The sequence below is a fragment of the Miscanthus floridulus genome, chromosome 6, assembly GCF_019320115.1.
Source record: "Miscanthus floridulus cultivar M001 chromosome 6, ASM1932011v1, whole genome shotgun sequence".
NCBI classification, from domain to species: Eukaryota; Viridiplantae; Streptophyta; class Magnoliopsida; order Poales; family Poaceae; genus Miscanthus; species Miscanthus floridulus.
The window spans coordinates 103,426,446-103,497,590 of record NC_089585.1 but is presented as its reverse complement, the minus strand read 5'-3'; the positions used below and the strand labels follow the sequence as shown (position 1 = coordinate 103,497,590).

Sequence of the window (71,145 nt, the reverse complement as noted above, 5' to 3'; positions counted from 1 at the left end):
TTCCCGTCGAAATGCTCGAGAGATCTGGAATTGATCAGGAGAGTTTGCTTACGCCGTTTTCGGTAAACTAGCTTAAACCTACCCCGTTGATTAGTTAGATTATGTTTTGTTCATTTTTTATTTGTACATCCCAGAATATACGACGAAATACAGTACAGCCCACTGTCAATAAGTTCATCATACATATTCAAAACGGAATGTCATGCACGTGTGGTCCACGAGAATAAGAACTAGTTCGTCGTCCTGATAAGCTGCAATATTTATTTCCTTTGTGGAAGGAAGATATATAATAGGCAATTTTTGTTGTGGGACATCGCGAAAACAGCAAATTGGCTGCAACACACCGCCAACACTTGCTTTTGCTGAGTACCATTATGAAATCGTGAATGTTTGCTAGTGGACACCGCCTCCATTAAAATAAGAAAAACAGCAATCGGGAGAGAGAAACATTCCAAAATGACCAGCGTTGGCCCTTGGTCGAACCAGACCCTGTTGGTCGAGCCGGACCACGTCGAACTAGACCCTGTGCTCTATCCAACCCTAGCCGGTGGCGTCTCCAGTTTCTCGCAGCGCCGGCGTCTCCAGTCTCCCGCAGCGCCGCCGTCTCCAGCCACCCACGCCGCCATCTCCTGCCGCCCACACCGCCGTCTCTTCCCCACAGTCGGCGTGCCATGGATGCATGAAGATGGCTTCGCCGGCGAAATCGAAGCGGCTCCGCCCGAGCATAGATTCACCGTCCAAGGGAGTGAATCTGTCATGGGTTCCTGAGGGGTATGCACTCTTATCTTCTTCCACTTTTCGATCTGGGGTTGGTTAATAGGGTTGCAGTGAACTTGGGGGTCGATTTGCGCATCCGAAGCTAGGGTTTCATGATTTCTTGTTCTTGTCCATGTTTTAGGATGGACAGTAGTTCTGCATTACGCATAGCAGTGCGTGTCCCATGTTACTATGAGGCTTGCGATGACGGTAGAAATGTGGCTCACAATGTAGCAGATTTTCAGCTCATTGTTGATAGGGACACTCTGAATCTGATTGATTTAAGTAAGGATGTAGCTGCCAAAGTGTCTATTGGGAAGAATCAGGGCTTCAATTTGACATATTTCGATAAGAACACCCAATGCTATACCAATTTGACCTCAGATGCAGCTTTGATGGATGCTAACAATTATTGGCACCTAAGGCGGCTACCTTTGTTTGTGATTTTTTATGACATGATTCCTATTGCATATAGTTAGAGTGTGTCTTTGGATAATGAGGCCAGTGCATCTGTTGCTCTCCCATTGCTGCCCCCTCTGCTTGGTCATGATGATGGGCAGAACAATCAGATTGTTGAAACTGTTGGGCCTGGTGGAGGTGAGGCCGATGTGGAGTCACTTAGTGGGGGAGAAAGTGATGATGACAGTGTTCACTCTTCTAACTCTGATGACTCAGCTGAGAAATCCACACCTGCTCAAGGAAGAAGCAAGAAGAAGCATGCTGATGATGATGTTTCATGGGAAGAAGATGTTGAGGAGTATGTTGGGGTCAATGATGAGGGCCATTATATGCCAAAACAACAAGATCAACAAGCATCAGAGGGGGATACTGACTCTGACTCTCTTGTTCATGATGATTTGTATGTTGATGATGATGCCGGTTGTGAGATCAATGAGCATGTTACTAACTTAGAAAACCCAACTATAGAATGTGGTGTCACATTTGAGGATGGGGACACCTTTAAGAGGGCTATTAGACAATATGCTGTGCTAAAAGAGTTTGAAATTGCAGCTCCTTACAGTGAATCCAAAAGGTATAGAGGGCACTGCAAAGGATTCAAGAGCAAGAAGAAGAGGTGCAAGTGGAGGATACATGCTTCTCAATTGCAAGATGGCAAGACTTGGCAGGTCAGTTTATTTCTTTTTCAAATTTCCTTACATTTTGGTTCTTATTTTTCCCAACATGTGTTTGATGCTTGGCCTTTCTTTTATTTGTCAGATAAAGAAGTTGGGAAAACATACTTGTGCCAGCACATCCCAACTGGAGAAGAACCGCATGGCTACCAATGTCTAGGTGAGGGACAGGGCCATTACCATCCCGAAAGATGAACCAACAATTCAAGCTGGTAAACTAAGGAAGGATTTGCAGAACAAGTACAACATCCAACTTTCATACTATGTTGTCTGGGATGGACTGCAAATGGCTCTAGAGCAAATTCAAGGAAAATGGGATGACAGCTTTGAAGATGTTTTTAGATTCAAGGCTGGGGTGGACAGGACAAATCCTGGTAGCATTGTGGACATTGAGTGGATACTGGCTGATAATAAGAGGAGGTTCACAAGGATGTTTGTTGCATTTAAGAGCTGTGTTGACGGTTTTTTGAATGGATGCAGACCCTTCTTAGGTGTTGACTCAACAGTTTTGACTGTGAGGTGGAGAGGGCAGTTAGCTTCTGCTTCAGCTGTGGATGGACACAACTGGCTTTTTCCAGTGGCATATGGTGTCTTTGAGTCTGAAACTACTGAAAATTGGAAATGGTTTTTTGAGAAACTTAAAGTGGCAATTGGGACTCCTCCAGGCCTGGTCATATGCACAGATGCAGGCAAAGGAATAGATAAGGGAGTTACATATATTTTCCCAAATGGAGTAGAGCATAGAGAGTGCATGAGGCATCTAGTGAAGAATTTTAATAAGAGGTATAGAGGAGTAGTGTTCAAGAAACATTTGTGGCCAGCAAGCAGAACTTACAACCAGAGGCACTTTGATCACCATTACAACATCATGAAGCAAGCTTCACCAAGGGCAATGAACTGGATAGAGGACAACCACAAGCACATATGGAGTAGATGGAAGTTCTCTCATGCAAGCAAATGTGACTATGTTACTAACAACATAGCAGAGACCTTCAACAGTTGGATTAGGAATGAGAAGTCCTTGGCTTTAATTCCTCTGTTGGATAGGATCAGGCAAATGATCATGGAGAAACAAGACCTTAGGAGGTCACTGTCACTTAAGCTGAGAGACAAGATCTTGCCTCATGTCACCAAAGAGCTGCATGCCATGAGTAGGAATTTACAGCATGCCATACATAGGGGGCCCAACAACGCTGCTGAGATTCAAGGCACTACAAAGGAACTAAAAACCTGGAGGCATACTGTCGACCTTGATAATAGATCATGCAGCTGTCAAAGGTGGCAGATTACTGGATTGCCATGTTGAAGGGTCGAGATGGCGGACTAGAGGGGGGGTGAATAGTCTTTTCTAAAATTAATCGCGTCGGCTAACCGAAACAAGTGCGGAATTATAACTATCGGTCTAGCCAAGACTACACCCCTCTATCTATGTTTTCTAGCACCTTGCAAAGATAACAAATATGCAACAAAGGTGCCGGGCTAGCTAGAGCTCACCTAACCAATTCTAGAAGCAAGGTTACACAAACCTATGCCACTAGTACTTTAAGCAACAAGGGAGCTCCTATACATGCTAGTAAGCAAAAGCACAAAGCTAACTAAGCTCACTAGCAATGCTCAATAACAAGACAACCAATGCCTAATTAGAGAGCGCAAAAACTTAGCTACACAAACTAAGCAATGTGACTAACAAGGTTACTAAAACCAAATTAGCCACGCAAGGGAGCTACTTCTATGCTACACAAGCAAGAAGATAATTAGCAAGCTACACAAACTAACTAATTACTAAAGCAATAACACAAGCTCAATGTATATGAAAGTAATTGCAAGCTTGTGTAACGGGGATGCAAACCAACGGGAAGAACAGAGGTTGACACGATGATTTTTCTCCCGAGGTTCACGTATTTGCCAACACGCTAGTCCCCGTTGTGTCGACCTCTCACTTGGTGGTTCGGCGGCTAATTAGCATCACCCGCTAAGCCCGCACGTCGGGCGCCGCAAGAACCTACCCCGTAAGTGAGGGTAGCTCAATGACACGCTTTACTAGAGTTGCTCTTCGCGGCTCCCGCGGGGCGAGCACAAGTACCCCTCACAAGCACTTCTCCGGAGCACCGCACAAGCTTCTTGCGCGCTTCGACGGAGACCACCACCAAGCCGTCTAGGAGGTGGCAACCTCCAAGAGTAACAAGCGCCACCGGCTTGCAACTCGATCACCTAGTGCCACTCGATGCAACATCATGATGCAATCGCACTAGAATCGCTCACTCATACAATCGGATGATCGCTATCAAGTATGTGTGAGATGGAGGGCTCCTAAGCACTCTCAAGCATGGACACAAAGTCCCCCAAGGTGCTCCGCACTAGCCATGGCCGAAGGCCACTTCTATTTATAGCCCCAAGGGCTAAACTAGCCGTTACCCCTTCACTGGGCAACGGTCGGGCCGACCGGACGCTCCGGTAGTGTTGACCGGACGCTGGACCTCAGCGTCCGGTCGCTCGCAAACGACCACGTGTCCCGATTCCAACGGTCACTTGACTTGACCGGACGCAGCAGCTTTCAACTGACCAGACACTGAACCCCCAGCGTCCGGTCATTTCCAGTAAGGTACCGACCTCGACCGGACGCGTCCGGTCACACTTGATCGGACGCAGCCAGCGTCCGATCACACACCAGCTTCTGCGTCATCGTACGTCAGCCTGACCGGACACAGTCTGCCAGCGTCCGGTGCATTCAGATCCAGCGTCCGGTCAGTTGACCGATGCCAGCATCTTTGCGACCAACGCGTTTTCACTTCTAACATCTTCACCCTTGCTCCAATGAGCTAACCACCAAGAATTTGCATCCGGCGCAATAGAAAATAGGCATTCCATTTTCCCGAAAGCGCCGAGGCAGGATTCGGCGCTTTCGGGAAAATGGAATGCCTATTTTCTATTGCGCCGGATGCAAATTCTTGGTGGTTAGCTCATTGGAGAGAGGGACCCAAACCCATCTCAACCCTGCAAACACAACCTCCTTTATAAATGTGCCAACACCACCAAGTGTACACCACCATGTGTATGTGTGTTAGCATTTTCACAATCATTTTCCAAAGGATGTTAGCCACTCAACTTGCCACGCCACTCGATCCTAGCGACAATGCAAAGTTAGATCACTCGAGTGGCACTAGATGACCGATATGCAAACAAGTTTGCCTCTCTTGATAGTACGGCCATCTATCCTAAACCCGGTCATAAACTTCTCTACACACCTATGATCGGTGAAATGAAATGCCCTAGGTTATACCTTTGCCTTGCGCATTCTATTCCATCTCCTTCAATGTCGACGCAACACATGCACCAACACGATCAACAATGATATGATCCACTTCATATCATCACATGATCATATTGGTTCATCGATCTTGACTTTACTTGCTCTTCACCGTTGCCATCGTCCATCGGCGCCAAGTCTTGCTCAAGCTTCACCGCCACGCGGTCCATCACTCCAAAGCCTTCGACTTGCCCTTCACGCTTGCAACCGGTCCATCAAGCCAAGTCTTGTCTTGATCTTCTCCACCTTGATCACATGACTCAATGTCATGTCTCATGTGCATTTAAGCTCCTTCATCATCACATGTGTGAGCTTTGCAACATCTCCAAGCCATTTTCACCTTCATGGCATATGTTGCTCATACACATGTACCTGTGGACTAATCACCTGTATATCTCACATAAACACAATTAGTCCACCTAAGTTGTCACTCAATTACCAAAACCAAACAAGGACCTTTCACATGTACTCATGCTCTCTGCTTCATCCATTCCATGCGCAACAGAAGTATGGAAGACTACATAGATGACTATTATTCGGTTGATAAGTTCAAGAAAGCATATGAACATGTGATAAGTCCCATGACAGATAGGAACCAGTGGCCTGATGTGGACTTGGGTTTCAAACTTTGGCCTCCAAGGTTGAAGAGAGCTGCAGGTCGGCCCAGATCAAGAAGGATAAAAGAATCTAAAGAAGGTGGCAAGCAAAAAAGCCAGCGCCAGTGCAAGAGGTGTGGAGGGTTTGGTCACATGATGAAGACCTGTAATGAAACTGTTTATGACTCTGATGCACCACCACCAGCACCACCAAAGCCCAAGAGAGCAAAGAAAAAGAAAAGCACTGCCACAACAACTATCTCTACCCAGCAATCACAGATTGAAGGTGCTCAAGAAACAACTGTCTGTCCTGCTCTGACAAACAGCCCACCAAACATTGCACCACCAGCTCTAACAAACAGCCCCGCAGCAAACACTAGGAGGTAAGTGTAAAGACTTGATGCCTGTTATCTATGACAATATACTGTTATTTATCTTTCTAATGTTGGGTATGACTACAGTCGCAAGAGGGCATTGGAGCTAGGTGGTGAAACTTCCTCCCCAATAGTAGAAGTGCAGCATAAAAAGAAGAAGAAGAAAAAGGTGGTGACCACCAAGGCTACTGGAGAAGAAATGCAGGCTGGGGAAAAGGAGGCAAGCAAGGCCAGCAAGAGGATGTGATGCAACAAGAAGCTCATCCTGGACCTGTGATGCATGTCTTATGTAATGGATCTATTTTGTGGTGAACCTGTTATGTAGTGGACCACCAAGGCTACTCAGTTATGCAATCTCAATCATGAACTCAGTTGGCAGACTTTGTTGTGTGAAGTGATCAAATTAAACCTGGATGCATGTTTTTGCAACAATTTGGCACACCATTTTCTTGCTCCATCATTCATGAACTCAGATACAATTTGGCAGACCATTTTCTTGCAACATAGTTAAGATGCATCATTGATTTCAAACAAGGTACAGATAAGCTGGATACATGTTCATGACCAACAACACTAACTGGATACATGTTCATGACCATGACCAACAACACTAACTGGATACATGATAACCATGATACATGACAACCTGCTGTTCTGCTTCACTTGACCAACAACACTAACAGAACTAACACCAAAACGAAAGCCATTACACCACCAACTACAAGCAGCCGCTCTCCAATTTTATTCATGTTGGTCAACAATTTCTTGTTGCTCTCAAGTACTGACTTCAGTAGTGCCTCTGAACCTTGGAGATGAATCACTGCAGTCTCCAACATATCTTGGCAGCCATCAAATCCTTGGCAGGCCTTCTCCTTGTCATTGCCTTCCCTCATCACCTCGAGCGCCATGGCACCCTGAACTCGAACCTGACTACAAGCGTGAGGAAGAACGCCTTTGGCGACCAAGTAATCGATATACTGTTCCTCAAAGTAGTACACTCCACACGCAAAGTCGGTCTGGCAAACAAGAGATGAAAAATAAAAAAAATGCTCATCTCCTCAAAACCAGATCAAAAGTCAACGACCACTTACATGCTCAAGCAGTGGACACTTGTAAAACCTCTTCCCCTTGCTGCTAGGCTTCTGCGACACGCACCTGATGAAAACGGTTCCGCACTTGTGGCAAGGAACCAAGGGCAAGAATCCAGCTTGGTCTCTGTAGGGGTCGAGCGACGGCGAAGCTGGGTGCGGCGCGCCGAACGGTGTGGAATGCGAGCTCGATGCCATGGCTCAAAGCTAGGGTTTGTCGAGATGGGAATGAGGATGGGGAGAGAGACTGACGAGAACGAGAACGGGGGAAGGAAGATGATGACCGGGGCCGAGCCGAGCTGGTCCAACCGGACCACCTAAATGATAGGACTCAGGCCGGCAGGGGTAAAAACGTCTCTTTACTGTGCTTTCTCTCCCCCGATTGCTGTTTTTCTTTATTTTAATGGAGGCGGTGTCCACTGGCAAACATTCGCGATTTCATAATGGTACTTAGCAAAAGCAAGTGTTGGCGGTGTGTTGCAGCCAATTTGTTGTTTTCGCGATGTCCCACAGCAAAAATTGCCTATATAATAAGCTGCACCAATCACACATGGATCACAGCGACGTAGCACGGATACAGATACATGTATCGGTATGGGAAGGATACGGATACGACAATTTCTTGAAAAAAAACAATACGCGGATACATTTGAGTATTTTTCAATATAAATAAGCAATAATACATATTAAATTTTCAATACATAACCGCATACTGCATACATTACAGCGATACACCAAATTCACAAATAACAAGTCCATACTCCATACTAGAGTTCACAGTTCAGGAAGATAATCACAAGTCCATAATATGATAAATTGACAAATAAGCAATATATCTGTAATTGATTAAATTAAATAAAAATCAAATACTCTGGGGATATGTATCGGCGGCGGCCTATCATGGATACCACAATAACCTAAAGTATCCGTGCTGCGTAGGATCACAGGATCAAGAATTCAACAACAGCATCGCTGCTATATATTCTATGATTAAACAATCATCAGCCTGTTCGGTTAGCTGATTCATATCGTTGCTGGTTCGTGAAGAAGTACTGCTGGCTAGTTTGTGTGAGAGAAAAATACTGTTCCGGCTGAAAATTTACGATCGTTTACGACAAGCCACAGCCAAACGAACAGGCTACATAGCAGCTGCACAAAATGCACATATACGGCGCTTGCAGGTAGGAGTACCCGGTAACCCGGCATAAGTTAGCCCTTGTTTAGTTACCCCAGAATCCAAATTTTGGCACTATGCAAAAAGAAGATTCCCGTCACATCAAACTTGTGGTACATGCATGGAGTACTAAATGTTGACGAAATCAAAAACTAATTGCACAGTTTGGTTGTACTTTACGAGACGAACGTTTTGAGCCTAATTAGTCAACGATTGGACAATTATTATTAAATACAAACGAAATGCTACAGTGCGCTACGGTGCCTTAAATTTTTAGCGGCGCCAACTTTGAGGGCAAACTAAACGCGCCCTTAAACGAGTTCGTCCGAGCCATAGCTTGGCGACTGGGTGCCTCCCAAAATTTTGCAAAATTTTTCAAGATTCTTCGTCACATCGAATCTTTGAACGCATGTATGAAGCATTAAATATAAATAAAAAATAAAATTAATTACACAGTTTAGACGAAATTCACGAGACGAATCTTTTAAGTTTAATTAGATTATGATTGAACATTAATTGCTAAATAACACCGAAAGTACTACAGTATCATTTTCCAAAAAAATTCGCTAAAGGAAAGCAAAGCCAAGTGTGCATGTACCGATGTACGCCAACATATATTTGCCAGAAGAGAGTCTACAGACGGAGGACGGTACTGTACAAAGGTTGAGTACATCATGCAGACGCCAGACGCAGGTAAACCACAGCAGGAGGCTTTCTAACGGCTTCCCCAACGCAGCGAGCTGGCGTACTGACCAACGTACACGTTTGCACGAGATGTCTATGTCACAGCTACTTGTAGCCCTACAGTCTGACAGAGGATCCTGCAGAAGAGTCGAGGGCCTCATCTGAGGAAAAAGCGAAGCAGCTACTGGACTACTATGCGTTGTAGGCTTGTAGCGATGGAGCATTAGGGACTTGTGTAGTTATAAAAAGTTTTTCCAAAAAGTGTTATAGTTGCTATTACATTGAATTTTACGATACGTGCATAGAGTATTAAATATAGACGAAAAAAACTAATTACACAGTTTGGTTGGAAATCGCGAGATAAACATTTTAAGCCTAATTAGTCCATGATTGAATACTAATTACTAAATAAAAACAAAGTGCTACCGTAACCAAAATCTCAAACTTCATCTAACTGAACAAGGCCTGGCTCGTGGAGCGGAGAAACGCAGAAAAAGTGCCTATGGGACAGAGTGAGGGGCACAGGGACCAAAAAAAAAAGAGGCAAGATGGGGCTGTGTGCTTCGGTTGGAGAAAATGTTGGCTTCAGTAGCACTTTTCATACATCGAGCATGTCTTTTTGGCTCGTTTAAATCCAGGTCGTAAAATTTTAGGATGTCACATCGGATATCATGTAGAGATGACACGTGGGTTGTTTGGATACTAATAAAAAAATAAATTATAAAATCCGTCAATAATCCGTGAGACGAATTTATTAAGCCTAATTATTCTGTCATTAGCACATGTGTTACCGTAGCACCACATTGTCAAATCATAGACTAATTAGTCTTAAAAGATTCGTTCGCCAATTAGTCGCAAACTATGCAATTAACTATTTTTTAGTTTATATTTAATACTCCATGCATGTGTCCAACATTCGATGGGATAGAGAATAAACTTTAGGGAGAAGAACTAAACAATGCCTTACTCGGGCTGTTGATGCTATATGCCTGCGTTGTTGCTGCCATCGTAGGGTCCGGTATACGAGTACGGCTATGGCGGCATCAGCTTTCTAGTTCGGCATGCCTGCTCCCTCCGCCGAAAGCCATCCATTTTTTCCATGGGGAGTGCGGGCACCCGGACGTCCGATGGATACCGATCCATCGGATGGTGCCACGGACGCAAGCCCCCGCACGTCTACGTGACGGAGGCCCACGCTGCTCCCCCGTTTCTCTTCTGTGCTCATTTCCCCCGCGCCCCCGTAGCCCGTCCTCACATCCCACCGCGTTCGCCTTCGCACCGCCCCACGTACGCGACGAGCATGCCCTATCGCCCCCTGACCGCAGCACCCCCATCCGCTCGCCCCCAACGCTTCCGTCCACTATCCCTCCGACGAGCCACGCGCCCCCGGCCGTCTGGCTCGTCCCCCCGGCTGAACAACATAGAAAGCTAGAATAAAACACGTGCAACGACACGAAAACAACTACTGTAACATTAGGCTGAAACAGCTAAAACACCATGAACATATATATTACAACAACAAGGAACAACAATTGCAACATTAGGATGAAGAAGTTGAAACACCATGAACATATTATTGCAACAACAAGGAACAATAGCTGAAACATTAGGCTGAAGCAGCTGAAACACCATGAACATATTATTGCAACAACACCGAACAAACTGCTGCAACAATAGGTTGAAGGAGCCGAAACATTTAGAACATATTATTGCAACAGTGGTGTGAAGCATATGAACAACGCTCGAAAATAAAAACACTTGCAACAGCATGGAACAACTACCGCAACATAAGATTGAAGCAACCGAAACATACTGCAACTTCTCGAGCAGTACTATTGCAACATCGCAAAAACATCTGTTGCAACAAAAAAAATCCCATTGCAACATTCGAAATCATCTGTTGCAACATAAAAAAACCACTGCAACATGGTGAGATCTGACCCCGAGAGCTCGCTGGAACCCTAGCCACTGGCGCATCCTTTAAATCCAGAGGAGGAGGAGGAGGGCTTAAATCCAGATCTAGAGAAAAAGGAGGGAGGAGGGCTCAGATCCAGATCCAGAGGAGGAGGAGCAGGCCTCAGATCCATATCCCTTCGCCACCTACCTCGTCGGAGCCACCGCCATCGTCCTCGTCTCCGGTGGGGTGTGGGAGCTGGGGTAGCAGGGACAGTGGGGGTGCATGGAGGGCGAGGTGGGCGAGGGACGGAGGGAGGAAGGGAGCACCGACAGGGCGGGGACGCGCTGCGAGCTCGCGGGCGCGGTGTCCCCCGTCCCAGCGATGGCGCGGAGAACGGGTAGGAAAGCGGCGCAGAGGGGGAGCGACACGGAGAAGAGCAAGTGAGGGGGAGAGGGTGTGGGGGAGCTGACGGAGCCGAGGAAGTAGGCCGAGTGCGAGTGGGAGTGTGGGGCATCCGACCGATCGGACGCCCGGTCTATAGCATTATCATTTTTTCCATCGACCCACCCAAAATGACGACACGCTGCCTAACTATCGGCCAGGTGGCCCCCGCGGCCTCCCCCTAGGTCCCAGCGGCCAGTCCATCCACCCCGTTGCTGCCCCGCTGTCCAGTGTCCAGTCACTCCCCCCCACGCACATGTCATCCTAACCACCTGTCAAACCCGCCCCGTCAAAAAGAGAGACAGAGCACTTTCCCCGTGGCTTAATGACACAGGTAAACACGGTCTGAATCACGGGCAGATCACCTGCCGTGACGCCGACTCTCATCTCGCGAGGAATCGAGTCGGGAAACACCCCCCTCCCCCCAACCAAAACCCCAAACCCTACTAATCAAATCATATCAAACCATATCTTTTTTTAAGACATACTAATCATATCAAATTTTCTAAAACATATTAATCATATTAAATCATATATTTTTTTTGTACAGAATCAAATTAAGATAATTTCTATATGAAAATTATAGATCTTGATAAAATCTACAACTTTATAATTTTGAGTTTTTTAGTTTGAGGTCATTAAGATGCTCAAAAAAAATTAATGACATATTCAGACCAGAGGGTATTTTGACTTTTCACTCATGCCGTTTAACACCGTTAAAATCAAATTTGACAAAAAGTGGTGTGGAGGGCAAAAAAAAAAAAGTTTAGACTAGTGGCACATATGACCACTCAAATTTTTTAATGGCTTTGTAGGGTGCAAATGATATAGATATTTTTCGACCGTATTAAAACCGAATCGGTTTAGAGGAGTTCAAATCTATCCATATCCGAGTCCAGATATTCAACATTCAATATCGTTACTCAATCACATATTTATTATGTCGTATGTCGATATCTAATCGTATCATATTTGATTGACACTATGGCCCCGTTTGCTTATCTTAAAAATGGCTTGTTCGGCTTCTTTTTTCAGCCGGAACAGTGTTTTTCTCTCACAATAATTCAGCCGGAACAGTGTTTTTCAGCCAGTTTCAGCCAAGTTTCAGACCAGCGAACGGGACCTATATGTTTTTAATCTAAAATCGGATAGAAATATAAAAACAAATATAATATCAATGATATCCGTCCATATCTGATCCATTTGTATCTATACTCGTAAAAAATTATAAATTACGAACTTTTATAACGGCACGCACGCGGAAAATCCTCCTATTCTAATCCCTCACTCACTGTTCCATGCCCACCACCGCCTTTTTCTTCTTCCCCGTCGCCGTCGCGCTCGCCTTTGATCCCCTCCACCTCGTTCTGTTCCTACGGCACCGCCACCTTCCCCATTCCCCAACTTTCTCCGCGCCCCTTGCTTTTGGAAGTGTCGCGCGCGTGCAGCCGCGCTGGTGCGCTCGTGGTGACGACCCGATCGCACGTTTGCGCGAGCGGGCGGCGCAGATTATTCCCCATTTTCCTAATTGCGTTGCATGACAGTCGCGCCCCTCGCCCCCACCCCCTCCTCGCTCTCTCTCTCCTCCTGTCGTGCCCGCGGTCGCGTCGCCCTCCACCACCACCACCCCACCAGCCCACCCGCCTCCGCGTCGCTGCTGCTGCTGCCACCGCCGTGCGCCTCCACCACGCGCGCCGCGCGTGCGCGTTCCCGGGGGCGGATCGCGCTGCCGCAGAGGCGATCGGCGATCGGCGAGCGACCCAGGGGAGGAGATCGCCCGTCGGCGCCGCCGCTGCCGCCGCCGACCGAGCCGCGACTCCTCCCGTCCGGTCCCATCGCAGCTCCTGTCTGGGCCCGTCCCTCGAGGCAGGGCGGGGCGGCTCGATCGCCCGCAGATGAAACATGGTGCGTCGCTGGCTCTCATGTTTCTGTTTGTTTGTTGTGATGCTGATGTGTCCGACTGCGAGTTTGTCTTCTTCCGTTGGCGTCTGTTTTTGGCTGGGTTTGGAGCATTCTGTGGTTTTGCAATTCGTGTTTTGGGAAAGTGAAGTGAGATTGGAGTTGGCCTTTTCCGGAATTTGGAGCTTTCAATTCAATTTATTGAAGCCACGAACTGGTTCGATTTCTCTGGTACATTTGCTGGATAAGCTGAATTCTAGTTTTCTCGTGCAAAAGCAGAATGTAGCCACCACAAGTAGCTCATTTGTGCAGGCAGTTCGGATCATGTCAGAATAACTGAGTTCCGAGCGGAATAGCATGCTATGACACTAGCTCAACTTGCTGGGTTGAATGAAGTAAAGTTCAGTTAACTCTGGGGGATTAGATGAACTGTATAATGCCCTAATTTGCTCCTGGTTTAGTTTCAGGATAGAAATGGACATTGCTGTGATCAGCTATACATTACATGTGATCGGACCTGGATTATTATATAAGAAAGCTGAAATGTAGTCGATATACATGTAGTGCTTTGTGAAACCCACTTATCTTTTGCAGTCCATTGAGGTGCAATAATTTGATATGCGTTGTATGCTAATCTGATGATCCACCTGGAATGCAATTTCACATGCTAAATTTGTCGCTTGTCACACTTTGCAGGCTTCGACCTTAAACATTGTCATAGGTACTCATGTATGGGTGGAAGATAAAGATTTGTCCTGGGTTGATGGTGAGGTATTCCGAATTGATGGTCAAAATGCCCATGTCCGCACAACCAAGGGGAAGACGGTATGTGTTGTCCTGCTGAAGCCTGTCACATCCCTGTTTAGTTTGCTTTTGAGTTCTTCATAATTTCAGAGTTCAGTATCTGGCCCAGAGTGCTTACAATGTACTTTACTGTGTAGCAGCTTTGTTCTCATACATACTGTGTAGTGACCTGTGTTGGAAAAAAAAAGTAGCACCCTATGTATTGCCAGGAAAATTTTGAAAACATTGATGAATAATCTAAATTGTCGATACTTATGAGTATTCTTTTTGTCCACATAGCTAGTAATTCCTGCTTGCAGCTGCAACACTGCATAAGGTCTTGAACAACATTAACTGATACCTCCCCGATTTAGATTGTGCTGCATCCACCTTTTAGGGAGAAAAGAGGGGCGAGGGGGTTGGGGGGAAGGGTTCTCATGTCTTTGTCCACTTTCCAAGGTAGCAGCTCAAAAACACTGGAAACAACAAGCACATTTGATTATGCAAGCACCTTGGATGTCTGATGTTTGAGAAGATAACGGAGTACCATGCTGAAAAACTGCTCTTGCAATATGGTGAATCATCCAAAGCACTGGATAACTAGTTTATAACCTTATATCTGGATTAGATGGGTGAGAGATTTCAAGACTGCAGTATGTGAAAAGTATTTTGGATTAGGTACCCTAAAATATTGACAGGGAAAGTGGCATGCATTAGCCACTCTGTGGACACTGTACAGGTTTGGAGTTCAGGTATCCATTTTATTGAAGACACTAAAACTTAACATTTAAAGTAACTGCAGGAGTGTAATGCTTTTGTTTTTATGAATCATGATTAACGTTGTTCAAGAGAGGCAGGAGCCAGGAAGTTAGGCAAGATGGTACCAAGGCCACACAGGCTAGTAGAGAGTATAGTGCCTGAGCATCAGACATATCTTTTTCTTTAAACAATTACCAGTTGATTCACATGCACGACGGACTCGCGAGTGTGCCACTATCACACACTTATGAATAGATCGCTGAAAGAACTTGCATTTGTGTAACTCCTGCTCACCAGGATTTTAAGCCTGATCGGTGGAGTTGTACCTTCGTGTCTCCACCATCACACAAGAGGCGGTTCCTGAGCATTAGGCATATTGTCTGTAGACTGTTTGAGAAGTATTGAACATTCGACAATCTGCCAACACCTAAGAGCATCTTTCTAGAATATGTGCCTGTATCAATCCATTTTAATATATCTTCATATTATTGTCATAGATAAGGAATTTTCCTGTCAACTGAAAACAAATTACATCTCTGTGCCTGCGGTTTATAAATGTAACAGGTGCAGGATTATTTGAATCACTTCTTTCCTCTTTTATCTTGTATGGTTTTCTGAAAATTCTGGTTTGTTATAGTGCAGCAGTGGGCCAGTGGCCCAATGATAGACTTTTAGCATAGGCTTCGACATAAGCCTGTAGCTTACAGATTTGATTGGTTTGCTGTACCTTTTAAGTTGGTTTCTTTCCAAGTTTGTTAGCTAATAGATTAGCAAAGAATTGATTCTATTAGGTTGTCAAGGGTGGCTGTTTTAAACCTGTTGATCACCTCTTGAGATTAAGCGAGAATAGATCAAGAAACACCCCTATAATTTATACCTCTCACCTCTCATGCATCTCCCTGTTCTCCTGAACCTCTCTGTAGTCTGCGACTTAAACTACTGTGCTCCAATGGCACTTTACTACAAGTTGTCACAGTCCATCTTTCCTCTAACGAATGTTTATCACTCCATGAACAAACTACCATAATACATGTGCACAAATTGGAGCAGCTACTCGTCTGTTTAACGAATATCCTTGCCCACCACCAACTACTTTGTTCTTTTATGTGTCATTATTGAACCTTCTTTTTCCTTATGTAGAATGAGAAACTCCACACAATTAGACATCTATGCGACCTATCCTTAGGTGTAAACAAAATTCTTGAAAGCAGTCAGCCTCTACCACACTTCATACATTGGCTCCTCTTCCAGAGCAGTGAAACACTGATTATTATTGTATATACTATCTTTGTCTGGGCAAGACATGTGCAAAGATTTAGTAACTTCAGTTCATCACTAAGAAAAAGCATAAAAGCGATTAAGAACACTACCATATGTACACTGGGGAATTTAAATGTGTTATGCCCCTTTTTTTTTAAAAAAAAAGAAGTGTTATGCCCTCCATTTCTTTTTATAAGGAATAATAGGATTTGAGAAGTGTTTCAAGGTATATTTTGATTATTAATTTCTCTTACAATATATCATCAATTACAAACCAATGTCTTGCTAAAACACATGTGAAATATGGATCTATTAATGTATCTTTCGTGCACTATACATACATATATTCTTACTAACTGATGGTCCAAATTTACGATGTTTGACTTTTTAAAATTCTAGTACGCCCTACATTTTCAAATGGATATTATTCAGTTTATGAGAGTTAATACTACATTGATACCAATGACATGTCAGTTTCCTTATATCATTGCTGCTATACTGAAGTTCTTTCTTTGTCTCATGATGAAACTGGTTATGCCTTTGCTTGTGTAATTAGGTCATTGCAAATATATCGGATATACACCCTAAAGACACAGAAGCACCAACTGATGGGGTGGATGACATGACAAGGTTATCATACTTGCATGAGCCTGGTGTTTTAGATAACCTGGCTGTCAGATATGCCAAAAATATCATTTATGTGAGTGATGCTTTGTTACTTTATGGGAAGCTCAATTATTACGTGAGTCAACTTTCTCTAATGCTCTTCTCTTGACTTCCCAGACCTACACTGGTAACATTCTGATTGCAATAAATCCATTCCAAAGGCTACCTAATCTGGTTGATGCCCGTACTATGGAAAAATACAAAGGTGCAAATCTTGGTGACCTAGATCCTCACGTATTTGCAATAGCTGACGTCTCCTACAGGTGAATGTTTATACTACTACCATTTAATGTAATTCATCAACTGCTAAGTGGGGGTGCCCCTATATTGATGGTACCATTTTGCGTTCATTTGAATAAGGAAACAGGCAAATGATAAATGAAGGAAAGAGTAACTCCATTTTGGTCAGTGGTGAAAGTGGTGCTGGTAAGACTGAAACTACGAAATTGTTGATGAGATATCTTGCATTTCTGGGTGGGCGATCCGGAACAGGAGAGAGGACAGTTGAACAGCAAGTTTTAGAAGTAAGTTAGAAATTTTCTCAACATTTCTTGCTGATGAAAGTAAATGGTCCATTTGTCAAGACGATATGAAGGTCTTGTAAACTAGTAATTCAATTTGTAGATATTGTTTCCACTTTCCACTTCTTACTTATCTTTTGGATCCAGTCTAATCCAGTCCTTGAAGCCTTTGGGAATGCGAAAACTGTTCGAAACAACAACTCAAGGTAATTTTTTTTTCATGGATATCATAAATGGAACTTAGAAGATGTTCAACATGTCTGGTTGTAGACTTAAAGTGCAAAGCCTTGGTGGTAATACCAATAAGATGAAAATACTAAACCCTGGTGGTAGTACCTATTGTCTTGCATAACTGAGAGTATAATGGGATCACAATATCTGTAGTAACTTAATCTTACGGTTGAGTTTTTTGGTGCATGAAACTAGATGGTATCAGAACCAAAGATCTTGTGCTAGAGACAATTCTAATGAAATCAATTTGCTTCCTCACTCTGAGTACTATGAGTCCTCACTCTTGGCGACCTAGGCATGTGAGGGAGGGTTAAAGTATAGTGCCTACCTTTTTCTCAACAGCTAATTCATTGGTTTTACAAGAATCCAAGTAATCAAAGGTATGGGCCACATCTGTGGTCACTGTGTTTGTTGAAGGCATGGTGGATTATACAACGGAGATTATGAAAAGGTGGCAATATTTCAATTTAAGACCTCAAAAGCTTGAAGTTTTATAGCAACTGTTTAGTTGGTGGCTGACATAATATCTAACTCAGAGCAGTTGCAGCAAGTCGGCAATTGACCGAAAAGGCTCATGTTGATAGCACTTTAGGAAACCTTATAGCAGCTCTGGTGAAAACCAAATTACAAATTTATGTGGCATACTTAACCCTTTTCTGGTTACCGCAGTCACTAGTCAAACAAGCCTTTTGATTGAAGTAACAGTGGTAATTTTAGACAACTACCTCCATTCCAAATTATAAGTCACTTTAGTTGTCCTAAGTCAAACTTTTCTAGCTTTGATCAAGTTTTTAGATAAGTATATTAACTTTAATGAAACTAATTTGACGTTGTAGATGTTGGTGGATTTTTCTATAAACTTGGTCAAAGTTAGAGAACTTTGACTTAGGATTTCTACCTGTTCGCTTGAACTTATCAGCCATGGTACAGTATTTTTCTCTCACAACAAAACAACATCAGCCAGTTTATCAGCCGCAGAAACCATCAGCCGAATTACATATTCTGTGAGAGGTCAAAATATTCCTAGGTCATCTGTTCTGTATCTTATATAGAAGGATATTTATATAAACTATCAGTTTTTCCTCCAGTACTTGCATATACGATGGTACTGACTTGTTAACCTTTTCTGTCCATGTGGTGAAGTCGATTTGGTAAATTTGTTGAAATCCAGTTTGACAAGAGCGGTAAGATATCTGGTGCTGCCATTAGAACTTACTTGCTTGAGAGATCTCGGGTTTGCCAAATTAATAGTCCAGAGAGGAACTACCATTGCTTTTATTTCCTATGTGCAGCACCATCGGAGGTAAAGTTTTTTCCCAACTTCGTGTAGTTATTTGTTTCAGATCTTCTACCCAAGCTTGTTACAGGTGCCATTTTTCTATGGAAAATGTGTGGCTGCAGGATCTTAAGAAGTATAAACTCGGGGACCCATCGTCGTTTCACTACCTCAACCAGTCAGCTTGTATTAAAGTTGATGGAATCAATGATGCTGAGGAATACCTTGCAACAAGAAAGGCAATGGATACTGTTGGCATCACTGATCAAGAACAGGTTTAAAAAATTCCTCCTATTTCAGTTTAGTAAGGAATTGTTCTTCCAGGGTGGATAAAGGAGCTAGACAGTAAGTAATTCCTTTTTCTTAAATGACGTGACTGTTTACAGGAAGCTATATTCCGGGTTGTTGCTGCTGTGCTTCATCTTGGAAACATAAATTTTGCAAAAGGGAGAGAGGTAGATTCATCCATAATAAAGGATGACAAATCTAGATTCCATCTTAATACAGCAGGAGAGCTCTTGATGTATGACTAGTGTTTTCTGTTCTCCGCTTCTCTTCACAACTTTAATGTTATATAGTACATATCTATAATCCATGTTACACTTGGAATGGCCATTACAGGTGTGATTGTGAGAAGTTGGAGAATGCCTTGATAAATAGGGAAATTAATACACCAGAAGGAGTGATTACCACAACAGTTGGTCCAAATTCTGCTACTATTAGCCGGGATGGTTTAGCAAAGCAGATATACTCTCGATTATTTGACTGGTAATAGACTTCGCAATGTATTCCTTACTAATTATGTAGTTGTTTTCTAAGTACATACACTTATACTATTGCAGGCTTGTAAACAGAATAAATGCATCAATAGGACAAGACCCAGACTCTAACAAACTGATTGGGGTACTTGATATATATGGCTTTGAAACTTTTAAAACCAACAGGTAATTGATTAATTCTAAAAAGAGCAGCAAATTTGTACTCTAAAAGACCTTTCTGAGGGGGTGCTTACTCCTACTTTTATGTGACTGTAACAACAGTTTTGAACAACTGTGCATCAATTTTACCAATGAAAAACTCCAGCAACATTTTAATCAGGTATTGTGGAACTCATATTTTTGGTAGAACTTTTCTTTTTATTGCTTGCATGAGCCAATTAATCTTGGTGCTTGTTATGTAGAATGTCTTCAAAATGGAACAAGAAGAATACACAAGGGAGCAAATTAATTGGAGTTACATAGAGTTTGTTGACAATCAAGATGTACTTGACCTGATTGAAAAGGTATGAGTTGGTTACTATGTAAGACGCATTGCATTGAACCTCGTCTCAGGAAAAAAAAATGATGCATTGCCTTTGCAGTTACTAAGGTATTGGTTTACTAAGATTAGTCTATCAGCCTAGCTGTATTGCATAGGGCTACAATGCCCTACACATGACTGCAATCAACACACTTGTGTCCTTGACTTCTTGCTGTTCATTCTTATCTATTTCCACCTATTATCCTTTATATTCTCATGTTCAGCTATCGTTTTTCTGTGTCCAGAAACCAGGTGGCATTATTGCACTTCTTGATGAAGCCTGGTGAGTTTACATGTTTCATATTTTCATTTGATCAAGCTATATTTCTAAGCTTATGTATGCCTGGTGGTGAGAGCTTAAATTGTTTAGATGCTTCCAGTAGAACTGTTTGTACTTGGTGCATTTCCAGATCCTACTTCACGAATTTTACTGAATTGAACATCCTGTGTCCATTTCCAAATTAGTTGTTTCACATATTAATCAAGGATTTTTATTCTTGCATCAGTTTTGTGAATACATGCGTCTAACAACAGTTACCTTCTTTTGTGCTGAAATACATCCATCAGCATGTTTCCAAAGTCCACACACGAGACATTGTCTCAGAAGCTGTACGAAAAGTTCAAGAACCACAAAAGATTTACCAAACCCAAGCTTTCTCGTACTGCATTTACAATTCAACATTATGCTGGAGATGTAAGTATTTCCCACTCATGTTTGAGAAAAAAACATATTTCCCACTATAACACGAGACTTTTCCTGTCGTTCAGTGTTCATATTTTTGCCTGAGTATGATCATTTTCCTTCTTTATTTCCTAGGTAACATATCAATCTGATCAATTCCTGGACAAGAACAAGGACTATGTGGTAGCAGAGCATCAAGAATTACTTAATGCTTCTAAATGCTCTTTTGTATCTGGGTTATTTCCACCAGCAACAGAAGAGAACACAAAATCATCAAAATCCTCAATTGCAACTCGCTTTAAGGTAACATTTGTACAATATTTAATTTGTGATGTATAAACCATTGCCATCTTCGTACTACTGATAATCTTTTTCTATAATCTATAAGTTTGGAATAGTAGATTGTATTGCATTGAGGCTCATCGGCTGATTATATGCAGTACATAGGACTAACACCCCACATTGGTAGGCAATGTGGTACTACAACTCAATCTTACATATGTGGTGGGCTGGTTGGCTGTGCAGCCCAACTCAGGCCCATATACATATATACGTCTAACACTTTCTACAATCTTTTTAGCGCAGAAAAATAAATCTGTTTAGTGGACTTTATAATGTTTTCTACTTTGCACGCTGTTGCTTTGATACTTAATTGAACTTTAGGAGCCTATTTGACAAAATCAAAAGAACAGGTATTCAATTTTCCAGTAAAGGAGTCCTAACCGTTTTCGGTGCATTGTATGCTTTGTGTTCTTTTTAATGCAATGATATACAGCTCTCCTGCATATTCGAGAAAAAAAGAATGGGGATCTGATGACATTTGCTTTGCTGTATTCTTATGAAATCTTTGGTGTGGTGTCATTGTTTCTGTGTATTTGATTTTGATTATTGAATGTAATTTGCAGCTGCAACTTCACGAGCTCATGGAGACTTTGAGCTCTACAGAGCCACATTACATCAGATGTATAAAACCAAATAGTGTTCTTAAGCCTGGCATTTTTGAGAATACCAATGTTCTGCAGCAGCTTCGATGCTCTGTAAGGAAAATATCCCATACATTTTTGCCAAATTTCTAGATGCTCGTTTTATGGTGCAGTTCGCTAATGATGCCATCCTAATAGGGTGTTCTTGAAGCCATTAGAATCAGCTGTGCTGGTTATCCCACAAGGAAACAATTTCATGATTTTTTGCATCGCTTTCGTGTTCTTGCTCCTGAAATTTTGAAAGAGAAGTAAGTATCATTGTTCTATAACGGAATGCCTCCCCCCTCTCTATTTCTATTATGTAATTATGACCATGTTCTTTTCTGATAGAAATGATGAAAAAGTCTCCTGTCAAAAGATTTTGGACAAAATTGGACTACAGGGTTATCAGGTGAAAAACACTTTACTTATCAATCTCCTTAGCATGTACCGATATGGACAGGTTTCTCTTCTTCACAACTTTTAAAAAATGATAGTGCATAAAGTCTGAGAAATTATTCCTTGGGCAGGTCATGTGAGTTCGGATAGGCATGTTGTTTGGGTTTCAGTAGGGCTCTAGGGTATGTTATATGTTCTAAGCTGGCAAGTTCAATTGGTTCGAGTTAAAAGACATTTTATTGTTGTATGTAGACCACATAAATTGCCAAAAATATTCAAAGAATAAGGCATTGAGTTCACTGGAATGGGTAGAACTTAAATCCTGGCTAATCACCAGTTTACCACAAAGAACTCATGAGTCTTTAAGCAGTGGCAGACCCAAGAACTCCATGTCTGGTGAGGGTCTAACTTTGTGCTGCGATGGAGGCCCCCAGTGCCCGGGCTCAGGTGCCACCATGCAGGGTCACCAGGCCCTAGGTCTGCCCCTGGCTTTAAATATAGCATTGGTTCTTGGTGGGGTTTATTGTGATTGGAGTGGAGTAATGGTGTTTGTAAAAGATGTAATGATTGTGGTTTAGGCAGTGGCTACTGCCAGGCATTTTGTAACCTTTGTTTCACTTTCTTGTTTAAGATTATTTCTTCATACATTTGAGTCACAAAAGATTTTATCTTAGTATTATATAAAATTGTATGAAGGGCGGGCCTGGTGCAAGCGGTAGAGTCTTACCGCCTGTGACCGGAAGGTCCCGGGTTCGAGTCGCGGTCCACTCGCATTGCACAGGCGAGGGTAAGGCTTGCCACTGACACCCTTCCCCAGACCCCGCATAGAGCGGGAGCTCTCTGCACTGGGTACGCCCTTTTTTTATTATATAAAATTGTATGCTAAGTTTATATACTCATTGCTCTCATTCTGTAAAATATTTTCTGAGCAACAGATAGGAAGAACTAAGGTATTCCTGAGGGCTGGTCAAATGGCTGAACTGGATGCCAGAAGAACAGAGATGAGAAACAATGCAGCAAGAGGCGTTCAGAGTCAATTCCGTACTCATGTTGCTCGTGAACAGTTCCTAGTACTACGGGACGCATCCATTTGTTTGCAATCTTTCGTTAGAGGTAAACTCTTTCCATATAGCACTTGATGTAAAATGCATGCCCATGGAGCCATAGTGGAGCCTTGTACATATACTAAGATCTATATTTTCAATTACAGCAAGATTGGCTTGTAAGCAACATGAATTCCTGAGACAACAAGCAGCAGCTTTGAGAATTCAGAAAAATGCCCGATGGTATTTTGCCTGGAAAACTTATTACCAACTGCGGTTGTCAGCCATTACATTGCAGGCCGGGCTAAGGGCCATGGCAGCTCGTAATGAATTCACCTTTAGAAAGAAAAATACAGCTTCAGTCCATATCCAGGTAGGCTAGCACTTCTTACAGCAACTTGCTGCTATTTTTACTATTATACTGCAGATGGATATTAATCTCCTGTCGGATGTCGCTATTATGTGTTCTCGTTTTTTTTTTTGCTTCTGTTTGGACCATCAATATGAGACTTCTTTCCTGCAGTCCCAGTGGCGATGCCACAGAGATTACTCAAATTATATGAAGTTGAGGAGAGCTGCACTAACATATCAGTGTGCTTGGCGGAGAAGGGTTGCTAGGAAGGAGCTGAGGAAGCTCAGAATGGTACTTGAGCAACTATTATGGTATTCATTCTGTAAAATTTATTCTAAGCTTGTTATGGGTTGCATGTTTCCTAGGCTGCAAGAGATACACAGGCTCTAAAGGTGGCCAAAGAGAAACTTGAGGAACGTGTGGAAGAGCTAACAAGCCGCCTGGGCCGAGAGAAGAAACTAAGGGTCAATACTTGGTTTTGAACAATATTTAAATACTTGTTATATGTGCCTATTCTTTGAACCAAGAAGTACATCATGTTGCATCCTGTATTTGCGCATGGTGCAACTGCAGTTTTCATGCTTATAGACATAGCATCTATGGATCATACTCATGTATATTCAATTTACAGGCTGATTTGGAGAAGTCCAAAGCAGAAGAAGTTTCCAAATTGAAAGAAGCTCTTCAGGAGATGGAGCAGCGAGTAGAAGATGTCAAAGCGATGCAGGAACAAGAATCAGCAAAAAAGGCTGTTGAAGAAGCTCTAGCTCAAGAAAGAGAAAAGATCAGTTTATTGACTACAGAAATTGAGGGCCTAAAGGTATGTTCTTCATCCATAATATTCTGCTTTGTTTTCAACTGATCTACAAGCAGAAGGATTCAAACAAGGACTAATCTTATTCTTTTTATCAAATGGATAATCTTAAGTTCATACACTCAATAGTATGCTAACATAACATTTCTCTTAGAATTTAATTAAGTTGTACCCTAAACTTAGCATGCTAGGCACTGCTCAGAATGTTTGACAGTGGGTGCATGCTATTATTACAGGCTCTGCTAGTAGCTGAACGAGAGGAGAATGATGTAACGAAGAAAGCGCATGCTAATGCTTTAGAAACAAATGAAGAGTTAAATAAGAAAGTCAGTGATGCAGATGAAAAGATCAAACAATTTAGTGATACTGTACAGAGGTTTGTTGCTTAATTACCTGAACTCCATGACATTATTTCTTGACTCTTATACAGAGCTGGTCCACATGCATTTCGTATTCAGGTTCTAGCAGTGTTGGAATGGAAATTGTTATAGCAGCGGATTAGCAGTCAAACATATCCATTATCCTAGTGGAGTCCAAAATTAGTTTGCTGCCAAAATGAGATTTGAACTTAGAACTGTCTTGAATTGGGAAAAAAAAATCTTCTTACCTATGTTGAAGGGATGTTCCCTTGTCATTGTTGTTTAAGGAGCCATGATTATAGATTCATATATAATTCAACGTACATGCCCATGCATAGAATGGTACAAGCACATAAATTTCCCTGTTCATATATTATTTCACGTGGCAGTTGAATTTTATTTGCAAGATACACAATTTATTCATTTGGGACCAAGAATTGAACCAATCTGACTGTTGCAGGTCTAGAATTTTATTTGCAAGGGTACTACACAATGTATGTTGTGATTTGAAACGATTGGGGTCTTGTTAATTTAAACAACTGAGAGGTTGTATTGCCTTTCCTAGATTCACTCTGTAGGTTCCAATTGTTCCGGAAGTTGTCACAGTTTCTGAATCTGATTCTGATAGGTGGTAAAGTTCTGCATTTTAGGCATTACTCTGATAATTCAAAGTTTCCTTTTCTGTATCGGCACAGACTAGAAGGGACTGTAAGAGAACACGAGGCCCTTTTGCTAACCGAAAGACAACAAAATGAAGCAGCTAATGCTGCACTTGCTGAATCTCAAGCAAGAAATGAAGCATTGGTAAGCAAGCTAGAAGATGCTGTGAAACAAAATGATCTCCTCCATGAAGCTGCTCAAAGGTTAGTGTTTATTCCAGAAAGTAATGTGGCCAACTCTGCAAATTGTAGCATCATCAATAATCCCTAATTTGCATATTTATAATGTCATAGCTATTTTTTAGGAACAAATAATGGCCCAATAACACAGTGACATTAGCTGTACAGATTTAATCTTGTTTCTTTTCATCCTTCTATATGTGTTCCATATAGTTTGCATCTTCTTGTTGAATGCAGATTCGAAGAAGCTATGAAAAATTTGGAATCTTCACTGACATTTGAGAAGCAACGACATGAGGCAAATTTGATAGAATTAGTTGATGCACGAGAAAAAATTGAAGAACTTCAAAGAGAAGTTGGGGACACTGATGAAAAATCCACCCTACTTCAGACTACTATACAAAGGTTTTTCTTTTCTTCCCTTTTGCAAGAGTTCTAACCTCCTGTGATAATGCATTGAGTTTTTTTTAGCAAATTTGTTATGTGATGTTTCCTTTGAAACTATATATTTAATATTTTAATAAAACTCTGCTAATTCCTTTTTACCTTTGTGGGGACGCATCAAGAGAGCATGCTGTAAGAAAATAATATCAAGAAAATAGAAAAGATACATTTTGAGTCAATAAACTAAAAATATACAATGTATGGATCTATTTGCATGGAGAAGGGGAAGGGATTAACCCCTCACTTTTTGTGAGACTAATAGTTGTTTCTTTCTTTGATGGGTGGACATAGCCTTGAAGAAAGGTTAAGAGAGAAGGATGCTCTATGGACAACAGAGAGACTAGAAAGTGAAGCAACTAAGAAATCTCTCAATGAATCTGAGGATAGAAACCAGGACTTACTAATGAAAATTGAAGTTGCTGAGAAAGACATTGCTCACTTCCAAGAAACTGTCCAAAGGTCTGTTGCTTAATGTTTAACTTGCCCTATTTTTATGCTTGAGGGCGGTTCATTTCTGTTTTGTTTCCTTATTCTGCAGTCATGATCTTGCTATTAATAAATCAATCTACATGTCACTGGTCTCTTAGCTTATCCTTTGTTCCCCATTGGTTTAGACATGAAGAAAATATGGCAGCACTGGAAACTTCGTTGAGATCTGAAAGGCAGCAAAATGATGCAATCATGAAACAGCTAGCTGAATCTCGGGGGGAAATAGGAGAGCTGCAAAGGAAGCTTGAAGATGCTTATGCCAGAAATGGGCTTCTTCAAGATTCTTTACAGAGGTTCCATTCTTACCTTAAATCTATACCCAGTGTGATGTCTCAGTTGCCTAGTTATCCTTCTGTCAAAATCACACATCATGTTAGTGAACTCATATGGATAAGCACTTTGTCCTGTAAGTCTATCTTTCTTTTCCAAGAAAAACATTTTGCTAAATAATTTTAAGAAAAATCAAGAAATAAGTACAGCAGTTACAAAAATATTATGAGAGAGTTAGATAGAGTGATGAAGAATAACCTAAAAAGGGAAGATATTGAACATGGTTAAATTTGCTATGTTGCATGCTCGATTAGATTATCACACACAACATTTTTTTCCACACCGGTAAAACCAAATTTCATTACCATGGCAACAAAATCACAGATTGTAATCAGTTCAGAACCATAGACCAAACGTAAACGAAACTAACATTATCACACAGAACATGATTACCTTAGTAGCTACTAGCCAGCTAGTTGTCAGAAAAGAAACTAGCTTGTGTGTTTTTTCTTTCTCACTCTTGGATGCTTGTTGCATGGCGCTTTTCATGTCTCACCTGTACAGGTTTTGTCTTCCTTTCCTGTAACTCTCTTTCTCTTCTTTCTTTTTATAATAATAAAATAAATTGCACAGTAGGGGAGGCCCGTACTGTATCATTAGTTTTTAAATTAGAATTGATTGCAGTCTCCAGAAGATAAGCGTCATGTGCGTCTCTCCACTCCCCGCGTCCCTCCCGGCGCCTCTCCTCTCAACCCAACGTCGGAGCCTTCTCCAGGCCTGGCGGCCACCACCTCCACCAGCCCCACGTCGTTTCCTACTCCAGGTCCGACGGACACTTCCACGGCGTCGGGAGAAAATTTCTTCACTCTGCCTCCTCAAGTTCATACCTGTGCCACTGCTGGGCGCTCCAAGGCTCAACGGTGGTGTGAGGGCATGCCTTCCTCCGACGGCTCCTGCGGCAGCCCGCTGCCGACCTTCAAGGATGCGCTCCTCGCGGGCGGAACCTCGGCCACGGTCTTGACGGAGTCTGGCGACGCTGCTCGCCAGGTGACCTCGACTGTGCCCTTGAAGGGTGCTGCCCGCGTGAGCCCCAGAATCATGCTGTTCCCGGCAACGTGCGGCCGTCCGTCACAGCCGCGTCGCCCTGACGCTGATGGCTTCTTGGCAGTGGAAGGACGGCGAGCGCGGAAGGAACGTCGGCGTCTTCAACGCCCCGTCGACCGGTCCCTGCGGACCTCCGGGGGAGGTGCTTCAACTGTTTTCCCTATCGCATAGGGCTGCTGGCTGCCGTTCGAGCCCGCGTTGCTTTGTCTGCCGTGCTTCCGGACACCGTTCTTATGTTTGTCCGCGCCGGCGGGTCGCGGTTGCGGCCATGTCCAAGCCAACGTTGATCTAGCGCCCGTTCTCTTCGGCTGTGCCAGCCGCTCCTCGGGCCCCTCCTCCGGCGACCTCGGCTTCCTACCCCGACGAGACAGCTGGGGAGCAGGGCCGGAGGCGGCGGCGGTGTGTGCGCCGACGCCGTTCAGTAGGCAACGATGCCGGTCAGGCTCCTCCCTCCCCTTCTCGCCCCACTGATGACGGGGAGGAGGGATTCGGCGAGGCCCTTCAGCTGAGTGATGACGATCACCCTGTGACTGACGATGAGCCCCGACCCCCGAAGCCGCGGCGTGTCATCGATCGGTCTGGGAGCATCGTCCGGAGGGAGGAGGAGCTCGGCCGCGCTCTGGTCGTTTCTGTGGTCACCGAGCAACGAGAAGATCTGTCGGGCCCCATCGCAGCTACGATCGCTCGGCGGTTCGAGATGGAGGAGGCTCTGCTGACTCTGCGCCACTACGGGCTGTCGAGGTTCCTCCTAATCCTACCGAGCGAGGAGGCTACGGCAAGGGTCTACAACGGCGGCGGACCAATCATCGCCCCGTCCTTTCGTCTGCACGTCATATACTGGACCCGATTCCTATACTCAACAGCGGCATCTCTGCCGTTCGCCATCGAGGTTGAGCTGCGTGGCATCCCAGCACACGCCTGGGAGGTGTCAACGGCGGAGCAGCTCCTGGATGAATTCTGCTAGGTCAGTGATTCACATCCGGACACTGCCACCCACCGGGATGTCTTCCGAGTTGCGGCCTGGTGTTCTTGCCCTGAACGCATTCCAGCGGAGATGGATCTCGAGATCATTGAGCCATTGGTCGCTGGCAACGAAAGGCAAAGGCGCACGCTGACCTACCCCATTGAAATTACCGTGGTTCCTTTCGATCAGCCGCCGGCGACGGAAGGCCCTGCACCACCATCTCCTCCGGCCAATGATGATCAAGGGCGGCGGAGAAAGCGACAACGCTGGCGTTCTCGGCCAGCCACCTCGCCGGCGCAGGAGGTGTCGAGGAGGGCAACGGCGGCCGATGGAGCGCCTCGTGTCTCGGTGCATGCTAGGTTGGGTCCATAGGTGGTTCGCGGCGGACACGTGGCGGCAGCCCCGGACATGGCGTTGGAGCACGCCCCCGTCCTTCCGCATGTCGCATCGGAGGATGGTGCCTGCATTGATTCCTCGGAGGCTCCTTTGCCCTTGGCGGCCGCGGCGTACTCACCAGCTCCCGAGGAGGTCCATGGTGACAGCCCAGTTCCTGGGGCAGAGGTACACGCGTGGCCTGGCATAACTGCGGGCTCCTCGTCCCAAATAAACGCCTCGGAGGTTACCCACAGCGCCTCGCGCGACGCGACGCCTGGGTGCGCGATGAATACGGTGGCGGCGGCAAGGCCCCAAGAAGCTGTTAACATGTCACCTGCTGGACCTATCTATGGGGCCCAATCATCGGATGGGCTTACTCTGGAGGCTAGCCAAGAGCCTGTGCAGCATAAGGAGTCCCAGCCCATGGTCGAGGCCAGTACGTGGTCTCCCACGCTGGAGAGGATGTGGTTGAATGAGCTGTCGCAGGAACAGACAACTCCATCACGGGGCAATGCTTCGCTGCCGCTCGCAACTGATGTTGGCGCGGAGCAATGCACGCCCACTGGTGGCCCGGCGACATCAGCCTTAAGAATGCCCAATGCTTCAAGAACCTGCTCTAAAGTTTACTACAGACGACGTGCCCAAGTCGTGGTCACCGCCCCAGTGGAAACCAGTGCCATGGAGGGGACCAGCAATGATCCTTCGAAGCCGGCGACGCTAGCGCCCACATCGGCCAGACGGAGATCAAGCTTCATGGCGAAGATCACAAAAAAGACCGTGAGAATTCTCCCTACACCGCGTGCTACAAGGCCAAAGGCTCAGGTTCGCACACCTTCGGCTCCTCCACGACGAAGCCGACGGATTGCGGGTGTTGAGCCTGAACCGCCTGCTAAAATTGCAAGTTCAAGGAACAAGAAGAAGGTGATGAGGGCCTTGTACGTCATCAAGGAGAGTGAAGGTTTCAGCCAGGAAGCTCTGGATAACTATGGCAAGCTGTTTGGCCAACCACTCCCAACTTCTCGTGTCCGAGCTCTAGCTGCCCTGTTTGGATGGGCAACCCCTGAGGATGTGAATGTAGAGAGCTGATGTGTTCCTGGTCTGTACATGGTCGAGTTGTTATATTTTTCTATCAATGAATCCTTCAAATATCTTGTGTTGGAACGTGCGAGGACTTAATTCCAAGGCACGTCAAGATGCAGTACGCACTCTGGTATCCTCTTCCTGTGTTGATGTGGTTTGCATTCAAGAAACAAAAATAGAGAAGCTCTCTCGAGGAACAATTCTTGCCGCCCTTGGTTCAGACTTTACCCATTTTGTAGAGCTGCCATCGGTAGGTGCCAGTGGAGGGATTCTTGTAGCCTGGCGCAATGAGCTTGGCCCCGCTAATGCTACTCGGGCGGACAGCCACTGCATCTCTGTCCAATTCAGCCCAAGTGCAGGTCAAGAAGCATGGTGGCTCACATGTGTCTATGGACCTCAGGGGGATGACAATAAGGTGCTCTTCCTGCAGGAACTAAGGGACGTACGAGCCGCTTGTCAGGGCCCATGGATAGTGTTGGGAGATTACAATCTCATTTACAGAGATGAGGACAAAAATAATGGCAATCTAAACAGGGCTCTGATGGGAAGATTCCGTCGCCTCTAGATGGGAAGATTCCGTCGCCTCATTAATGATTTGGGTTTACAACAGCTGCCTCTACATGGGAGGAAATATACATGGTCCAATCAGCAAGATACACCAACACTGGTCAGGTTGGACAGATTTCTGTGTACAGTTGATTGGGAGCAGCTTTTCCCTAATTGTTTGCTGCAGAGCACAGCCTCTGATGGTTCGGATCATTGCCCTCTCCTTGGTCTTCATGATAACAAACCTGGGAAAGCCAGATTTCATTTTGAGGCTTATTGGACAAAATTGGAAGGGTTCCAAGAGGCAGTTGAGATCGCTTGGGTTTCTGAACCAGCTTCCTCCTGTCCTTTTGATACTCTTTCAAGGAAATTTCGTGCCACTGTTAGAGGGTTACAAAGTTGGAGTCAGAAAAAAGTTGGGCACATCAATTCACAGCTTGGGATGGCAAGAGAAATAATTCATCAACTAAAGATTGCCCAGGATGGTCGCCCCCTTTCTAACCAGGAGAAATGGCTATACAATCAATTAAGAAGGCACGCCTTGGCTCTGTCATCCTTGCAGCGAACAATTGCTAGGAGCCGCTCCCGGATCAGCTGGCTTGGTGAAGGCGATGCCAATACTGCATTGTTTCACCTGCATGCTAGACATCGAAAAAGGAAGAACTTTATTAGTAGTCTCGTCTCGGATGATGGCCTGGTTCTCACCAAGCATGAAGAAAAGGAGAAGATTGTGAATGAGTTCTATTATAATCTTCTGGGGGTAAGCGTGGACAGAGATTCTACCATCAACCTTGAGGAAGTGAATATCCCATCTCATGATCTCGCAGAGTTGGATGCCCCTTTCTCAGAAGAGGAGATTTGGAAAACAATAAGTTCGCTGCCATCAGACAAGGCTCCAGGCCCCGACGGCTTCACCGGAAAATTCTATAAAACTTGCTGGCAGATTATCAAAGTGGATATTATGACAGCAGTGTCTGCGGTTTGGAGTCGGAAAATGAGAAACTTCGAGCAGCTAAATTCAGCCTATATTACAGTCCTACCTAAGAAGGAAGATGCCACAAATATAAAGGATTTTAGACCAATAAGCTTGGTTCACTCTTTTGCAAAGCTCATCACAAAATTATTGGCCAACAGGTTAGCAGGGCGGCTGAACCAGATGGTGTCTCCAAATCAAAGTGCGTTTATCAAAGGGCGTTTCATACAAAATAATTTCATGCTTGTCCAGCAGACTGCTTGTTTCCTTCACCAGCAAAAACAAGCTCGCATTCTTCTAAAATTGGACATCACCAAGGCTTTCGATTCCGTGTCCTGGCCTTTTTTGCTGGAGATCATGAAACACTTGGGTTTTGGTCCTGTGTGGTGTGACATCATTAGTGGACTGCTAGCCTCTGCTTCCACACAGGTGCTCCTCAATGGCAGCCCGGGGGAAACAATTCTACATCGACGTGGACTTCGCCAAGGCGATCCATTGTCGCCAATGTTATTTATTTTTGGTCATGGATGGCTTATGTTATATGGTCAAGAAAGCATCTGATGAGGGATTATTGCAACCACTAGCAAGATGGGCCTTGCAGCACCGCATATCTTTGTACGCTGACGATGTGGTAATCTTCCTATGTCCTTCGGCCAATGATATAGGTATCACGCTGGATATTCTTCAACTTTTTGGAGATGCCTAGGGGTTGAGAACAAATGTGCAAAAAAGCAATGGCTTCCCCATCCAGTGTTCGGAGGAGGATAAAATCACCATACAGGAACATCTCCCCTGTCAACTATCAGATTTCCCTTGCAAATATCTAGGAGTCCCGCTTTCCTTGCGGAAACTGACAAAGCAGCAAGTTCAGCCAATCATTGATCGGATCGCTGATCGACTTCCGGGCTGGAAAGCGGATTTGCTCACAAAGTCCGGGAGAAAGATTTTGGTTCAGTTTGTGCTCACTTCCATGTTGGTATACTTGGCTATGGCAATGGATCTTCCTCCCTGGGCTCTTAAAGCAATTGATAAAATTAGAAGGGGCTTTCTTTGGAGAGGCAGAAGGGATGCGAAGGGGGGACACTGCCTGTTGGCCTGGCCTAAGGTTACTCAGCCACCAGAACTCGGAGGCCTTGGCATTTCCCAGCTGCAGCAGCTGGGATGGGCTCTCCGGATGCGTTGGTTGTGGCTGCAGAAAACTGAACCTGATAGGCCCTGGGCGGCTTTCCAGATCCAAGTGCACCCTGCGGTCAAAGCTTTCTTTAGAGTGGCCATTGTCTCAGAAGTTGGCAATGGCAAGAACACAATTTTTTGGACCGATAGGTGGCTGCATGGACAGAGCCTGGATCAATTAGTGCCTACTCTTTTTGGATCAGTCAACAACAAAGCAAGGAAAAAGACAGTGTATGAAGCCCTTACCGAGATGAAATGGGTGCAGGACATACGGGGTGCCACTACAGTACCCATGTTGATAGAATTTTTGAAGTTGTGGGACCTTCTCTCGGATTTGACTTTGCAACCTGAAGTAGATGATGCTCATATATGGCAATTCTCTAGTTCAGGAGTGTACTCTGCTAAATCTGCATATGAGGGATTTTTTATCGGGGCTGTACAGTTTGGGCCTTGGGAAAGAATCTGGAAGAGCTGGGCACCAGGCAAATGCAAGTTCTTCATGTGGTTAGTGGCACACAATAGGTGCTGGACTGCAGATCGTCTTGCTAAAAGAGGTTTGCCCCATCCTGAACGCTGCCCGTTCTGTGATCAAGCTGAGGAAACGATTGAACACCAATTGATCTCGTGTGTCTTCTCCCGGCAAATATGGTACAACATTCTACATAAGGTCGGCCTGCAGGACCTCTCCCCCCAGCCTGATGACAACTCCTTTGATGCATGGTGGGCAAGAACTAATTCTGGGGTTGATGACCAGACTAAAAAAGGTCTCAATTCCATCATCATTCTGGGAGCTTGGTCCATTTGGAATCATCGCAATCGCTGTGTGTTTGATGGGATTCAACCGAGCCTAAATAGTGTTCTGGTTTCAGTAAAAGATGAGTTTCTCCTGTGGAGTTTGGCCGGAGCTCGGGGAATATCCAATCTCCTTGCTCTAGAGCCAGCCAATGTGTGAGTTCCTCTCTAGTGGTCTTGGGTCAAGTTTGAATTTGAGAGAGAGGTACAATGTTAGATGTAAAAGGGTGTGTGTAGGTGTGTCGCTGTATGGGGTTTCTAAACCCACTCCTTTATTCTTCTTAATATAATGATACCTAGCTCTCCTGCGTGTTCGAGAAAAAAAAATTAGTTTTTAAATTAGATTTGGTACGTTAGAGGCTATGGTACTAACTTCTGTTCAAAGCATATAATAGCTGTTCAAAACTTCAAATGGTATGGAAAAGTTTCAGTTTTTCTCTCTCTTCCATGTGGATAAGAGCTACTCTTCATGCTGTTTTAATGTTTTCTTGCTGACCCTAGGAGCCATCTGGGATTAGAAACAAATAGACCAGAATGAAATATTACAAAGAACTAGCCAGGAACCAGTTCCATTTCTGATTTTAGTTGGCCTCTGTTCTATTCTAGCTTGCCATATCTTCCGTTTTGCATTATTTTCCTCAATGCTTTCCTGTTTCTTGTTTAAGTATAAGTTTTGGATCAAAATAAATACACCAGTGAAATAGTACTAAGAACTAGAAGTTCTGATTGTAGTTTCCTCTGTTCTTGCCATATCTCCTATTTTGCATTATTTTCCTGAAGGCTTTCTCGTTTCCATTGTTGTTCAAGTAGAAGTTTTGTGTTTGCATCATCTTGCATATGTGTTAGCATCAACATTCCTTTAAAATTAGCCCAAAGCTATCTCCGAACCAACGGGTACCACTTGTCCTGTTGGCTTTTCCACCCTTTCTTCTTGTCTCTATCCCTGTGGAGTAAAGCTTGAAACACCAGTAAAATTCTCTTTCAAAGGAACCAAAGTGAAGAATTCCAAAAAAGCTCTTAACAGCACTGAAAGAGAATTTTAAGTTGATTATGGAAGTCGAAGGCACTGCCAAAAAGATGTCAGCTATTTGGTTCCCTAATTTATGGTCATCTAGTGGCATCTTTTTTTTTTTTTTGTGTGTGTGTGTGTGTGTTGAAGAATTGCAGCATTATGATAAATTGATAACACCTGTTACCAACTGCGAAATGACGAAAATGAAGTGGCAACAAAAGAATAAGTGAGGTTCAAAAGAAACAATATATATGGCAAGGAGAATCGTAGATCCTGATAAGAAAACAAAGTTGTGAGTGATAATTGGTTTACCAGCTACTGTAAGCTTGTCAAGTTTACACTACTCATTCTTGATGACCTAGAACTACTTTTAGCTTTAACCAGAGGAGAATCAAGTTATCTTTCTTTTTTGTTAGAGGTCCCAATGTCGTTTTTAGTAATTTTTTTGTGAGGCCTTTTGAGTAGTCACATTGTATTCTTTCTAAATACGCCTTAGACTTGAAGAAGACGCTACTACAAGAGAGACTTTAATGGTAACTGAAAGGAAAGAAACTGAAGTGACGAAAAAGACACTAACTGAAGCTCTGGATCAAATTGAGGAATTAGTCAAAGAAGTTGAGTGTGCTAACCACAGTGTGCATCAGCTTCAAGATAGTATACAGAGGTACTGCAACATAGCAGTCGTTTATGGTACCTAATTTTATTTCTTAGATTTTTACCATTTTTGTCCATGAACGTAGACTGGAACAAACTGCAGTTTCAAGAGAAGCAACTTTACTAACAGAGCGTCAGGAAAAAGATGCAACATCAAAAGCATTAGCAGAGGCACAAGGGAGGATCGAAGGTTTACTGAAGGAAATTTATTCTGCTAATAGAAAAACCGATCAACTTCAAAGTACTATAGAAAGGTTTGTTGTTTTTATTACCAGAAAATCACTTACGTACCCTGTGTTTACCTCCATTTGCAAACATCCTGTTGAATGGGGGCTCATTACAGCTATCGAGTGCTCATGTACTCTCGTAATCTTCCTCATTTTCAACTTTGATAGTGCTGTCAGTGGCTGTCCTAATTTGGAGTAGATGCTGTTGCAGCTATTAGCCCATTGCCTCCGTAGAATAGTTGGAGTGGAAGAAAACTATGTGAATAAGATGATGATACCATGACTCAGGACTGGTTGAGATTAAGTGGAATAGTAAATTAAGGAAGCCATGTTCACGAATTCTGTAGAACCCAATTCTTATGTCTTGACACAGGAGATGTTAAGTAATTGCTCACTTGTTGAATGGGTGTACTTGAGAATAACTTGGCATTTGATGACACCTGGCTTGATTGTCTATTTGATCATTAAATTTATGAATTGTAGCTGTTGTAATCTGATCCTGAACGTAGGTTAGAAGAGGGTGCAACAACAACGGATGCTCTTTACTTAGCTGAAAGGAAAGAGCATGATCAAACGAAGAAATCACTCTCTGAAGCTCAAGAAACAAACAAGGAGTCACTAAAAAAAATTGAGGAAGCTGAGAAAAACATAGATCAGCTTCTGGAGAATGTGGAAAGGTCCGTTTTTGTTTTGCTAACTCTATTTGGTAGTTTGGCATAACTAGCAGCTAAACTAAATTGTTGTGAACTAAACAGTACTATAAAGATCCACTCTTATCTTTTTTAACCTTCTGAGCTAACACTGGTTTCCTGAATTTCACTCAATAATATAGACTTGAAAAGGATGCAACTACAAGAGAGTCTTTACTGCTTACAACAAAGCAAAGCTATGATGACACCACAAAATTGCTGCTTGAATATCAAGCGAAAAGCCGAGAGTTAGTGCACAAAGTAGAGGGCTCAGATAGCAAAATTGTTCTGCTTGAAGATTCAGTAAAAAGGTTTAATTTCTTTTCTTACAAGTACTGTTAAATTCAAACCAACTTTACACTAAGTTTAATACTTCTCTTCTTTACACATAGACTCGAAGAAATTACTGCAGATAAAGATTCTTTATTGGCTATAGAAAGACGTGAAAACAGTGAAACCAAAAAAGAATTAGCTGATTCTCAGAAAAAGATTGTGGAATTGCTAACTGAAGTGCAAGATACCCGTGCAAATATTGCAGAACTTGAGGACTCGGTTAGGAGGTCTGTAACTTCTCCTTATAGGGATGAGTCATCCTTGTCTATTCTGACTTCAGTTCACTAACCTTATTTTATCTTCAATTGCATAACACGACGATGTGTTCCAATCCATGTGCATAGACTCGAAGGAAATTTGGCAGTAACTGAAGCTTTATTGCTAACTGAAAAGGAACAGAATGCTTCCACCTTAAAATTACTTGCAGAATCACAATTGAGAATCGAAGAATTAATAAAAAAAGTTGAAGGTTCAGATAGAAAATCTGATAGCCTTCAGGATACAATAACAAGGTCAGATTGCTTTCTTTCTTTCCCCTGTTTTCTTGGGTAGTTTGAAGAATTTTCCACTTTGTTCATGCCTCAGTAAGATCACAGAATGGCAAATCTTCAAATGGTATCCATAAGAGTGGAAAAAACAACAATTTCACCCCTTTTTTTCTAATTGTAATGGTTGGGAATCTTTAGTGCATGCATTGTTTTTCTGTGGTCATCCTCGTATTTCTTTTGTATAGTTGAGATATATACCCCAGCTAAACATCGATCTTTGTCAATTTATGACTTAGTAGTGATTTTTTCCCCTTTCCCATTCAGACTTGAACAAGATGCCACTGCCAAAGAGGCCATATTGCTTACAGAAAAGCAGGCACACGAGGCAACAAGGAAGACTCTCACTGAAACTCAGGAAAAGAGTGAAGAACTTCTGAAGAAAATTCATGATAATGATAAACATATTCTTCAGCTTCAGTTTACTATACAGAGGTCATTATTGTTCCTAGGTTTACTTATTCCAACGTATGAACTTACGCTAGATTGCAGATAGTCAAATTAGCACCTGATTTTTTTTGTCTAGGGCACTAATTATTTGCAGAACAGTTCCCATCCCTCAAATACTTGACATATAAAGTCTTATTTTCTTTTACAAAAACAGGCTTGAGGAAACTACAGTTGCAAATGAGAATTTGCTGTTGAGGGAGAGGGAGCAGAATGACATAACAACAAAAGCACACAATGAAAGTCAAGAAAAATATGAAGAATTACTAACCAAATTTAGTGATGTTGACAGGAAAATCGACCTTCTTCAAGGTACCATAGAAAGGTATGTGATCTGCCTTTTCTTATTGGGGTCTAGTCGGTGCTTGCATGTCATGGCAATGCATATAGTTATGAGACTCTAATGCTTCATTCCATTCCTTCAATTCAGACTTGGAGAAAATACAACAACAAAGGATTCTCTGTTGCTATCAGAGAGACATGAAAAGGAGGCTATTAAGAAAGCACTTACTGAGGCTGAAGAGAAAAATGAAGAGTTACTGATGAAAGTTGAAGATGCTAATGAAAAAATAGGACACCTTCAAACTACGATAAATACGTGTGTACCTTCTCTGATGCTTTGTCAATGGTTTATCCATACTCATTCAGAAGGTGGGGGTGGGGGTATGTGTGCGTTTTTTTGAGGAAACTGGGGTATGTGTGCGCTGAGGGGTCGGGGTGGGGACTGTAGCAATACAAAAAAATTGTACCTTGCCTAATGATTTTACAATGTTTTATACATATTCACACCTCCCATCATGTGCGCATGCGTGTTCATAAGCCCATCATTTGCTATATTGAATTATAAAATTGTTCCTGAATAAAACAGGCTTGAAGATAATGTAGCTGCAAAAGATGTTTCTTTAGAAGCTGCAATGAAGGAAAATGACGAAATCAGGAAATCTCTTAGTGAAGCTCAAGAGAGAAATGATGAATTACTCAAGAAAATTAGTGATAGTGAATACAGGATCCATTTACTTCAAGACACGGTACAAAAGTAAGTATCGCCATTCTCTACTTATCTTTCTGAAATTGCCAATATATGCTGATATTATTGTTTTGAAATCTAATACTTTCTTCACTGAAACAGGCTTCAAGTAGATGCAATATCAAGATTGTCTTCTTTTGTAATGGAAAAACAAGAAAGTGATGCTGCAAAGAGAGCTGTTACTGAAGCTCATGAAAGAAATGAAGATTTACTGAAGAGGAATGAGGACCTCCTCAAGAGGAATGATAATTTGATTAAGAAAATTGAAGACTCTAGTAAAATTGTCACTCAACTTCAGGAAGCTCTACAAAGGTGTGCACTTGCATACTTCATGTTCCATTATCTCAAATAGATGTATCAGGTACTTCTGTATGTCACTACAAACTCCAACCAAATAATTGTTACCCATCCTTCAATGAACAGACTTGAAGGAAAAGCATCCAACTTAGAGGCTGAGAACCAAGTTCTTCGTCAACAAGCAACTTCAACTCCACCGTCTACTGCTAAATCTCCAGCTTCACGCTCAAAGATCTCAAGGATCCATGTAAAGTCTCCCTTTAAGAACCTTCTTTAAATATACTTTGCATAGTCATTCAACACTCAAAGTTGGAATTGATGCTGTTTTTTACAGAGAAGTCAGGAGAATGGCCATATTTTCAATGGTGACATTAGGCAAACTGAAATGAAACCCTCAACTGGCACATCAGAAGCAATAACCTCAGCAGTGAGTTTAACCATGTATATAGCTGCATAACACAAATCTGAAGGATATCTAAAAAAATGAGCTGTTAAACTATGCGTTTGAAATATGTTTATAGGCCAATGTTCCTGACTTGGGCGACCAAAAAGATTTTGAACATGGAGAAAAACTGCAAAGAATACCAAAACAGAAATATCAGGTATGGTAAATACTGTTTGTTGAATTTAACTCTTAATTTTATTGATGTATTGATAGTAATTTTATTCTTTTTGAAGCCTTCCCATCACCAGCAGCCCCAGGACGATCAGCAGTGGTTACTCACTTGTATTTCACAATATCTTGGATTTTCTGGGAGCAAACCTGTTGCAGCTCTCCTTATATACCAATGCCTTCTCCATTGGAAATCATTTGAAGCCATGAAGACGGGTGTCTTCGACAGCATTTTGCATGCTATAAACTCAGCCACAGAGGTTCCCGCCACTTAGTTTGATTCTTTATTTTTAATTATTTCATCATATTCTGTTTAAGAACCATTGCTGCTGATGGAGCACTACTTCTACTTTGGTGAAAAGAACTACATAATTTTTTTAATCGAATCTTTCAGTAATCTGAACATAGAACCACATCCATTCAACATGTAAACGAAGTAAAGATGGGTGATATTAGAGCCCACATGTGCAAAACTGAAAAGGGAAATAAGTTACATGCCAACTTTTGCAATCCCCTATTTCTCCATTTATTTTTATATTGCATACAAGACGGCATCATGCTATTGTACTAGAATTTGGCTAATTGTCCTTTTTATTTTCTTCCCTTAAAGGCTCAAAATGACATGAGGACATTAGCGTATTGGTTGTGCAACTTATCTACATTAACAGTTCTCCTTCAACGGTCATTCAAAACTACTAGGACGGCAATCTCAACTCCGCAAAGGAGAAGATTTTTGTCGGAGAGGATCTTTCATGGAAATCAAACTTCAAACGCTGGGCTTGCTTATCTCAGTGGTCAATCAGTTGTTGGATCTGTTGGATTGCCCCAAGTTGAAGCAAAATATCCTGCTTTGCTATTCAAACAGCAGCTCGTGGATCTAATTGAAAAGGTTTATGGCATGATAAGTGACAGCGTGAAGAAGGAGCTAAACCCTTTGCTTGAATTGTGTATACAGGTACTGCTACCTGAAGAATGAATATTGGTTCAAACTTTTTGCCCCCATTGAACGATGTCTAAACACAACACTTGTCAGGATCCACGAACTTCTCACTCAAGTAGCGCAAAAGGCAATCTTAATGGCATGGGTCAACAGAACCAACTCACACATTGGCTGGGCATAGTGAAAATCCTCACTAGCTACTTGGATGTACTGAGGGCAAATCACGTAAATGCTAAACTATTATTGACCTGTCCCCTGTGGCATCCATCAGTAAAAAGTTCTGAAAGCACATGTCTTACTCTATCAAATTTGCAGGTTCCATCAATTCTGGTGCATAAACTTTTCACTCAAATATTCTCACTGATTGATGTTCAACTGTTTAACCGGTAAACATTTGTCCTTGGTATGATGTTATCTTGTGTTGATATATGTAATGTTTCTCTAAGATATTTGCTTTGAAACTAGATTACTTTTGCGGCGTGAGTGCTGTTCTTTTAGTAACGGGGAATATGTCAGAGCTGGACTAGCTGAACTAAAACATTGGTCCGACAATGCTACAAGAGAGGTTGATTACATACCTGTTTTGCGATGGTTGTCCCCAAATGCCATTGGCTTATATGTTGTTTCACACAGTTTGTAGGTTCAGCGTGGGAGGCATTGAGGCATATTAGACAAGCTGTCGATTTCCTGGTGCGGCAACACTTACTTTAGTACTACCTCCAGTCACTAAAATATGACATTTCAGACACAAAAATAGGTGAATATATTTCAGTTGATAATTTTCTAATCATAAATACGTTGATCCCTGCTACTCTTTTATCAGGTGATTTCTCTTAAGCCAATGAGGACATTAAGAGAGATACGCACTGATGTGTGCCCTGTAAGTAGTTTTCTTGACCAAGTTTCTTCTGCTGCTTATCTTTTCTCTTATGGTTGTACTCGTATTTTTATTGTGTCTTTAGGCCCTCAGCATACAACAGCTAGAGCGAATAGTTAGTATGTACTGGGATGATGTGAATGGTACAAACACTATTTCAGCAGAGGTTAGTTGGTCAGTTTCCCTAATATAGTTTATGATCTTTAGCCACATTTGGTTTGTGTTCTTTTCCAAATGGCATCAGCTGACAAATCCAACCTATCTATCTATAGTTTACATCAAGCTTGAAATCTGCGGTACGTGAGGAATCAAATATGGCCACAAGTTTTTCTATACTGCTAGATGATGATTCCAGGTTTGTTATGTGTGAAAAATGTTATCCACATTATTTTCAAAATAAATATATTACTACTGATATTTAATGGTTTCCCTCATTGATTCCTTAATGCAGTATACCTTTTTCACTTGATGATATTACAAAGACATTGCCAGTCATTGAGGTGGCTGATGATGACTTTCTGCCTTTTGTCCATGAAAACCCAAGCTTTGCGTTTTTATTGCAAAGAGGGGAGTAGTCAATTTTTTCTCACCAGGTGACTTCACCCACCTGTGGATAAGTCAGGATTCCTGCCTAGGATGTACAGTACGCGTGATTCTTTTTTACCAGGTAGCAAGGCATTAAAGATTAGATGCTAGGTGAGCTTATAGGCTTCTGGTTTTTATTGATTTGTTTGTTGATTGTATATTTGTATTCAGGTTTTCCTTGCCATTTTTTCTCTTTGTAGTCATTTTTTGGGCGTGTATACTAGGGGCTAAAGGGCAGAAGGCCCTGCCCTGTAAGCATAGTAGCACAAGGTTTTGCTGTAGGTAGGGAAGCTGTACATGTGTTGTAAAGGATTATAAAAGGGGGGAAAGTAGCGTTATCCTGCTGATGTGTAGTGATGGTTTGTGGTTGGTGTGTTGCTTACCTTTGATCATGTATTATTAGTTCGTCATATATTATTTATTGTACTGCACACCAGTTCAATTGTAGATAACTTACACGCTGAAGACTTTGTTCTGGGATGCCAGTCTTAATGTGTAAAGTGTTACAGTACATAAATGTCATGTTTACTTCCAGATCTTCTGTAATGAACACTAAAATAATTACCGATTATTTTTGTTTTTTGTTTTTGTTCTCATATCCTGATGCGGTTTTATAGAGAATTATCTATTTGGCACTGAAACCATTTGATTTTGTTTTTGTTCTCGTCGATATCCTCCGGCTTGACCGCTTGAGCAGCTTGTCGTGCACCTTATGAGCGAGGTTCCGGCATGCTTGCACTATGTCCCTTCGCCTGCCTGATTGCCAGTGTCAAGTCAAGCTGCGATCTGCTACGTATGGCCTCGGCTTCTCTCGCGGTCTTCTGAAGAGAACGAAAACTGGCAGTCTCGAGGAGTCGCCGATTACACGTAGGCACGTAGCCGAATTCCTTCCCTGTAAAATGTGAAGAGCAAAAGCTAATGACATGTCATCATGGGGTAGCAATTCAGAATATATCGAGGACAGCAAAGATTCCGTCGTATCTACTAGCAACTTGGTTGTGAGGTTTACTGTCAGCTCCGTAGTGTTCGAATGCATCTGCATGACTGCATCTTATCAGGAATGCCATTACAGAGTACAGACAAGTGTGAGGCTATTAACTGACGGCGCAAATGCATACCTCAAAAGTTCAGCTACGCTTTCGCGGATCGCTCGCTCAAGCTGCCCCATCAAGAATTCCACTTCCACCTGCGAATTGGCAAAAGGAGCCGGTGAAGCTCGTCGGAGGCAAACAAGGCGACGACGCGCGGCGCGGGGGCGGGAAGCATACCTTGGGCCGGCTCCGGTTCTCGTGGCTCGTGGGAGAAGGCGAAGGCGGTGAGCGCGCGAACGCCCCAGGCGCGGGAGAGCCGCATCACCTCCTTCAGCGCGCGGCGCCCGGCCTCGTGCCCGGCCGCGGACGGCAGCCCGCGCGCGCGTGCCCACCACGAGTTCCCGTCCATCACCACAGCCACGTGCCGCGGCAACGACTCCGCTCGCAGCCCCGCGTCGTCCGCGTGAGGGCGCACGCGGGCCGGCCTGGCCGCCGCCAGCCGACGCCTCCTCCGCCCCTTTGTCCTCTTCTCCGGAGATTTTCATCGATTGCGGCACGTGCGAGTAACTGCGGCCACAGCCCACAGGGTATTTTCGTCTCCCTCAAAATAAACTGACAAAGTCCACACGATCAACTAATAGATGACTAGCCTAAATGGATGTCAGTGTTATTTACGGAAGAAGATTTAAACTCGGCACGATCAACTAACAGATGACTGTGTTCTAACGACCAAGGGTGGCTTGGGCCAAGAAGGCATGCGGCAACTGTTCAGAAGGCTACGGTTATGTTATGCCATTTTGCCCCAAATCCTTACTGACCGCACGTGCGACACATGGACACATGTCGACACGGGATTGGAGGCAGGCATGTGGCAACCATTGAGAAGGCAACGGTTATTCCATTTTGGCCCAAATCCTTACTGAGTGCGCGTGCGACACATGGACACATGTCGACACAGGATTGGAGGTAGGCACGACATCAGACAGCTACGTTTCTTCTTCCTCTGGGTACAGTTAGGGGAGGGAGGTCTCCGACCTTAAAGAAGGGAGCTCGGGGGAAGGGCAGCCAAGCAATTCAATCGGGGGTGAGCGAGGCGGCACCGCCGTCGTCGAGCGGGCAGGGGAAGACAACCGGTGGGTGGGATTAGCTGCGGGGGCAGCCAAGTACAAGGTTAGGGGAGGGCGGGGCGACAACGAGTGGTGGGCGGTGAGGTTGCCGACGGCCACAACAGCGGGGTAGCGGGAGAGATAGTCGATTGAGAGTAGGGAAGGGCGGGGCAAGAGCAGCTGGGGTGGGTGAGGGCGGTGAGGTAGCGAGGGCCAGGGAGTTGGTGGAGACCGGCGACGGGCAGGGCAGTTTGGGAGTTTAGGATGTCGGCCGGAGGAAGAATAAGCAGTCATTGGAGGAAGAGAGGAACCACGTGTCACGATAGAAACGAACACGTGAAGGGTCGAGATGGCGACTAGAGGGGGGTGAATAGTCTTTTCTAAAACTTAATCGCGTCGGCTAACCGATACAAATGCAGAATTAAAACTATCGGTCTAGCCAAGACTATACCCCACTATATATGTTCACTAGCACCTTGCAAAGATAACAATTATGCAACAAAGGTGCTGGGCTAGTTAGAGCTCTCCTAAACAATTCTAGGAGCAAGGTTACACAAACCTATGCCACTAGTACTTTAAGCGACAAGGGAGCTCCTACACATGCTAGTAAGCAAAAAGCACAAAGCTAACTAAGCTCACTAGCAATGCTCAATAACAAGGCAACCAATGCCTAATTAGAGAGCGCAAATACTTAGCTACACAAACTAAGCAATGTGACTAACAAGGTTACTAAAACCAAATTAGCCACGCAAGGGAGCTACTTCTATGCTACACAAGCAAGAAGGTAATTAGCAAGCTACACAAGCTATCTAATTACAAGAGCAACTACACAAGCTTAATATGTATAAAAGTAATTGCAAGCTTGTGTAATGGGAATGCAAACCAACGGGAAGAATAAGGTTGACACGATGATTTTTCTCCCGAGGTTCACGTGTTTGCCAACACGCTAGTCCCCGTTGTGTCGACCGCTCACTTGGTGGTTCGGCGGCTAATTAGCATCACCCGCTAAGCCCGCACGTCGGGCGCCGCAAGAACCTACCCCTTGAGTGAGGGTAGCTCAATGACACGCTTTACTAAAGTTGCTCTTCGCGACTCCCGCGGGGCGAGCACAATGCCCCTCACAAGCACTTCTCCGGAGCGCCGCACAAGCTTCTTGCGCGCTTCGACGGAGACCACCACCAAGCCGTCTAGGAGGTGGCAACCTCCAAGAGTAACAAGCACCACCGGCTTGCAACTCGATCACCTAGTGCCACTCGATGCAACCTCACGATGCAATCGCACTAGAATCACTCACTCACACAATCGAATGATCACTATCAAGTATATGTGTGATGGAGGGCTCCCAAGCACTCACAAGCATGGACACTAAGTCCCCTGAGGTGCTCAGCACCAGCCATGGCCGAGGGCCACTTCTATTTATAGCCCCAAGGGCTAAACTAGCCGTTACCCCTTCACTGGACAACGGTCGGGCCGACCGGACGCTCCGGTCGTGTTGACCGGACGCTGGACTTCAGCGTCCGGTCGCTCGCAGACGACCACGTGTCCCGGTTCCAACGGTCACTTGACTTGACCGGACGCAGCAGCACTCAACTGACCGGACGCTGAACCCCCAGCGTCCGGTCGTTTCTAGTAAGCTCCCGAGCATGACCGGACGCGTCCGGTCGAACGCGATCGGACGCAGCCAGCGTCTGGTCACACTCCAGCTACTGCGTCACCGTACGTCAGCCTGACCGGACGCAGCCTTCCAGCGTCCGGTGCATTCAGATCCAGCGTCCGGTCAGTTGACCGACGCCAGCATCTTCGCGACCAACACGTTTTCACTTCTAACTTCTTCACCCTTGCTCCAATGAGCTAACCACCAGAATTTGCATCCAGCGCAATAGAAAATAGACATTCCATTTTCCCGAAAGCGCCGAATCCCGCCTCACAAGCTCGGCGGGAGGGAGAGAGGGACCCAAACCCATCTCACCCCTGCAAACACCACCTCTTTTGTAAATGTGCCAACACCACCAAGTGTACATCACCGTGTGTAAGTGAGTTAGCATTTTCACAATCATTTCCCAAAGGATGTTAGCCACTCAACTTGCCACGCCACTCGATCCTAGCGACAATGCAAAGTTAGATCACTCGAGTAGCACTAGATGACCGATATGCAAACAAGTTTGCCCCTCTTGATAGTACGGCCATCTATCCTAAACCTGGTCATAAACTTCTCTACACACCTATGACCGGTGAAATGAAATGCCCTAGGTTATACCTTTGCCTTGCGCATTCCATTCCATCTCCTTCAATGTCGATGCAACACATGCACCAACACGATCAACAATGATATGATCCACTTCATATCATCACATGATCATATTGGTTCATCGATCTTGACTCTACTTGCTCTTCACCGTTGCCATCGTCCATCGGCGCCAAGTCTTGCTCAAGCTTCACCGCCACGCGGTCCATCACTCCAAAGCCTTCGACTTGCCCTTCACGCTTGCAACCGGTCCATCAAGCCAAGTCTTGTCTTGATCTTCTCCACCTTGATCACATGACTCAATGTCATGTCTCATGTGCATTTAAGCTCCTTCATCATCACGTGTGTGAGCTTTGCAACATCTCCAAGCCATTTTCACCTTCATGGCATATGTTGCTCACACACATGTACCTGTGGACTAATCACCTGTGTATCTCACATAAACACAATTAGTCCACCTAGGTTGTCACTCAATTACCAAAACCAAACAAGGACCTTTCAACACGTGCGCATCAGTTAAGAGAGTGGATGAGTAGAATATCTTGTCCTGAACCGATGTGTGGTACCATAGTAGTAGCTCTTCGTGCGGTAGACGCGATGACCTAGCACGTGCGCATGTGGCCTGGACAGTACAGCAGTGCAGGCGGGCTCGCTGGACATGCAACAAAGCAACTTCAGTTAGAGAGTCTAAGGTGCCCGCATGCTCGATCACGACGCCTACGTGATACGGCGCCGCGTCACAAACCCAACAACTCCATCTTACTGCTGCTAAGCATAAGGGCGTATAGTAGGTAGGATGGGATTGTGTAAGGGCACGCGTTAGATATACATATCTTTGTTACTGGTTTGTCTAAAAATAGCTTAAATTAGCTATGGTTAACTAGCTAGTTAACTGACACTCATATTTGGATAACACTCATAATTAGATCATAGTATCAAACATGCCCTAAGTCGACAGGAGGTTGCGGCCGGGCTCTGCAGGCTCTGCAAATGTTCAGAACTAAAGAATCAGGCAAGCAGCTTGCGCGAATGGTTATTTATTTTAAGCAAAACACGCGAATGGTTAATTAGCTGGCGCAGGGCGGTAGGGCTGTCCATGGGCCCTATTTGCTCATGGCACAGATCCACCCAATCATTCAAACAGTATGCGCCCTGTTCGCTCGGCTTATAAGCTATACCTTTTCAGCCAACGAACAGTATTTTTCTCTCACAACAAATCAGCTAACAGTACTTTCAGTCATGGCTTATCAGCCAAGCGAACAGAGCAATGATTGGGTTTGGTTGGGTGACCTCCCAATTTCCCCAAAATCCGATTTCCCCGCCAATCTAAAAATCATATTGTTTTCTCCCCTATCTTTTTTAAAACTGTCCGATTTTACGCACCTTGCTTGACAACGGTTTTGACTGATGAGACATCATATCGTATGTGCGGACATGGCGTGTAAATTAGACCACGTTTATAGTTCGGAGACGTATAGACTTTATAAAAAAAATTATAGAAATAAATTTTCAAAAGTTTTTTTTCTTTCTAAAATCAGGCTCTATCTTAAGGTTTCTAGCTTGAAATTATTTGAACCTTATATAGTTTCTTTTTTGTGTTTATTTGATAGTAGATGCACTCATTATCTATTATAACTAGTTTATGTCAATGACAGAGACTAGAAAGGAGTTAAAGCGAAGCATTCTTTGTTGCCTTTTTTTTCTTTTCTTTTATTGCTTGATGCATTTCTTGTTGGATGTTTTCTTTTAAGAAAATGTGTTGTTGCATTATATCCTACAGAAGTAATGAAAAGGATTTTCCATGAGATGGCAAATGAAAACGATTAGCCCCACAGGAGGTTTGGGAATAAATGATTGTCTGATAATAAGCAAGGAATATGTCTTTTTGCAAAAGATAATACGTATTGCATTTAGCCTATTTAACCAAATCTGTTTTGGCTGGTTGACTTTTTTAACAGTAAATTCGGTTAAAGTTTTGCCAAAACCAAGACTCTGCACGACCGATTGCACCAATTGCGGGGGCCTACATATGATACAATAGGCCTAGACCAGCCAGGCTTGTTGCCTTAGCCAGGCTCTAGCAACCAACACAACCTATAGGATGAAAATACATATCTTTGGAGAATGATGGACTTGAGGGCTCTTTCTGTTCCTTGTGAAAGTTACCCATGAAAAGCCTATTGCATATGAACTATTGCAACAACAGACCAGCAGAAGGTTCGAATTTTGTTTCATCATCTTCAATTGCAGCTCTAGCACTCTAATACGATAATAGCATGAATGACATAATTATAGGGATGGCTCAAGTAATCCCTTCTCAATTGCCATTGTCATTATGCACTAGGATTATGGCTACTTGGACTTAGTTGATTTCTTTTTCTTTTTTTGCCGCAATTCATCATTACTTGCGAGATATGATTCAGCTATGACACTCTCCTGGGCCTCGTTCTTTCTAAACTCCTTTGCCTTTTTCTGCAAATAGATAATAAATTTAGGATGATAAGTGGCCGTGTTAATTGAAAATTCCGAATACTCCTGAACAAGTTATCAGTAAAACCATTGGTATAATAAAGCACAAAACAACAGCAAGTTACCTTTAATGACTTTGCTATATCAGCTATCTCACTGTTGTCACTGGCATTCTTGTCAGATTCAGATGGACCTGCAGTGTTCTCCTGCAACAAATAACAAAGAATGTTTTAATCATGATGAATGCAAGAGAAGGAAAATCGCAACAATACTTAAAAAGGGAAGATATTCTAACCTTTGGAGGAACAAATGCAGCCTCTCTCTTTCTTTTGTTTTCTTCAGCTCTCCCAGATTGCTTCTCCAGCTTCTCTTGCCATTTCTTTGCTGATTTCTTTTTGTCACTCATGAAATACTCACCATTCTCAAGTTCAAGATCAATCTACAAAATACAGAATGATAAATCAATCCAGAGCACAATATGCAAAAGGAGAATATCAAACAATATAAGCACCTTCAACTACTACACCCATGCAAACAAAGACAATTAAGTGGCTCACTCCAAATTCAAGTAGCATACTAGAAAGAGCACTGATCTTATACAAAGAAAAAAATTATGAATGAATTATTCGTGTGCATGGACAGCTAACATAAGCTTAAGTTACAGGGCAGGATTGGTTACCACCAATCATCACTAACTGGCTTAAGTAACAATAAGATGCAGATGAAAGATAATTTCAAACCTTACCTTGCTAGGCTGTTGAGGCGGTGGAAAGGGTGTGTACGGTTTCTTCTCCTTAGTTTGAGGCTTCTTCTGCTTGACATTCTTCCTGAAAAATAAAAAAGGGGTGATAATCAGATGAACACAATATACTTGATGCTGAAGCTCTAAAAGAAATATGATGCATGTCCTTACTTCTTGAAATTTGGGAGAAATCTATCCCAGTTTTCGGTGGCTAGAGCAGGATTTTTTGCTAGCTCACGTTTGATTAGTAGTTCCTATATAGTTAAACAATAACAATAAGCACCCAATAATCCATTTCTTGTGAACATCCCTTCAAAATAACATCAAGGAAGGGTGAAACCAATCACCTTGATGTGGTACACTGGATGCTTTACATTCTTTATGCAATCCTCTACAATCCTTCTCACTTGTTTCAGTCCCCTTCCCCTATAGTTGCCCATGGATGCAACAGTATTTCCCTTTCATTGGGAAAGACAACAGCAGTAATAAATGGTGTCAAAGGGAGGAAATCTAAAATGTACATATAAAGGTAAGAAATTATGAAAACCTGCACTAAGATGTAGCAGCCAGTCAAAATCTCAATAGCCTGTAGAACATGAAATAATGTGTAAGCAACAAAGGGATCTATGATTATTCTGAGTTTACGGCACTAAAGGAGGCACCCATAGGAATAAGAACAGTTTTTACCTTGAGTGTAGACAAGTTAGGGCCTAAAAGCCGTTCCCTCCTTTTAACAAAGCGTTCCTGCAGATAGCATTATAAATAGATTGGAGGATGAGTAAAGTTCAAACAGTGAGGAAGGACACTAAATCTCTAATTACATACATTTAGCATATTTTCATATGGTCAGTTGGTCACTCCTGTTACAAACTTTGATATAAGTAACAGCACAATAAGTCAATAACTTAGCATAAAGACTATAGAATAATACCAACAAGAAAAACATGGGAAGTAGGTTGCCAAATCAATGTCTACAGACATATGAAGACAACAGCCAACAGAGTATCGTGCAGATAACTATATAACTATATTATAGAAAGGTTTGTGACTATATGTTTATGTAGAACTAGAAAATCCAGCTACGGATGGGATAAAGAGCCCTGGGCCTAGCAAACAGGGAAAATTATAGAACTATAGTATAACCAAACATGACTCTCAGCAGTCGGGAGAAAGGATAACCAATATATTACCAACTTAGTACTGTCATTACAAAATGAAATGAAAAAAAAAATACCACTTCAAATTTGAACAAGACCTTGGAAAATAACAAATGATGGCCCAAAACGTTTTCAGGTCCATTATTTTCCCTTTCGAATTATACAAATTACAAGAATGGTCTTTGCAGCAAGGAATATATCATAGCACGCAGAGAAGCACCTCATGATGTTGAGTAAATTTAAGTCTAATATTCAAAAGAGATCTGAAATCAAACTTGCAATGAAAAGGTGTCCTACCTTATTTCTCACAAGACCACCAATCTTAATAATATCACAGTTCATCTCATCATCAAGAATTTTGATTGCCTGCAAAAATAAGTAGTAGTAAGACCTTGAAAAAACTGCAGATTAATCTCAATTCCACTCAGATCACGAAGCTGCCACCTCGAAGTGCAAAAACAAGATCCGCATAGTACCTTGATACCTGAATACACAAGGGATCATACGTCATACCTGAGGCGCAGGGACGCTCCTGGACAATAGCTTAATCAGTTCCCTGGCCTTGATAATAATGAAGGGGTCCCTTGTCTTCCTGGTGGTCGACACAGTCATGGATCCCTCCACCTACACACACAGCAAGAGAGGCTTCAGACACATTTGGTTACCACATAATAATCTCGCCACCCAATAGCAATTTTTTAAAAAAGGCTGATAACTCATCACAATGTACCAAATTGAGTTCGCACGAGATCCCGTGCTCCTTCAATGCACCCTTCACGAGCGGCCACGCCTCCTGCAGGTACTTCTCTGCACCCAAACCAACAAATAACACCTCACGAATTCGCCTCCAATAAACTCAAATCGCATGCGTTCCATCGCGAAAATCGCGGTAGGCAGGACGGGGGCTCAGGAACAGATGCTTGCCTCGGTACTGGGGAAAGAGGGTGGAGAAGGAGCTGACTTCGAGCATGCCGCCCTCGTTCCAGGCAGGGTCGAACTTCTCGATCTTCCAGCGGTCGATGTTGGGGTCCTCGTCCCAGGGCTTGGGCTTGTCGTGCTTCCCCTTCCGCCGCCAGTTCCTTCCCTCTGCCGCCTCGGCATCCTCCGCCACCGCCGCCGCGGCGTTCGCTTCGTCCTCCGACGCCATGGCTGAGAAGAAAGAGGGGCTAGTGCCTGCTGGACCTCCGAGGAGCTGGAGCAGGAAGATGAGGCGATGAGGTTAGGGTCGCCGTGCAGATTAGGGTTGATTCCTCAGGCGGCCGCCGGCAGGGAGAAGAGAGAATGGGGAAGGGCGGGGGGCGACTGGGTGAGGGCTTTGGGGTTTTTGGTGCGCATTATTATGTTTTGGGCTTGGTGGGCTTTGGCGGCGTTTTTACGATGAGGCCACCACTGCGAAGTCCACGGTGTATGAATCAGGCCCCGTTTAGATGCTAAGCCAAAAATAAAAAATTTTCAAGATTTTCCGTCACATCAAATCTTACGGCACATGCATAGAGTACTAAATGTAGATGAAAAAAAAACTAATTACACAGTTAGCCGAGAAATCGTGAGACGAATCTTTTAAGCCTAAATAGTCTATAATTGGATAATTTTTGCCAAATACAAACAAAAGTACTACAGTAGCCAAAAGCTAAAAAAAAAAAAATTCGGAACACGGGGCCTCAGTGACGGCCCGAGCAGCCGCCTATGGACAAGGATCTGTCGCTGTAGGAGATTTGAACTTCGTGGAAGTACGAGATTTTTTCACCGACCAATAAAGAGCAATGCGGTCGCCCGGAGGTCTGGCCCTAGGCCCTTCCGGAAGCAGCTCCCGCGCCCGGCGTCTGCTCCGTGCTGTACGCTCCACTAATGAGTCCCCCCACCCACGCCGCCCGCCTCCACGCGTGCGCATACAACCCGAAGATCACCAGTATCGAGAAGAAGAGGAGACACCAAAGTGAGGCAACAGAATGTGAGTAGAGAGATGCAACACTCGACCTAATTTTGAAACATCCAAATAAAATATTTGTAACATATATTTAAAATAGTTGAAACACTTGCAAGATACGTCTTAAAAACACTTGTAAAAAAACCTGAAAACGCTTAAAAAAGCAATTGGAAAATATATGCAATATATAGATAAAACACATGCAACATTCAGATAAACACATTTACAAACATACGTTTAAAAAACAGATGAAATATTTAGAATAGAAGCTTCCAACATAGCCATTGCAATATATGCAACATCTCGATTTAGTTTTGCAACATCTATATAAAACACTTGCAATATACTACATTCGGGTTCCTTTACAAGGTGTTTGCTCATTTTTTCTTTTAGGCAGGTTTGTTGGGCATCGGCAACAAGAACGAGGCGGTAGTGCTTTGGAATTCCTACCGCACTAAACGCAGATGTCGTTGCGCTTGCATGGTGTGTGGGACTCCAACCGTTTGTATGTTGTATGCAGTCACACAAGACTCCAAGAGACCAGTGGGAGGCGGCGGCGGCACGGAGCCGAGGCAGAGGTGGGAGAGGAGCAGGTGCAGGGAAGGAGAGCGAGGCCAGGGAGATCACGAGCAGTAGCACCAGAATGAGAAATCGACATCTTTTTTTTATGGAGAAGTCAGAGGAGAGCATCGGGGAGCAGGCATATTGGGCGGAAGGGGCCCGGACGGCACGGACAGGAGTAGGGAATTCGCGTTCGTCTTTACGGACACCCTAAGGAGAGGATTATCGTAGAGCAACCCCATATGTAAAACTTTTGGCTCTTCAAAATAATTAGCCTATCAAATAGCAACGTTCCGCAACAGTTCCTTAAAAAGTTGGCTCCCCGTTTTTTCCATTGCATTTTGAAGGCAGACGTATTAAGATCATGTTTGATACATGGTTATCAGTTGGGACTAAAAATTAATCCAAATTAGTTATAGTTAGCTAACAACTAGTTGAAAACTTAGCTACAGCTACACTAGAGCTAATTTTGACTAATCCAAATTAACACAAAGTTTCCTTAATCCAAATGGGCCAATAAAAAAATGGCACTTTCCACTGTCACCTCCCATTCCAGCAGCTCAGACGGCCTTGTATGCCCACCTCGCTCGACATGCATCGTCTCAGTTCTACTAATTCCCACCCCCAGCCACCACAGCGTTTACATCCTGCGAGCTCTCCCCTTGCGGTGGCTTGCCTTCCCTGATATCTCAGCATGGACACGGTCAAGAAGATTTGTCGAGAACTATCTCTGGCATCGCCATGAAGCCCCTTTCCCTCTAGTGTATTTATGCCTCGTGAATATTCCGCAGGGAGATGATACACGTCCAATCCTTATTCGGTGCGCGTGCGTAGGCATGATGAAGTGATGTGCGGACACACGTCAAGAAGTGAGTGGAGCGAGACTCATCTTCTTTGATGGGCAGGCAAGGCACATTGTTGCCTTTCGCGTGCAACCCCGCAAGGTTACGGGAAGACGGTGGTCATGAGGGCGGGCAGGGTGTGGGCAAAGCAATGTGGCGGTGTGCTTACCGCGGGTGGCGGTTGAGGCCGATGCCAGCAGGGCGGAGAGGGTTAGGGTTCAAATTGGGCATTGGGCATTGGGCATTGAGCTCTCCAATATCCTCTAGCCCTAAAGGATAGCCCGGGTCAGCAGATGGCCTGGCAGAGGTGGTGGATCGACGGGTGGTGAGGCAAGGCAGCAGTGCTACCTCCGGTCGGGCAATGGAAGACAACCGGTGGGCAGGATTGACAGGGAGGCAAAGTACTAGGAAGGGAGGGTTAGAAGTGGCAGGAGCGGGCAGTAGGCTGGTCCATGGGTCGCGTGGACGTCATTGGAATTACATTTCAGAACATCTATCTGTCTAAATTAATCATTATATTCTTTCGCTGAAAGTTAAAAGCCAATCGTGAGCTAAAACTGTATCAATACAATTCAAATGCTCAATAGCCTAAAAATGTTGTACTACCTCTATCCCGAAATATCTGTCGTTTTTGCTTCCTGAGAAATAACTTTGACTGATATATATTAAAAATATTAATATCTATGGTACATAATTGATATCATTGGAAAGATCTTTGAATTTAGTTTTTTAATAAATTTATTTTGAGATATAAATTTTGTATACATTTTATATAAATCGAGTCAAACTTATGACATGCACATCAATGACGACAGATATTTAGGTACGGAGGGAGCATGCTTCATATTTGTGATTTTGCGATCCCATACGCAGCACCGTCAATGGAAGCTCTATACCAATCAGCTAGGAGTATGTAAACTTGTCCATCTTATCTTCCAAACGAAAATGTAGATCTAATCTGTTAAGATGTGCAATATCTTTGCTATTAGCTACCTAACGGAAGACAAGAAATACAAATGTGAATATATTGAATTATTTCTCTTAGCTTTTACTATTTTTACTATACACGCGTAGTCATAACTACCTGAATTATCTAGTCTATTAAATTGAAGAACCATTAAATATCAAAATATTGACAAAAACCAACGCCACAACCCTCCTGTCATTGCTTCCTCAATTTTATATACACTAGGTAGAGTGCCCGTGTGTTGCTACAGGATAACTAATAATTTATACTAAAAACACACGGATCGCATGATAAGATAACAATACTGTAAAAATTAAATACCAATGTTAAAGTGATATTTAATCCAAAAAGCAAAGTTTATGAATTTAACACAGTCACGGAGTGCACGGCGTCGTAGGCTCACGAACTCTACTTTATAGACATTTCCGTGATGCGGCTAAGATAATGTTTTATATTGGCAGGAAGAAATCTCTGATATCCATTTCTTTCATTGTAATCCATTTATCTGGACAATGTTTGAGGTGAGGGCACGGTTACAGTTTTTAGTAGCTTTGTGATATTGTCCGAAGCTATGAGATGATTGATGTATTGCAATGATTCTTCCAGAGATTGGGTCGAATCCAACCTAGAGGCTCGGAACCCTGCATCTTTTTCTGGACGGGCTCACTTCGGATGCGCCGGTAGCAATATCAACGATCTCCAATCGATGGACCAAGTCGTATGGATCCCAATACAATGGCTTAGACATGTAGATTTTGTTCTCCTTGTACTTGGGTACACTTGTTTCACTGAAGCTTTCATTGAAATATTTAGACACGAACAGTGTCTGATCACCGATGTCCCTCACCCTGGACCACTCCGGCGTACGGTCGTGGAGGTTGCACTTGTAGATTGCACTGCTGTAGGTGAAGCTCTGTGTCTCATGGAACGTGCTTGCCATGGCACCCACAATGTGCAGCTCACCGTTTGATTCTAGGTAGCTGCGGTGGTAGAGCCCCACAGGTGACGACAGCGATGGCAATAGCGTCGCGGTTGGAGTAGCACCGGCGGCGTTGCTGTTGCAGACGGAGATTTCTCGAGTGCAGTCGATCGCCAAGAACTTGTCTTGGCAGTGGACGATGGACCCCACGGAGAACTCCAGTTTGGTGTCGAGCAGCGTCCATGCGCTCTCGACTCTAACCCGACAGAACGCGACCTCCGTAGAGCACCCAAGCATGTCCATGGCCACGCACTCGTGGCCGGCGGCGTCAGGCGGTGCCGAGAGCACGATCTCATGGATGAACATGCCCCTCATGTCTTCTAGCTTGATGGCTCTGCCTGCGGCATCCATGTTCCCATAGCCGTTGGTGGGATGGAGGACCCACCGGCCGTGGACCCTAGACACGTGTTCCAATGAGGACGCCGTCGCGACGTGTTCGCCTGCTGGCGGGAGCTCAATGCGGGGGGCACGGGCACCGACGAATGGATTCAGCAGCGTCACGGATGCCGCCTCGTCCATGAGCGCTAGCCACCCACACGAGGAGCCACACGCCACCTTGCTGCGCACGTCGGGGCAGTGTCTTGGACAAGACCTTCTTCGGGACGCAGTAGAAGCCGACGCGATCCGAGTCGGGGTCGAATAGGAGCAGCAGGAGCGGCCTGAAGGTCACGAACGAGACGGCGGCGCGCCATGGGGAGCAAGCGGATCAGAAGGATGCCACGTCGTGGCCTGACACGAGACGCTGCCCGATGGACTCGAGGAGATCCTCTAGCAGTCCGGATCTCCAGTCAGAGAGAGGTAGGGACCTTCTCTTGGAATTGGGAGGCTGAGCCATGGAAGACAGATGATATCAACTATGGTTCACGCAAGAAATTTATGTTCGGTGTCTACTGTCACGATGGACCATGGATTGGGGAACGGGGATATGGGGAAATGATTCAAAATGAACAGATCCAAGGGCAATTTCAGTAAGAAACAACAAGCGAGGGCGATGGAACACGTGAGCGTAAAACCAAATGAAAGGAGGAAAAAACGTCTCTTTTGCAAATGCAAAGAGGAAAAGTAATTAAATATAGGCAGATTTGGCAAGGCTCTCAGAAATACAAAGAGGTTCCTTTTGTCTTAATTCTTTTTCCTTCTGTGTTAATTCTCTTTTCTTTTGCTCGTTGCCATGTATGATGATGCATGCAAACATGCAATGTGTATATGGATAGTGTTGGGTACCATAAAAAGGGGTCCCCTAAGCAAGAACCGAAAAAAATCGCTTAGACCTTGTAAATATCGAAGCCAAGAGACAACCACCGGCGAACCCCCACCTTATCTAAGGCCCGGCTGGACCACCCGGCCCACCTTAAACAATATCTGGGCTCACCCAAAGTGGGCTCGGCCCAAAATGAAACCACGAGGCCTCGGACGAGGTACCGATTCTCCACCTCGCCCGAGGCCCCACGCCACAAGGCCTCGGACGAGATACCGATTCTCTGCCTCGCCCGAGGCCCCGCGCCACAAGGCCTTGGATGAGCTACCAATTCTCCGATTCGCCCGAGGCTCCGCGTCACGAGGCCTCGGATGAGCACTCAGCTACCGGCTCGCTCGAGGCTGGCTCGGTGTAACACCCTAGGTGTTTGACTTCCACAAAATTGCATGTCATTTCATAAACATATGCATCATCTATGTAATCATGCCATTGTCACTGAAACATACACATGCAACATTCACAAATTCTGTTTGTTTCATACTTGATTGCTTATGAATGGTAGTAGTGCAACATGTGAATGCAACATGAATTTCTCATACCTTGAAACATGGCAACATGGTAGTAATATGACAAGTATAAAATAACAACAAAGTCATGAAACATGTGAAACATTGAATTGCAACATTTGGGTGAATTGCTTGTTTTGTTGCTTCATCACATGTGATCATTTGAAATGGGTATAGCATTTGTGTAAAGTGGTTGATTATGGTCTAATACACCTTAACTACACTTAGGGTAATTGTTGGAACATTGTTCATGTGGATCAAAATGACAAAAATGCCCTCAAGTGGAGGTTTGACTAGAATTGACCCTTAGAGTGCCACTGTTTGACTGATTCAAAAGACCAACTTAGAGACTTTGCATGGCTGTGCATTCTTTACCAAAGTTGTAGCTAATTTATCAAGGAACAAAAGTTGTTTTATGATCAACTCATGAAAATGTGTGGAACAGCCTCAAACATGGCCCACAAGTCATTATTGATGGTGGATTCAACACTGAAAAATATTTCTAAGTCCTAACTACATTTTCAGTTTGATTGAGCCACCTTTGGCTTGATACAACTCAGGATACAAGGTGAATTAGCTGTAAATTTCTAAATCAAAGTTGTAGCCTTACCATAGCTCTGCAACTTTTGTATACATTACTTTCACTAAATCGTCACGGTTTAAGAGATCCATCACAGTTAAGTTCGCTTGTCAGTCATCGTCATTGAACACTGAATTGGAAATTTTAGAAAACGGTCAGAGCTCGCCGTGGCCGACCGGCGCAGGAGCTGCTCGCCGTGTGGCGCGCATGCTCTACCGACGTCTCCACGTCACGCGTCCGAGCTCCAGATGAAGGCCAACATCTCGCCACTCGCTCGTTCACTCGCCATTTCGCTCTGCCATCTTCTTCCTCCGTGAGAGCACGGCGACCGGGATGCCGTGGCAGCCGTCGAGCCAAAAATCCACCACAACCGAGCACCTTGGTCCGATTCATCCAAGCCATAGCCCCACCGTGAGCTTCTCCACGTCTATGACCCCACCGTCATTCCATTTTCGCCTCAGGTAGACCTCCCCGTGAGCGCGGCTCCATCGGGTCGCCATGACTGCCGCCGGCCGAGCTTGCACGGGGCTGTGCCACTCGAGCCCCTTGCTGTCCCTTCTCTCCCTTGCACTAGGTGCTGTGTGTGACGCTGAAGCTCATAGAGTGGGCCACTAGGGCCGTGACGCCGTAGCCTCGTCGGAGTCGGCCAAACCATGGCTGAGCGCCGCCATGGCCGTCACCACCCCCTCTTGCTGCAGTAATAGCCAAAATTGATGGCACCGCTAGATGCGCATTGATGAGGCGAGCACCGTAGCACCGCTGGACTCACCGGAGATGCCACCGGCGACGAGTTGCGCCGCCGTCTCTTCTTCCTCCCCTGCCTGTCTCATTGTCTCGCGGGTCCCGCGTGTCAGTCATCGTTCTCAGGCGGGAGCGAGTTCTGGGCCGCGTCGTGACTGGACCGCGCCAGCGCATGCATCGTGGGCCGCCGTGTTCCTTCGGGCCAGCCCAGCAGTAGAGTAGGGTTTCAAATTTGTTTTGGTTTTATTCTTTTCACAAATTTGTGTATATATTCAAAAATATATATCTCCTAGTTGGTAGATTCAAATGATGTGGTTCTAATTTTGTTGAGTTCATGATAATGTCTAGTTTATATTAAAAATATAAAGTATGCCATGTTCTGTTATGAAAAATGGAGTTGCTAATTATCTCTTTTAATCATGAAAGAAATAGGGGTAATTATATCTTTTTCTATGCAGCTCCAAATGGCATGAAATTTTTATGGTGTACTGCTCATATCATGAATAGCTTGTAGTTAAATTTTCATACATTTTGGACACTGTATGTAGGAGTTATAAAATTCTCTTATTTGCATGGATGGATCTTGTGTAAATTTTCATAATTTTTCTATAGATCCAGTAAAGGTAAAATTTGGTGAGTGCTATTCTTATGCTAGAGTGATACTAGGAAAAATAAGAAATCTGTTGCTTGACACTTTTCAATAGGGTTTCCTAATTTTGCTCGAAATAGACATGCCATCTGTTATTTTGGATACAACAAGTTCTGCTTGTCCAATGGCTTTGAAATTTTTATGGCAGTCTATGTGAAGCATGAGATAGCTACTGTAATTTTTATAGCTTTTTCTGAATAGTTTTACTATATATTGCTTTAATCACCTAATTAACTAAATAAATTAGAAAAGGGCATTAAATAATTTATTTAGAAGTTGGCACTATACTTTCTGATGTTCCTCTGGTATGTGCAACAAGTTGGTACACTTGGTTTGGTCCGATTATGCTTTTGCATCATCATTAAATAATTAAGTTAGTAACCCTGTCATTTCTAGACAAATTCTAGGTTTACTGGAATTCGATTTGGTTAACGTAAGAATCATGCTTTGATGTTTACAAATGATTTGTAGAGAATTTCATAAGCTTTCCAGAATGTCCTCTTGCAAGTCATTTGAATTTATAGAACTCTGGTTATGATTGAATTAAGGAACTACTCGTTGCAAGTAAAACCTTAACTTTGATTTAAGTATGCCTTTAATATTTCCTAAACTTGTGGTAATGTTCCTAGGTGTTAGGCCTTTAATTGAAGATGAGCATCTTTATCTTAGGTTATGCAAGTTAGGTAAGTTGATCTTCTTCTTCAAGTTAAGTTAGATACATGTTTTAAAGTGTTTTGAATAGGGCTATTCTTAATTAGTAAACGAGTGTCCAGTGATGTTTGCGTTAAACACTTACTGTGATTCATTCATCATGAGCATCATGTCATTCCTTATGCATCCATGATATTTATCTTGTGCATCGGCATGTAATAGGTGTACCGGAGGGTGTGACACTGCTGGAATTCAAGGAACCGAGCGAGCAGCAGCAGCCAACACCGGAGGTTCAGGAGGTACAGCCCTCAGGAGAAGTGCCAGACGAGGTCACCGTTGAGTGCCCGGATCACCGCCCGTGCAACTTTGTGAAAGGCAAGCCCCGGAGCATATTAAGCCTCCTAATTTTCGAAATGCAGTTACAGTATTATTGTTACATATATATATTGTTGCATTAAGTTTAGGTGTTGGATACAAACACTTGCTGCATTGGTTATCCAATCCTTGTCCAGATATTGATACCCTGAATCCTATGTAGCTTAGGCTCGTGTAGTGCTTAGCCCTGCTTAAACACGGTAGAAGTCAGGTGATTTCCTGTCACCTGCGAGATATAGGAAGATACATATGGCACGGTTGGCTATATTTGCTATCGTGGAAAAGAACCAGTCTTAATTTGAAATGAAGACCGGACGGAGGCTTGCCGGTTTGCAGTGACTCCGTCTATGTCGCTTAAGGACTGAATCTTGGAGCCTTTCCTGTTCATGTTGAATGCATGCCTCTCTCTTAGTTGGCCGGGTCTGGAGACCGACCACGAAGCCGAGTAGCTCACCTCAGGCTAGGAGTCGATAAGTATAAAGTACGCCTCGGAAGGGAGCCGTAGGCGTGAGTCCAAGGGTAGGTGATTTAAAAGTTCTGATCGTCTTGGCAGAAGGGTAATCCCTGAGAGTGCTGGCGCTGATCGAACCCGCGAATTTGGTTCCTGAGTTGTTCCAAAGGTGACCCACAGCTACCCTTGCTAAGTATGCCAGGGTGAGAGTTAGGAATACCCCCTCAGCTGAGTTGTAATTCGATTCGAGTCACCGTCTCTCCCGGTTAGTGAGAACTTGACGGGCTTATCTCCAAAGTAGATACACTAAATAACATAATGGTTCAGAAATGATGATATGATGATGACAGCCTGATTATACCTACTATGGTTAGTATTGTTTGCTCCTAATAAGTGAGTGCTCTAGTACAAGTGCTAATCTAGTGGACAGGTAAATGATGATAAGCTTGATGCTAAGTTTAAATTAGGCACTACATTCATAAGCTCTTTTATGCAACTATGTCAAGCTAGCCCACCTCATAAGCCTTGCATGACCCTTGGTGTCTTTTATTTCTGGTTTTGACGAGTAAGTCTAGCTGAGTACCTTCTCGTACTCAGGGTTTATCTCCCACCTGTTGCAGATGACCAGTTCTACTTTGGTTGCTGCAAGTATTGCCTTCTCCCAGCTGGGGATGAAGACTAGACCGTTGGGCGCAGTCTCTCCTAGTTCTCGTACCTGATGATGCTTTTGTGGGACATGACTCAGATCTGGCAATGTATTTGAAACTATGAAGTTATGTACTAAACTATGTTGCTTCCGCAAATTTGAACTTGGTTTGTAATATTTTATTTGAACTCTGATGGATGTAATCCGAATGCTACTTGTAAAATGTTGTAACGAATGATGTGTTGTGTTGAATCACTACGGTCTTGGTTTGTATGTCGAGAGTTGGTTGAAATCCTTCGTGATTTTCGGACTACCAGGATTATGGGAGCTTAAGTACAGGAATTTGATCACTTCGGTGATTGTTTTTGTACTTACATTCTTATGATTTGGTTGGTTCTGTTATAGTTGGCATCAGAGCAAGATTCGACACTAAACATGTCATTTGTGTATTTAAAACCAAAAGTATTTATGAAAATCCTAAATTAAATACTAAGTATTGCCAGTGGTCATATCCCTTATGCCCAAATAAGGACTCTTAGGTGGCTTATTAAAGTACTAACTTGGGGGTTCCTGCTTATTTCTGTTTCGTTGTCCATACGGCGTGCTATTGTATGGATGCCATCCGCTTGGGTGGTAATGTATGGATCAAAATACCTCTATGCTCTGGTAAGTGGGAGTTGTGAGAGCATGACCGTCCAACCATCGGTCTAGGGGAGAGTAGTTGTGGTTGCTCGCATACTTACATGTTCGATCATGTATCTATGAGAGTACTTAAATGTGGGTATCTTTGTCGGGTAGCTGTGATACTAGAGTATATACATCGGGGGATGTATGTATGAAAGTATTTAGTTTACTGCTTACTTTACATGCATTTGGGAAATTATTGGGCTGAAATGAAATTTTCTGCAGGTACACTAACAACGTATCGTTGTAGATCGACTAGCTACCGTATACGAGAGAACGTATGTATGCCACCGTATATTTCGCTAGCCTTTAAATTTTTCTAGGTTTGTGAGGACGTACGGATCGTGCATGCATCATGTTCAAGCATATATAGCATTTTTGCATTACTCCCTCCTTTAAAATTGATGGTCCCGACTAATTAAATTCGTATCCCTTAAATGATTCTCCCCTTACATTGCAACTTTTTGCTACAGATGGCGCACATGAAACTCACTGCTCGCAAGTCCACTGGAGGCAGGGCGCCTCGTCACCGTTTAGCTCCTCGTGAGCCCCGTCCTGAGCCTACTGAGGCGGAAAGGCTGAGGGCAGAGCTGGCCCGGGTGACTGCTGAGAGGAATACGGCTCAGCATCGTTTGGAGCAAGTAACATAGGAACGGGACCAAGAGACCTTGGAGGTTTAGAGGTTGACAGTTGCTCACCACAACTGTGAACGTATGTTGGTTCACGTGCTGAACCAACGAAATGAAGCCTGGCACGAAGAGAATGTGTTGAGAGCGCGATAGGTGGAGTTAGAGCAGCAGTTGGCAGTTGCTGAAGAGTACAATGACCATCTCCATGAGGAGGTTCACCTGTTACATAATCAACTTCACCCTCTCCTGCCACCTGATGATGAGGATGAGATGGGCTCTGGTGTCATCATGGCTGAAGGTGATGATGGCATTGAGGTCAATAGACCTGAGGACGTTCCACCTAAAGAGGAGGAAGATGAGGAGTTAGAGCCTGCTAGTGATGAAGATGGAGGAGAGATCTTCGACACTGACTCCGAGGACGATGCGTAGTTTAGCTTACTACTTAGGTAATGCGCTAGAGCTAGTCTTTTGTTGATCCTCATGCATGAACGAGTAACTTTGTAATAAGTTAATCGTTGGGATGTAATATCGGACCCTATGTTATTTTGGATGAAAGTTTGGAACCACTATGGCTTGGATGTAACCTATCAAACGTGTTATGCTCCACGTATGTGAGCCTTTGTTAAATTTCATCTTTGCGGTCTATAGATCTCGTTGTTGGTTAAGTTCATCGCATTTATGTGTCAATTGATGCGCTTGATGAGTTGTGTGATTGTGATGAATGATTGTGCCTCTGTTGATTATATAAATGCATTCTCTCCAATGGAATTAGTTTGACATAATTATACAATTCATCTACAAAAATTTCCACATCGTCAGTGCTCATTGGCTATACATTTTGCAGATGGCTTATAACCTTCGTCGCAGTCGTAGCATGGGAGATGAGGAACAACCACCTCCTCCACCACCCACACCAGCTGAGCTAATGCAGACAGTCGTTGAAAGTCAGCGCATGCTAGCTGAGGCTATGCGCCATATGGCTAACCATGATGATCGACATGTCCGCTAGAGACCCGAGCCGAACTAGTACAGGAGCTTTAAGGACTTCATGGACATAAAGCCTCCTATCTTTAGAGAGGCAGAAGAACCATTACAAGCTGATGAATGGTTGAGCACGATAGAGCAAAGGTTTGGATTGCTCCATTTGACAGAAGGTATGAAGGCCTCGTATGTAGGACACCAGCTCCAAGGCCCTATAGGCATCTGGTGGACCCATCACTAGACCACCTTCCCTGCAAACATCGAGATAGTCTGGGATCAGTTCCAGGCAGCTTTTAGGGGACATTTTATCCCTCCTGGTCTCATGGCCATTAAGCATACCGAGTTTATGAAGCTAACCTAAGGCAACAAGAGTCTTAATGAATACCTCCAGGCATTCAACAACCTGGCAAGGTATGCTCCCGAGTTTGTGGATACTGACGCCAAGAAGATAGCTAGCTTCAAGAGGGGACTTTCCCCTAAACTGATGAAGTCTATGGGCAACTACAAGTGTGTCACCTTCAATGAGTTTATCAGTGACACCCTAACTTAGGAGAATAATGATAAGGTATATGCTGCTTCCAAGAACCGTAAAAGAAACTTTGAGGCAGGTGCTTCTCAGTCTAAAGCACCAGTGGTATCCAAAACCCAGTATCGTCCACCCAATGCTAATGTTCGGTACCGCCCACCTCAGAAGAAGAATCAAGCTAAAACTGGTTTCCGCAAGGGGTACACAATTTCCTTGCCAAAGAATACCTCTAGGCAGGGTAGCTCCAATGTCTCACCAGCAAACAGGCCATGCTGGAACTGTAACAAGCCTGGTCATTGGGCTAATAAGTGTCCCTATCCTTCCAAGCAGAATGCTCAGGGAAACGTCCGTCAGGGGCGTGTTCACTACACTACTATGGAGGAAATTCCTACTGGTGAAGTGGTCACCGCTGGTAAGTTCCTTGTTAATGATCACCCTACAGTTGTGCTCTTTGATTCAGGTGCTTCGCATTCCTTTGTGAGTTCTACTTTTGCATCTATGCATAAGATGAATATGATTACAATTGTCAAGGGTGGTTATTGTATTAGTGCTGCTAGAAATAATATCATGACTAACCAAGTAGTTAAAGATGTAAGGATTGAGATTGGGGATCAAGAGTTCCTTACGGATCTTGTAGTTCTACCGGGGGTAGGAATCGATGTAATCCTAGGAATGAAGTGGATGAGCAGGAATGGAGTGTTGATCGATACATCAACCCGTGTGGTAATGTTGAGAGATCCTGTGGATAAGAAGGGTTTTCTAGTGCAGTTACCTCGTGATATTGCTATCCACAATATAGCCAATGCTACCCTAGCCAAAGCCATTGATGATATACCGGTTGTCTGTGAGTTTCCAGATGTCTTCCCTGATGACTTGCCTAGATTACCTCCGGACCATGATGTAGAATTCAAGATAGAACTCATTCCGGGTACGGCTCCTATTTCTCGAAGGCCCTATAGAATGCCGCCTAATGAGTTGGCTGAGCTGAAGAGTCAGTTAAATGAGCTATTAAAGAAAGGTTTGATTCGGCCTAGTTCTTCTCCTTGGGGTTGTCCGGCTATATTTGTGAAGAAGAAGGATGAGTCTCTACGCATGTGCGTGGATTATCGCCCCCTTAATGCTGTTACCATCAAGAACAAATACCCTCTTTCTCACATCGATATTATGTTTGATTAGCTCTCCAACGCTAAGGTATTCTCCAAGATCGATTTGAGGTCTGTTTACCATCAGATCAAAATTCGTCCTAAAGATATACCTAAGACAGCTTTCTCTACTCATTATGGCTTGTTCAAATACCTTGTCATGTCCTTTGGGTTGACAAATGCTCCGGCACACTTTATGTACCTGATGAATTCAGTATTCATGCCGGAACTGGACAAATTCATCGTTGTGTTCATTGATGATATCCTTGTATATTCTCAGAATGAAGAAGAGCATGCTGAACATCTGAGAATTGTTTTAACTCGGTTACGTGACAACCAGCTTTATGCTAAGTTCAGCAAGTGCGAATTCTGGTTGAATAAGATACCTTTTCTAGGTCATGTGTTATCTGGAGATGGAATTTCAGTTGACCCTACTAAGGTGCAAGAAGTCCTAGAGTGGAAGGCACCTACTACGGTCACAGAAGTCCAAAGTTTCCTAGGTTTGGCTGGCTACTATCGTCGCTTTATCCCGGATTTCTCTAAAATCGCCAAGCCCATGACTCGCCTACTTCAAAAGGATGAGAAGTTTGTGTGGACTCCGAAGTGTGAAGAGGCTTTCCACACTTTGCGGACCTTACTAACCTCTGCTCCTGTATTGGCACAACCTGACATCGAGAAGCCTTTTGATGTCTACTGTGATGCATGTGACACCGGTTTGGGGTGTGTTCTTATGTAGGAGGGCCGAGTCATTGCTTATGCTTCGCGCCAGCTTCGAAAGCATGAAATCAATTATCCTACCCATGAGTTAGAGCTAGCTGCGGTTGTTCATGCCCTGAAGATTTGGAGACGTTACTTGCTGGGTAATGTGTGCAACATCGATATGGATCATAAAAGCCTCAAGTACATCTTTACTCAACCCGAGTTGAACATGCGTCAACGACGATGGTTAGAATTAATCAAAGACTACAACCTTCAAGTGCACTACCATCCTGGTAAGGCAAATGTGGTTGCTGATGCCTTAAGCAGAAAGGCCCATTGCAATTCCTTAGTTAGTGAAGACTTTCATCTGGCACACCTCCTTCATCCTGTAGTACTCCACAATATCACTGTGGATTGCTCTCTTAGAAGTTGAATTATCGAACTCCAGAAGACTGATGTGGGTGTGTTTCATATCAAGCGAAAGATGAAAGATCAGGAGACCAAGCACTTTAAGGTTGATGACAAAGGAATTCTCTGGTTTAATGATAGGCTTGTAGTACCCAATGACAAAGAACTTAGAAATCAAATTATGGCTAAAGCCCATTCTTCTAAATTATCCATCCATCCTAGTAGCAGTAAAATGTATCAAGATCTCAAGCTATATTATTGGTGGACCAAGATGAAGAAAGAAATCGCAGCCTACGTGGCAAGGTGTGATAACTGTTGCAGAGTTAAGGCTATTCACATGAGGCCCGGATTATTGCAGCCACTCTCTATTCCTAGCTAGAAGTGGGAAGAAATTGTCATGGATTTCATTGTTGGATTACCCACTACCAAAAAGGGTTGTGATTCCATCTGGGTTATCGTAGATCGTCTAACTAAATCCGCTCACTTTATTCTGGTCAAGTCTACCTATCACCCTCACAATTATGCTGAGATTTACTTTCAACAAGTGGTACGTCTCTATGGTGTACCCAAATCCATTGTTTCAGATAGAGGACTGCAATTCACGGCTCGCTTTTGGGAGTGCTTACATCAGAACCTTGGCACCCATCTAATCCGCAGTTTTGCCTATCATCCGCAAACATCGGGATAGACTAAGTGTGTTAATCAAATTCTTGAATACATGCTTAGAGCTTGTATTATCTCTTGCAAAGGCTCTTGGGAGGAATGGTTGCCTCTCGCTGAATTCTCTTATAACAACAGTTATCAAGAGAGTATCAAAATGGCTCCTTTTGAAGCAGCTCTTTATGGCCGCAAGTGTAGAACTCCTTTGAACTGGGTGGAGCCCGGAGAAAGAAGATTCTATGGTATTGATTTTGTAAAAGAAGCCGAAGAGCAAGTCCGAACTATACAGAAGAATATGACTACCGCTCAGGCTAGACAAAAGAGCTACGCTGACAAGAGAAGAAAACCTATTGAGTTTGAAGTAGGTGATCATGTTTATCTGAAGGTATCCCCTATGAAAGGAGTAAAATGTTTTGGAATCAAAAGGAAGCTTGAGCCTCGATATGTTGGACCTTACCGCATTATCGAGAAAAGTGAAAGAGTAGCATATAAACTCGATCTACCACGTGAAATGGGAGCTATATTCCCGGTATTCCATGTGTCTCAGCTGAAGAAGTGTCTCCGTATTCCCGAGGAAAGAATAGCAACAAGGAAAGTCAACTTGAAATCTGATCTTTCTTATGAGGAGAAGCCAGTGCGAGTTCTAGATACTCAAGAAAGAGTGACTCGTAAGCGAGTAGTTAAGTTGTACAAGGTAGTTTGGAGTAATCATAGTGATCGGGATGCAACATGGGAGCGGGAAGATTATTTAAAGGAAAATAATCCAACTTTCTATACTAAATGGTACGCTTTCCAAATCTCGGGACGAGATTTTTCTAAGGGGGGAGGGCTGTAACACCCTAGGTGTTTGGCTTCCACAAAATTGCATGTCATTTCATAAACATATGCATCATCTATGTAATCATGCCATTGTCACTGAAACATACACATGCAACATTCACAAATTCTGTTTGTTTCATACTTGATTGCTTATGAATGGTAGTAGTGCAACATGTGAATGCAACATGAATTTCTCATACCTTGAAACATGGCAACATGGTAGTAATATGACAAGTATAAAATAACAACAAAGTCATGAAACATGTGAAACATTGAATTGCAACATTTGGGTGAATTGCTTGTTTTGTTGCTTCATCACATGTGATCATTTGAAATGGGTATAGCATTTGTGTAAAGTGGTTGATTATGGTCTAATACACCTTAACTACACTTAGGATAATTGTTGAAACATTGTTCATGTGGATCAAAATGACAAAAATGCCCTCAAGTGGAGGTTTGACTAGAATTGACCCTTAGAGTGCCACTGTTTGACTGATTCAAAAGACCAACTTAGAGACTTTGCATGGCTATGCATTCTTTACCAAAGTTGTAGCTAATTTATCAAGGAACAAAAGTTGTTTTATGATCAACTCATGAAAATGTGTGGAACAGCCTCAAACATGGCCCACAAGTCATTATTGATGGTGGATTCAACACTGAAAAATATTTCTAAGTCCTAACTGCATTTTCAGTTTGATTGAGCCACCTTTGGCTTGATACAACTCAGGATACAGGGTGAATTAGCTATAGATTTCTAAATCAAAGTTGTAGCCCTACCATAGCTCTGCAACTTTTGTATACATTACTTTCACTAAATCGTCATGGTTTAAGAGATCCATCACGGTTAAGTTCGCCTATCAGTCATCGTCATTGAACACTGAATCAGAAATTTCAGAAAACGGTCAGAGCTCGCCATGGCCGACCGGCGTAGGAGCTGCTCGCCGCGTGGCGTGCATGCTCTGCCGACGTCTCCACGTCGCGTGTCCGAGCTCCAGATGAGGGCCAACGTCTCGCCACTCGCTCGTTCACTCGCCATTTCGCTCTGCCATCTTCTTCCTCCGCGAGAGCACGGCGACCGGGACGCCGTGGCAGCCGCCGAGCCAAAAATCCACCGCAACCGAGCGCCTTGGTCTGATTCATCCAAGCCACAGCCCCACCATGAGCTTCTCCACGTCTGTGACCCCACCATCATTCCATTTTCACCTCAGGTAGACCCCCCCATGAGCGCGGCTCCACCGGGTCACCATGACCGCCGCCGGCCGAGCTTGCACGGGGCTGTGCCACTCGAGCCCCTTGCCATCCCTTCTCTCCCTTGCGCTAGGTGCTGTGTGTGACGCTGAAGCTCGTAGAGTGGGCCACTAGGGCCGTGACGTCGTAGCCTCGCCGAAGCCGGCCAAGCCGTGGCCGAGCGCCACCATGGCCGTCACCACCCCATCTTGCTGTGGTAATAGCCAAAATTGATGGCACCGCTAGATGCGCATTGATGAGGCGAGCACCGTAGCACCGCTGGACTCGCCGGAGATGCCACCGGCGACGAGTTGCGCCGCCGTCTCTTCTTCCTCCCCTGCTTGTCTCACTGTCTCGCGGGTCCCGCGTGTCAGTCATCGTTCTCAGGCGGGAGCGAGTTCTGGGCCGCGTCGTGACTGGACCGCGCCAGCGCATGCATCGTGGGCCGCCGTGTTCCTTCGGGCCAGCCCAACAGTAGAGTAGGGTTTCAAATTTGTTTTGGTTTTATTCTTTTCACAGATTTGTGTATATATTCAAAAATATATATCTCCTAGTTGGTCGATTCAAATGATGTGGTTCCAATTTTGTTGAGTTCATGATAATGTCTAGTTTATATTAAAAATATAAAGTATGCCATGTTCTGTTATGAAAAATGGAGTTGCTAATTATCTCTTTTAATCATGAAAGAAATAGGGGTAATTATATCTTTTTCTATGCAGCTCCAAATGGCATGAAATTTTTATGGTGTACTGCTCATATCATGAATAGCTTGTAGTTAAATTTTCATACATTTTGGACACTGTATGTAGGAGTTATAAAATTCTCTTGTTTGCATGGATGGATCTTGTGTGAATTTTCATAATTTTTCTATAGATCCAGTAAAGGTAAAATTTGGTGAGTGCTATTCTTATGCTAGAGTGATACTAGAAAAAATAAGAAATCTGTTGCTTGACACTTTTTAATAGGGTTTCCTAATTATGCTCGAAATAGACATGCCATCTGTTATTTTGGGTACAGCAAGTTCTGCTTGTCCAATGGCTTTGAAATTTTTATGGCAGTCTATGTGAAGCATGAGATAGCTACTGTAATTTTTATAGATTTTTCTGAACAGTTTTACTATATATTGCTTTAATCACCTATTTAACTAAATAAATTAGAAAAGGGCATTAAATAATTTATTTAGAAGTTGGCACTATACTTTCTGATGTTCCTCTGGTATGTGCAACAAGTTGGTATACTTGGTTTGGTCCGATTATGCTTTTGCATCATCATTAAATAATTAAGTTAGTAACCCTGTCATTTCTAGACAGATTTTAGGTTTACTGGAATTCGATTTGGTTAACGTAAGAATCATGCTTTGATGTTTACAAATGATTTGTAGAGAATTTCATAAGCTTTCCAGAATGTCCTCTTGCAAGTCATTTGAATTTATAGAAC

General features: G+C 43.7%; 3 protein-coding genes and 1 pseudogene across 5 annotated transcripts; 1 reads left to right on the top strand and 3 right to left on the bottom strand.

The window, feature by feature from the left end:
• The first annotated feature begins 12,766 nt into the window (after window positions 1–12,766).
• LOC136456452 (myosin-17-like) lies at window positions 12,767–42,551 on the top strand. Of its 3 annotated transcripts, XM_066456330.1 has the most exons (53): window positions 12,768–13,355; window positions 14,046–14,174; window positions 16,708–16,851; window positions 16,935–17,080; window positions 17,185–17,341; window positions 17,486–17,544; window positions 18,713–18,872; window positions 18,971–19,120; window positions 19,232–19,368; window positions 19,467–19,613; window positions 19,688–19,789; window positions 19,886–19,943; window positions 20,026–20,127; window positions 20,390–20,427; window positions 20,712–20,838; window positions 20,962–21,129; window positions 21,732–21,863; window positions 21,948–22,057; window positions 22,140–22,200; window positions 23,123–23,300; window positions 23,398–23,603; window positions 23,754–23,873; window positions 23,948–24,046; window positions 24,214–24,402; window positions 24,633–24,772; window positions 25,451–25,618; window positions 25,832–25,999; window positions 26,330–26,497; window positions 26,653–26,820; window positions 35,313–35,480; window positions 35,557–35,724; window positions 36,207–36,374; window positions 36,530–36,697; window positions 36,779–36,946; window positions 37,064–37,231; window positions 37,532–37,699; window positions 37,869–38,036; window positions 38,142–38,309; window positions 38,580–38,747; window positions 38,841–39,050; window positions 39,162–39,282; window positions 39,370–39,462; window positions 39,557–39,637; window positions 39,714–39,908; window positions 40,259–40,603; window positions 40,682–40,813; window positions 40,904–40,974; window positions 41,054–41,153; window positions 41,222–41,278; window positions 41,412–41,468; window positions 41,551–41,631; window positions 41,738–41,820; window positions 41,917–42,550. In XM_066456330.1, the coding sequence occupies exons 1-53, from the start codon at window positions 13,353–13,355 to the stop codon at window positions 42,038–42,040; spliced, it is 7,164 nt and encodes a 2,387-aa protein (XP_066312427.1). In that variant the 5' UTR covers window positions 12,768–13,352; the 3' UTR covers window positions 42,041–42,550. The 3 variants fall into 3 exon arrangements, with proteins under 3 accessions (XP_066312429.1, XP_066312427.1, XP_066312428.1); XM_066456332.1 differs by lacking the exons at window positions 35,313–35,480; window positions 35,557–35,724 and having other exon boundaries at window positions 12,767–13,355; window positions 39,729–39,908; window positions 41,917–42,551; XM_066456331.1 differs by lacking the exons at window positions 35,313–35,480; window positions 35,557–35,724 and having other exon boundaries at window positions 12,769–13,355.
• Window positions 42,552–42,639: 88 nt separating this feature from the next.
• Window positions 42,640–43,923, bottom strand: LOC136460948 (cis-prenyltransferase 4, chloroplastic-like; annotated as a pseudogene).
• Window positions 43,924–48,548: 4,625 nt separating this feature from the next.
• Window positions 48,549–52,121, bottom strand: LOC136456454 (KRR1 small subunit processome component-like). The gene is made up of 12 exons (XM_066456333.1): window positions 51,725–52,121; window positions 51,531–51,607; window positions 51,314–51,424; window positions 51,098–51,166; window positions 50,331–50,387; window positions 50,191–50,229; window positions 49,991–50,101; window positions 49,815–49,897; window positions 49,647–49,728; window positions 49,197–49,340; window positions 49,027–49,107; window positions 48,549–48,904 (listed from the first exon to the last, which is right to left on the bottom strand). The coding sequence occupies exons 1-12, from the start codon at window positions 51,945–51,947 to the stop codon at window positions 48,785–48,787; spliced, it is 1,197 nt and encodes a 398-aa protein (XP_066312430.1). The 5' UTR covers window positions 51,948–52,121; the 3' UTR covers window positions 48,549–48,784.
• Window positions 52,122–55,033: 2,912 nt separating this feature from the next.
• LOC136460946 (uncharacterized) lies at window positions 55,034–56,595 on the bottom strand. The gene is made up of 2 exons (XM_066460459.1): window positions 55,765–56,595; window positions 55,034–55,123 (listed from the first exon to the last, which is right to left on the bottom strand). Exons 1-2 carry the CDS (start codon window positions 56,593–56,595, stop codon window positions 55,034–55,036), a joined length of 921 nt encoding a protein of 306 aa, XP_066316556.1.
• Between the last annotated feature and the right edge of the window lie 14,550 nt (window positions 56,596–71,145).

Coding starts and splice junctions, on each gene's coding strand:
- LOC136460946 (XM_066460459.1), bottom strand. CDS start 56,595: ATGGACGAGGCGGCATCCGTGACGCTGCTGAATCCATTCGTCGGTGCC. Junction 55,124..55,764: donor TTGCTACCGGCGCATCCGAA/GTGAGCCCGTCC, acceptor GTCTTCCGTTAG/GTAGCTAATAGCAAAGATAT.
- LOC136456452 (XM_066456330.1), top strand. Junction 24,047..24,213: donor GCCGAGAGAAGAAACTAAGG/GTCAATACTTGG, acceptor TTCAATTTACAG/GCTGATTTGGAGAAGTCCAA. Junction 40,814..40,903: donor ATGTACTGAGGGCAAATCAC/GTAAATGCTAAA, acceptor TCAAATTTGCAG/GTTCCATCAATTCTGGTGCA.
- LOC136456454 (XM_066456333.1), bottom strand. CDS start 51,947: ATGGCGTCGGAGGACGAAGCGAACGCCGCGGCGGCGGTGGCGGAGGAT. Junction 51,608..51,724: donor CCTCTTTCCCCAGTACCGAG/GCAAGCATCTGT, acceptor GTTTGGGTGCAG/AGAAGTACCTGCAGGAGGCG. Junction 50,388..51,097: donor GTGGTCTTGTGAGAAATAAG/GTAGGACACCTT, acceptor TGCTATCTGCAG/GAACGCTTTGTTAAAAGGAG.